The following is a 72,089-nucleotide window of genomic DNA, read 5'->3' as shown; positions in this document are numbered from 1 at the left end:
TCATTGTTTATGGTCTTACCTGCAAGTTGTATACACATGTCGCTGTCCGGAACCTATGGCCCCGAAGTGACAGAAATCGGGACAACCGGAGGGGATGGTAGTGATGTGAGGATCACATGTGTTCACGGAGTGTTAATGCTTTGCTCCGGTACTCTATTAAAAGGAGTACCTTAATATCCAGTAGATTCCCTTGAGGCCCGGCTGCCACCGGCTGGTAGGACAAAAGATGTTGTGCAAGTTTCTCATTGCGAGCACGTACGACTATAATTGGAACACATGCCTATTGATTGCTTTGTACTTGGACACCGTTTTATTATTATCTGCAAATGCCCTGCTATGATTGTTACATGAGTTTCTCTCATCCATGCAACGCCCGTTATCCGTCCCCGTGCCTACAGTATTTTAATCCTGCTGTTTACTATAATCACTACTGCTGTCTGTGTTACTCTACTGCTGTTATTTCACTACTGCTACTGCTATAAACTGTTACTACTGATAAACTCTTGCGAGCAAGTCTGTTTCCAGGTGCAGCTGAATTGACAACTCCGTTGTTAAGGCCTCCAAGTATTCTTTGTCTCCCCTTGTGTCGAATCAATAAATTGGGATTTACTTCCCGCGAACACTGCTGCGATCCCCTATACTTGTGGGTCATCAAGACTATTTTCTGGCGCCGTTGCCGGGGAGCATAGCTTTATTTGGAAGTTCACTTGGATTGATATTGTTCGCTGCAAATTCTCCATCATGGGTAAACCTCGCGATTCTAAAGTCGCCATATTACCATCCACTACAAGAAAAGGTACAACTCTGAGTACCTCTGCTACTCTTGATTCACCATCTGTGATAAGTCAACTTGTTTCACCGCCACAAGCTTCGCTTGGTGGTACTTCTGCTGAATCTGAAAACTCTCATAATATTGATAATGCTTCTGTTGTGCTTGATGATAGTGGTTCATTGGGATCCTTTCTAGATGCTACAATTGCTAGGTCTAGACAAATTGAAAATGCTGAAACTCCTGATGAAAATGCCACTACACCTGTTAGTTCACCTGAACTTGATTATTCTAGTGATGATCCTGATGAAGATTATGTGGAGCTTAATGATGATTTAATTAATAGATGCAATGCTACTGCTGATGTAAGAAACATTAAAAAGTTTCATACACAATATACTGTTAGACATAAGCTATCTCCTGATCCTGAATTTGCCACATCTCCTATATGCATTAAGGATAAAGATTATGATTTTTCTCTTGATCTATCTCATATAGCTATTGTAGAGAAAGCACCCTTTTGTGGTACTGAAAAAGAAAGTGTTGTAGAACATATGAATGAACTTTCTTCTATGAGTAGCTTGTTTTCTGATGATGACAAGATGCGTACTTACTTTGTCATTAAAAAATTTCCTTTCTCATTAAAGGATAATGCTAAAACTTGGTATAATAATTTGCCTCCTGGTTCTATTAAAAGTCCAGCTGATTTGCGTGATGTTTTCTTTCGAAAATATTTTCCTGCTAGTGCTCAACATATTGCTTTACAGAGAATTTATAGGTTTGACCAGGGAGATGAAGAGAAATTGCTTGCGGCATGGGCAAGATTTTGTTCTCTTATCAGAGCTCGACCTGGACATGATTTAGAAAAGAATGATCTACTTGATATATTTTATAGTGGACTAACCATTGAATCTAGGGCATATTTGGATAGTTGTGCTGGTTGTGTTTTCAGGAAAAGAACTCCAGATGAAGCTGAAGAATTATTGGCTAGAATAAGCCGGAATCATGATGATTGGAATACACCTGAACCAACTCCAACGCCAATATTGAAGAAGAGGGGTTTAATTGAATTGAATGATGAAGATATGAGGGAAGCCAAGAAGTCTCTCAAGGAGAAAGGTATTAAATCCGAAGATGTGAAGAATCTACCTCCCATAGAGGATATTTGTGAGATAATTCCCCCTTCATCCATGATTTAGGTAAACTCCCTTCAACGCTTTACTAGGGAAGATATTCCGTATTCAAAACCTCCTGCTCAATGCTTAGATGAGTTTGATAATTATATTGTTAAGCAAGAAAATTTTAATATGAGAGTAGAGAATCATCTAATGGAAAATTCTCAAGCTATTAGCAATTTGCATGATATTGTGGAGAGAACCTCCAATGATGTTAAGATGCTTATTAAACATTTTCAAATGATTCAAACTCAAATTGATCAACTCACTAAAGTGCAAAATGACTTGCTAAATAATAATTCTAAAGAGAAACATGCTTATGAAGTAACAACTAGAGGTGGTGTCTCTACCCAGGATCCTCTATATCCTGAAGGGCATCCCAAAAGAATTGAACAAGATTCTCAACGAATTGAACCTAGTGCTCCTTCTAAGAAGAAAAAGAAGAAGGAACATAAAAAAAGGAAAATCCCCAATGAGGAAATTTCCACTATGCTTGCTAATTACTCTTTCAATGGCAAAGTGCCAAAGAAGTTGGGCGACCCAGGTATACCTACTATTCCTTGTTCTATTAAGAATAATTATGTTAAAACTGCTCTATGTGACTTGGGAGCCGGTGTTAGTGTTATGCCTTTTTCTCTTTATAAGAGACTTTATTTAGATAAGTTGATACCTACTGATATATCTTTGCAAATGGCTGATAAATCTACTGTTATTCCTGTTGGTATATGTGAGGATGTTCCTGTTCAAGTTACTAATAACTGCTTGGTATTAACTGATTTTGTTGTGTTGGAAATGCCTGAAGATGATAATATGTCCATTATTCTTGGGAGACCTTTTCTTAACACCGCAGGGGCTGTTATTGATTGCAATAAAGGAAAGGTTACTTTCAATGTTGATGATAAGGAGCATACCGTTTATTTCCCCAAGAGGATTGATAAAGTATGTGGAGTCAATACTATTTCTAATGTGAGAACTATCAAAGTTGGAACTATCGATTGTCCTATATATGAGCCTAAAGAAGGTTATCAAAATCTTATGATTGGATCCATATCAATACAATTCAAGGTAACATGATTGATTTGAGGTTTATTTCTTCGTATGCTATGTAAAATTTATTTGGTGGCAAGACTTGATCAACCTTGTTAACAAATACCTTTTATATGCATAGAGGAGGTAAACAACATCTCTTTCTTCCTCCACTTGTTTGATTTGCTGTAGCACTTTTGATTTGCAAAGCTCCTTAGTTAATTAGAGATTTCAAAAAAATTCCTGGCCAGTAATAATAAACTTAATCCCCAGAAATGTGCATTTTTCAAAGTTTTCAAAAATTCACAAAAATTATACCGTTGGTCCTATTTTTCGAAAATGCACCTGGGAGCACCAGAGGATGACCTGTGGGGCACCCCAGGGTGGCACACCACAGGCCAGCGCGGCCTGGAAGGGGGGCGCGCCACCCTGTCGTGTGGGGCCCCCTTTACCCCACTACTCCATCTCTTTCTCCCAGACTCTTCTCTCTCCCGAAAAAATCAACACCAGCTTCCTCTCACTCGCATTTTTGCTCAAGAGCTCAGGATTTTTCGATCTCTTTGCTCAGCCCAGATTTCTGTCTGAAATTTGGCACATTTGCTCTCCGGTATGTGACTCCTCCGATTATCCAAGTAGAATTTTGTTTGGTTGAGTATATCTTGAATATTTTGCTGCTGTAGGTAACATGTTTAGTGAGCTTGCATGCTTGTTCTAAGTTGTATAAACTAGTTTTGATGCATGATTAGTACTCTAGCAAGTTCCTATAGTAGTTCCCCTCAATTATATGTCACCAAATCAAATTTTATAATGATTGTTGAAAAATTTCAGAAAATGGAGTGGAATAGATATCAACTAAACCAACAAGAATTGGAGGTGCAACAAGTCATGAGAGTGAACCGCGAAGAGGGAGTATACCCCTCTTACTACCTGTGCGCAGATTTCATGAGAAGCGCAGGAATATTGGAAGATGTTCAGAATCTAATTTCTCGTGCAGGGTTGAATGATTTTGTTGATGGAGAACCATGCCAATATGCAAAATTGACAATGTCTGTTGTGTAGGATTTTAATTTCAATTGGTCGCGATCTAACCCCATGGTTCAGTATAAGATTTATAATAAAACTATCAACTTGCCATTCAATGATTTTTGTACAGCAATTAGAGTACCGCAATGGAGATCGTGCGAGAAGATAAGGGGATCGCCGCGAGATCTCTTAAGCCTCTTCGAGATGATTTGTTATGGAAGGAGTTTCTCAGAGGATCACTACTAGGGAAAGGCTTACCACCGGCGTCCTGTAATGGCTTACCGCCGGCGCCTTCGCATTCGCCGGCGATCACCTCGCCGGTGGTAATGCCTCATCGCCGGCGCCTTCCAATTCGCCGGTGGTAAGTCGCCGTTACCGCCGGCGTTTTGCCCAATTCGCCGGGGGTAAGCGTTTCCGCCGGCGCCTTTCCATCTCGCCGGGGCTTGGATGTTACCGCCGGCGCTCCCCATTTCGCCAGCGATAATACTAACAGGAGCATCAGGTCCTTACCGCCGGCGCTTCCCATTTCGCCTGCGGTAATATTAATAGGACCATCAGGTCGTTACCGTCGGCGCCTTCCCATTTCGCCAGCAGTAATATGAACAGGAGCAAAAAATAAAACTCGAATTAGACAATATGTACACCAGAATTCATAGCATATACACAGAATATACAGGCAAGTACAAGAATGACAGCAAGATATACATCATTAGCAAGATACACATCATTGGCAATACACATCATTAGAAAGTCCCGAAATGTCGATAACATGCATGCATCAATAACACAAGTGTCGACCATATGGTTCAACCATCACGACTCGAAGTAGCACATGTTACAGAAATACATATAAGTCCAGTCGACGACCTAGCTAAACAACAATGACATAGTAAACTAGAGAGGCGGTAGCGGCAAGCATCATCACGATGAAAGGGGTCCTCCACATCTCCCTCCTCTGTCCCGCTCGAAAGTTGGCGTATCGAGTTTCCGCCTCCTCCAAAGTGGTGTACCCCTTGTAGCTGTTGCCGCTGAAACGGTGGACCTGCCTCCTACAGTCTTCCCAGTCCTCGTAGACTCCAGGAACCCTACCGCGGTAGACAACATAGTACGTCATCTATGCAAACACATAAAAAAGAAATGAAAGTTGTTAGTACATTAGTAGAGAGAGATATAACATAGAGTAGTGCAAAGAAAAAGCATGAAAATTACTTAAGTAATTTTATGACTAACATTTGCAAAGGACAAAAGTGTTTGAGTCAAGTCGGCTTCGGCGGGAAGGGACGGATGCCCTCAAGCGTGTTGAATGTTCTGTCGTCATATCCATCTTCTAATCGGCCTTCTATCTCGGCCTTAGAAAGTGCGGGACCATAGTGGAACATGCCACCATTACCGCAGATATCCCTCCAGAGTATTGTGCAAATGGTCCGCTGGATGGCACGGAACTCGGCTCTCACGTTTTCATCGGTGGTGTCCGCCATGTTCACGAACATCCGCTGAAGACTGGATGGCAACAAGAGATCGTTCTGAGACCTTACAATCGACCTCATCTGTAGGATGGCAAACCAGGCCTCCATCCCATTGTCATGCGCCGATTGCTTGAGGCAGGGGAACTTGGTTATGTGGTTGCACACATAGCAACCTTTCACTTTCTTCTCATGCCTGATTTTGTCGATGCCAACCTCGGCTATGAAGCCGCTAAGGGCTTTATCAAGTGTAGACTTAAGGTCGGTGAAGTCCTTGTCCGGATCAAGCCCGGAGTCGAGTTAACTGACATGTGAATGATACGGGTGAAAGAGGAGGAGGGTGCAGTACTTGAATCTGCGCAAAATGGAAATAAACCATCATACTCGATCGACTATGAAGGAAATTCATGAATGAATGTAATAGAGGGTACTCTAGTAACCAAATACTTACTCGCGGAAATATGGTATGGCAAAGCATTTCTTATCCTTGTTTAACACCAAGAAATCCTTGATGTACTTCGCCAGAAACGCTTGTTCGTTCTGGACGACAGTTGGAGTCATGTAGAAGGGGTCCATGATAGCGATGTCCGCTGTGTTCTCCATGGCGATATCGTGCGCCATGCTGAGCGATAGGAGGCGGACCAAGTTTCGGTCGAGCTGTTGCATGTTCAATAGCCTGAAGATGTCTTCATATCGAATGAACATCAAGTCCGCAGGGTATGTGGTGACAAAGCCAAAGCCACTGGGCACCTTGGCCGTCAAAACCGGGTACGAGGGATTTCTATCTCGAAGAAGTAGTTCCTCCTTCATTAGAACAGCATCATGCAAGCTCCTCATATCGGGCGTCACCTGCTGGACAATGTGTGCCGGCAGCATAGGCTGGCCTAGGTGATGCATCTTCCTCCACGGGGTCGGCAACTTGTCATTAACCACTTTCTTGCTTGCGGCAACATCTCCGGACTTCTTCCGCTTCCTGGCCTTCTTCTTACTGCAACTGGGAGTGGCGTTTTGTTTCATACCCTCCGTGGTCGCACCAAGGAGTGTCCTCGGGGTAAGCCCAACTCGGGGTGGAGCGGTGAAGGCGGTAGGGTCTTCCTGCTCGGGAGTTTCTTGTGAAAGGAACAACTTCTTCTTTAGCGTACGATCGGCGGGTGGCTTGTAAGGAGAAACCCCGTCGCCCTCCATCTCAGCGATGAACGTATCGATTGGAGCTTGATCTTTGTCCAACGCGTTGTCGTGCTGACTCTCGGGCTGACTGTCGGGCTGGCTATCGGGCCCAAAAGGACCACCAGCCGGTGGAGGACTCGGGGCAGCCGTCGCATCCTGAGGAGTGACCATGCCATAGCTTGCCTCCGAACCTGAGGCGGCGGTGTTCAGCCAAATTAGGGCTTTCGGCCATAGAAGGATGTGATTCTTGAGGTCCCCGAGAGTGAGCGGGGTTTCCGTTTCCGGGGGTTGATAAGGAGGATGGAGGTCTTGGCATCCCGGTAACGACCGGTTCACGCGAACCCGGCTCACGCTATCATCCATCCTGACGCAGTGGAAAATCCGCTGTGTTGGCAGGATGACACTGCCGCTCGCTACAGCCTTCAACTTGTTGTCCACATTCAGTAGCAAGGTGCAAGGAGTCGCGTTCTCCTGTGAAAACATGTGTAGGTCAGAGAGGGGCGACGACAAAGTAACTAATTTGTAGAGCTTGAGAGACTAAATTAATTACCGTGAGGGCGTCGAGCTCGGCTCGCGTTGAAGGACCGAGGCCAGGCATGCAGGTGACTGAGGGGCTAGTACTGTGGCCCCCCGCTGGTTGTCCGAGTTGCTGGCGCCTAGGCTGATAACCGGCATCGGTCCCTTTTGGCCGCCGGCGAAGTAATTCTTCATCGACAACACAAGATCAGGGATGATTTCATTGACCCTGGTGGCCACCGCGTCATCGACCTTGCTAGCAACCTCGGCACTGACGCGTTGCTGAACCTCGGCACTGACTCGTTGCTGAACCTCGGCACTGACGCGTTGCTCCATGGTTGTTTCCAAGTCGGCCACCTTTTTCAGCAGAGCCTCGTGCTCCCGGTCCTTCTGCGCCTGCCGCGACTCCTTAGTGCTTGCGGGCACGTCCAAGCCATAGTCGGCAAGCTTGCGACCTCCTCCGGCGCCGGGGACACGGTGGGGCTTGTCCAAAAGCGGCCGCGCCTTCACGGTGTTCAGACCCCTGATAAAAGGCGTGTCCCATGGGACTTTGCCCGTCGACGTCTGGGACGAGGAGCCAGCTGATTCGGCGGCTGCTTGTTCCGCCAACTGCCAGAAGTAACATGAACAATTTTAGAATGTAATGGACTTGGTGAGCAGTATCAAAATAATAAGCTGGTAAATTGCTTACCACTGCTTTCTCTAGTGCCATCACCTTCGCGTCGGCGACCAACTCAACTCCCACCACCACATCAGGTTTCGTGACACGTTTCCCAGCCAATTCTCGATGGTATCGGGACCTGAGATATGCCCTGAAGAGTGGGTCTTTGTACTTGGCAAAAGGGGGCTCGAGGCCAGCATTTATGTAGGCCTGGTCCTCCTTGTCCCATACCGGCTCTTGCCTTCGAAGCCACGGCAACCGAGATTGTGGTGACCGATGTTCTTATCTGCCAGCTCCTTCCCCCAGGTCGATTGTCTTTTGGTGTACTCGAGCTCCTCGTTTTCCAAGAATTTATTATACTGCTCCAGCGTCATCCGCGGGAAGTGGCGCTGGATCTCTTCCCAAGTCTCATTGTCACCAAGCATCCCCCTCAGCATGGTTTTATAACCGCTGAGGTTCTTGGAGAACTTAGAGAGGGCTCGTCTGTTCACGATGTTATCCTTGGTATCCTCGTTCCTGTATTCCACAGGGAACTCATACCGTGCGTGCAGCCGCGCAAGGAGTTGGGCCTGCAGATGCTGCTTCTTCTTGGTTCGGAGTTTCGTCTCGTTGACGTCGACGACGTCCCGAAGGATTGCTCCCAGTTGGAGGCCGTACCCCTTCGCCACGTGCTTGGGCTCAGTAGGAATCCCGGTCTTGGCGTCCACCGCGGTGATTATGTCACGAGTGGTGCCGACCCTGTTTGGGCGCCGCTGCTTCCGTTTCCTCTTGGCCTCGGTAGTAGTATCCGAGCTACCCCCGGCAACGCCACTGTCGGTGGTCTCATCGGCAGCCCCCCTCTCATCCTCACCATCGTTGTCCATCTCATCATCCCCCTCCTCTGAGGACTCGTCATCGCTGCCTGGAAGGTCCTCCAGCTGATCCGAGACCATGAGCCTGTAGTGCTCATCCAACTTCCGCTGAGAAGACCCGTCAACGTCTTCGTTGGGGTCTGCAGAAGACGACATCGCTAGCTAGAGAACAATAGCATCAAAAGTATAGTAAGTACTACTGTAAGTGTTTGAGCCAGAGTAAGTACTATTTGTTCATATGCAATGAAACTGAATGAACCATAATGAATGAGCTTATGCAAGTACCATCACAACATATGCAAACACACAACACACCAAAGAACCTAGCTATACTAAATTCATTAGTGCACTGCCAATCTAGAAGCAAGACAATGCCATGCGAAAATTCGGCATGACCTTTGCTAAAAATGGTCATGCCGGAGTGCCCGAAATTCGCCGGAACGGAAGTTAATCGACATTCCGGCGAAACATGGACACTCAATGTGTACCTGCAGAGAGATTTCACACAACTTTTCCAAACACATGCTCAGGTCTACCACCACCACATCAGGCTCAGGTCTACCACCATCAAAAGGAAATGACAGAGTAAACAAAATGGCCTCTGACAGTACTTAGTGATTTCAACAGTCAAAATTTCAAAATGTAAGGTAGTTCCAGGGAACAAAGGCACTTAACAGCAAATGAGATGATTAACAGTATATATAAATAGTATACACCAATAATATCCTTTCCAGATTATCTCTAATTATCTCTTACCTATGTGACCAGGGCTTCCAAAATAGGGGAGTAGCAATTTTTTTCTTTACAGAAAATGGAAACTTCCATTTATAGTTGTTCAAGACAATAAGAAATAACACTATTTGATTCTTCAACAAATCAGGGTGCATGCATCACACAGATTTTCCATACTAGCATCCGATAGCCACTCTCGCGGGGAGTAAAGACAAATGCAACAAGTATTGTTCAAGTGCTAATATTCCTGTTGCAAACAATAAACATATTGGCAGATTACATGCATGTGAATTCTACATTCTATGTTATATGCTGCTACACTAAAACTTCTGTCATATGCTATGGAGCCACAAACAGGGATGGAAATGGAAAACCTTGGACAACAGCAAGCATTCAGTTCCAAGAAGCGGAATGAGCGATGGCATGGTAAAGAATAATGTACAGAAAGCAGGAGAAATACATATCTATGCTTAGACTCACACTGGCAGAATTACCACACGCCAAATTTCAGTTTACTTGTTCCAATCATTGACCTATAAATTATTACTCCATACTAACTTAATATTCTTTTGAGGTGTAACTAATGTCTGATACTTCAGCTAATCTCTACCTACTTGAATGTGCACCTAAATTTCAATATTAACAACGAGCAATTATAATAAACATGTGCATGATTCTCTGCTAATCTTTGAACCTTGTTTGTTTCAGCACCTAACGGTCAAAGTGGTGGAACAAAATCACAGCTGCTCCTAATGCAAACATGAAATGAACAAAAATGTACTAACAAGAACCAGAAGGCATATAGGTGGCTTTACCATCTAGTCCCATGCAACAGATTGCCATATTTTAGCACAGAATTTCAACTTAACATCTCCAGGGAGAGGAATATATGCATCCCAGTATAGCTAGAACATTTTCAAGTCCACTGATCAAAGCTTACTCTTTTTTTGTGTGAAGTAAAGCTTACTCGGTTCTATATATTTATTAAGATCGAAACAGGGTCCAATGTGCAAACACTATGTAAATGCAGCAGCACCATTCACAGGCATCATCAAACTGTGGGAGAGGATTGCCCAAATTAAGCATGAACTCACGCGGAGGAAAGGGGGGAGGTGACTCACATGGGAGATTAGGAGCTTCTCGGCGGTCTTGCGGACCTTGGCCTGAGCGGCGTCGCGGTGGCGGCGGCGGGCCAAGGTGCTCAGGTGGACATGGTTCTCGTCGAGGTTGCGCAGGCCCGCGTCGACGTCGATCGCCACCACGGGGAAGTTGGGCCGCGCGAGGGGAGGGGCGGATCGACGACGGCAGCGATGGAGGCTCGACGACAGCAGGGGAGGGACGGCAGCAGCGTGGAGGACGACGGCAGGGGAGGGACGGCAGCAGGGAGGCCGACGACGGCGGATCGACGGTGCAGGGGAGGGACGACAGCAGGGAGGAGGCGGCGGTGGGGGGTTTGGGGGAGGCAGTCGCAGCCGCAGGGGAGGGAGGAGGAGGGGGCGGCTAGTGTTTGCACGGCGGCGCGACGGCACGGCAGCGGGGGAGGGAGGAGGAGGGCACGGGAGGGCTCCGTCGGCGGGGGAAGTGAGCGGGGAACGACGGCGATTTGGGATTTGGGATTTGGGATTTGGGGAAAATGGCTAAGTCATGAAGGAGTTATCCCCGGCGATTTTCGGGAAACGCCGGCGGTAAGTTTTCGGTCAATGACAGGTGGGACCCATGGGATTACCGCCGGCGGAAATGATGTATTCGCCGGGGGTAATGACATGTAGTATTTCTTTTCCAAACCCTGTCATTTAACAAACCTGACTACTTACCAGAGTGGTTTCGTTCCTTCCCCCCACCCAGCACATCTGCAGTTCGAATCCCCACAGGTGCGAATAAACCACCCTTTTTGAAATTAACGGCGGCAGGGGATTTGGAGGAGGCACCATTTTTTCTTTCTTTTCTTAAGACCTTTTTTTATTGTTTCTAGTTACTTAGATAAATTGTAAAGTCCTTTGGCAACATCCGATAAAATAAACCAATGAAGGATAAATTGCAAGACATAAATTTATGATTTTAATTCTTGAATGGCTTCAAAGTCCTTTCGGCGATATCCGATGAAAAACCAAGACATAAATTTAGGATACACTTGAGAAGGACAAATGGTTGTTCGAGAGATAATTATTATAAATACACAAATGACTTCAAAGTCCCTTCCGCTTGGTCCTTGTGACCCCATCGGTATCGTCGCGACTCCTTGTGTACGGAGGAACACTTGACCTAGGTAGCGTCGTCCTTCTTCTTCTTAGTGTGTAGGTTCTATCGTCTTCATCGGGTTCTTCCATCATTGGGTCTCCGACGAGGCCGTCGAAGTCTTGCTCGTCGGCAACTCCATCCATTCCGACGAGGGCCCTTTTTCCTCTCCTTACGACAACACGGCTGGGCCTTGACGGGTCAGTTATGAAGAAGCATTGCTCGACGTGCTTAGCCAATACCCAAGGCTCATTTTGCGCGGTGGGGTTCTTGGTCTTGGATTTGGGGGGCAGTCGCATGGTGGTGACATACGCATCTTCTTTTGTGATGTCCGTAGCCCATCTGACACGAAACATCGGTAGCTTCTCCCCGACGTAGTCGAGCTCCCAGATTTCCTCGATCCTTCCGTAGTACCTTTTCTTCTCTTCACCCGTGTACGATTCCATCGTCACGCCCGAGTTCTGATAGTCGCTTTTTTTGTCTCTCTCCTCTGTGGAGAATGTGTAACCGTTGATGTCATATTTCTGATAAGTAATGAGGTTGGGGGCGGGCCCATAAGACAAGGCCAATATCATTTTGTCTACGTCGCTTGCCATTGGTGGGGGATTGGCATCAATCTGGTCTTTGAACCAGCTCGCGAAAGAGGAGTTGTGCGCTCTAAATACCTCTTGTTCCGTCATCGGCTTGTCAGCCCTGCTCTTGATCATGTTTATGTGCTGATCCACCCAAGGCTCTACCTCGTTCATGTGCTGTAGTGCTACTAAGTGGGCCCTGTTAAAGTCTGTTCTCCTATCATCTTCATCGGCGTCGAGTTCCCTCCTGCGGCGTTGTGGCCTACTCCCTCGAATCTGCCGAGGTGCTTGTTGGCGGGCAATCCAACCGGACGTGGGTCGTCCTCGTTTAAATAATTCTTGCGTAAAGAGATGCACTCCTCGGTGAGAAAGCCCTGGACGATGCTTCCATCCGGATGTGCCCTGTTACGAACGTATCCTTTGATGAAGCCGTTCATTCTTTCTAACGCCATCATGTTGTGAAGGAACGCGGGCCCGAGATCCTCGATATCGTCCACTATATGCACCAGCAGATGGACCATGATGTCAAAGAATGCGGGCGGGAAGTACATCTCCATCTCGCATAGGATGGTGACGATCTCTTCCTGCAGCCTCCCGAGTTTCTTGACGGTTATCGACTTTCGAGTGATGACGTCGAAGACGTTACACAGGTCAGTCAGCGTCGCACGAACGTGCGGTTCCATTATCCCTCGGATAGCAACCGGAAGTATCTGCGTCATCATGACATGACAGTCATGAGACTTCATCCCGCTGAAGATTTTTTTCGTCGGGTCCAGCCATCTGCGTATCAGCCCCGCGTAGCCTAGGGGAAATTTGACTTCTAGTAGGCACTTGAAGAATTGTTCGAGCTCATCGGGATTTAGAGTGAAGCAGGAGGGGCGAGGAGTTTCGCGCTGCTTGGCCACCCTTTTGCGTTTGCGACCATCCGTCTCCTCCTCCTCGGTTTCCTGGTCAACCTGGGCGAAATGAAGCTCTTTTCTGATATCAAGGGCCATCAGGTCGTGTCTTGCTTTCGACCCGTCTTTGGTCCTCTCCGGCATGTTGAGCACAGTGCCAAGCAAGCTCTCGCACACGTTCTTCGTGATATGCATGACATCAAGGCTATGAGGCGTACCGAGGACCTTCCAGTACGGCAAGTCCCAAAACACGGACCTCCTTTTCCATACCCCCAAGAGCGGCCCGGGTTCCTTTTTCTTTCTCTTGTCTCCTTTCTTCCGCTTCTGGATCTTTATCTTACCCGCCGGAGGGCAGTCTTTCCAGTTTTTCAGCAGAGTATCTATCTCTTCGCCGCTTCTCCTAGGTGGAGGTCCCTCGACCTCATCCTTCCCATTGAACAGGTCTCCACGCTTCCTCCACGGGTCATTCTTGGGAAGCCACATTCGATGCCTCATGTACACGGTTTTTGAAGACCCGGGATCCTTACCCAGCTGTAAAAACGGCGTATTTTCCATGCACCTCACACATGCCTTGTGTCCGTGGCACACCTGGCACGTGATATATCCGTATCCAAGATAGTCCTGCACCGTCGTCAACAGTGCGGCTTTCATACGGAAAGTTTCTTGTCCGTAGGCGTCCCAAGTTTCTGTCCCTTCCTCCCACAGAGTGACTAGCTCCTCCTTCAATAGCTCCAGATACAGGTTGATATCGCTCCCTGGCTGCGTCGGCCCTTGGATTAGCATACTCATGTGTATGTACTTCTTCTTCAGGCATAGCCATGGAGGGAGGTTGTACATCCATACAAACACGGGCTAGGAGCTGTGCTTGCTGCTTTGGTTCCCAAACGGATTGAGTCCGTCGGTGCTCGCACCCAACCTGATGTTCCTTGGTTCTTTCCCGAATTCTTCGTAATACTCATCGTCTAATGTTTTCCACTGGCTTGCATCCGAAGGGTGTGTTAGCACTGGGTTTTCAACCCGTTCCACATCACGCATCACCGCCTCCTTTCTTTCCGCGTGCCAGCGCATGAGCTTTGCTTCCTTGGGGTCCACGAAGTACCGCTGCAGACGGGGCGTGAGCGGGAAGTACCACACAACTTTTCGAGGAGATTTTCTTGTCCCTCTCTTGTATCGAGATTCGCCACATCGTGGGCATGTATCGAGATTGGCATGCTCGTTCCGATATATTACGCGATCACCGATGCATGCGTGGTATTTCTGGTGCGGTAAATCGAGAGGGCACACGATTTTCTTGGCCTCCTGTAGGCTACCGGCACACGTGTTATCTTTAGGAAAGTGGATCTTCAAGTATCCGAAGAGTTCGTCCACGCTTGTGTCCGTCCATTTGTGCTTTGCCTTCATCTCCATAATATCGAGAGCGTATCTCAGACGGCTCTCCTCCGTCCCACGAGCTGCATCGTACAACGGAGTTCTCGAGTCTACCTCGAGTTGCTCCAGCTTAGCCTTCCGTCTACCAGCGATTTTGGGGTCGGTCGATGTGTTGCTGAGAAGAAGTTCTTGAACATGATGGTCCTGCACGGCCGCGGTTAGCGGGGTATTTCTACTCATGTCCTCGTCGGCCGCATGTTCTTCCCGGCCTTCTTGATCACCATCAACGTGTGCGCCATCCTCTTCAACCTCCTCTCCATTGTCGTGTGGGGCATCCTCTCCATCACCTTCGTTATCATCATCTCCACCATCATCACCTCCATCACCATCGATATCATCATCTCCATCATCACTCATCCACTGAGTATGCCCCTCCATGAAACTATACCTGAGCAGGTGTTGATTCACTATGCCTGAGAAGGGGTCAAACAACGATCCTAGCTTGCATCTTCGACAAGGACACATTATATCCTTTCGCTTTTTTCGATACATGTCGGCCGCCGCGCGTTCCACGTATCTATCCACGACGCTTTCCCTCATCGCAATGACCATCGCCGCCTACAAGACAAGATAATTGATTACACCGCCGTCTCGGTTTTCACGGAAAAAATTCGGCATGACCTTTGCTAAATATTGTCATGCTGGAGTTCCAAAATTCGCCGGAACGGAAGTTAATCAACATTCCGGCAAAACATTGGCAACTCAATGTTCCTGCACGCGTAAACAAATGCAAAACAATGCATTTACATATATGGAACCACGCCTTTTGCCACCACTAGTACTAGTGATATAACCGCGAATTTTCGCCAACACATGAACATTCCACTCATTTAGTTTATGTACCTACTAGTTGACGCGATGTCCAAAAGCACCCGAGAGACGCCACACGTCGACTTTAATGCTTGAGAGATCTAGAGATCTAAGAAATGGAGAGATCTAGCTAGATCTAGTGGAAAAGGTGGTGGGAGGAGATAGATCTAGATCTAGATTATGCAAATCATGCTAGAGGGGCTAGGTAGTGCATGATTTGCTCAAATACATCATATTTTATTGGTTGAAATAGCTAAAATGGGTGGGGGAATGAGCTAACAAGTGCTTGGGTTGATTTGCCATCACATATGAGTGTGTGAGGGTGGTGGTAGGTGGCTGGTCATCTTAAGGCATGGCCCAGGTTACCGCCGGCGCCTACGAACGAAGTTGCCAGCGGTAGGGAGCATTACCCCCGGCGATTTTGGGGCTAAACCGCCGGCGGTAAGGACAAGCTGGGTGGCCGCTGGGTGGCCCACCCTGCGACTCATTACCCCCGGCATCGTCTATTCGGGTTCGCCGGCGGTAGAGCCTTCTACCCCCGGCGCTTTGGGCCCAAACCGCCGGCGGTAAGTCCAGGCCCAACGGGGACCCCGCAGCCCATCATATCGCCGGCACCTTCGTGCCCTACTCGCCGGCGGTAACCCACGCACCCCCGGCGACCTCCATTCAGACTCGCCGGCGGTAGAGTTAGGCACCCCTGTAAGGCATTACCGCCGGCATCTTCTATCCATACTCGCCGGTGGTAAGGTGTGCTGCTATAAGGCTTTTCCTAGTAGTGGATGGTGGTAAAATCACTAGCATTCAACTCCCAGCTATCCGCTACTTTGCTTATTTCATTACTAAATGCGTTCTTGCTAGAAAGAGTGGTGGTAAACTATCTATCCAGGATTTAGCTTTTCTAGCTGCTGCACTGCAAGGTAGTAAGCCTTATAATTTGGGGGCATTGATAGCTTATAGACTTGCTACTAACCGTGAGAAAGGTGGAATTTGTGGAGGTCTCATCGCCTCTCGTTTACTAGCTTTGCATAATGTAGAACCTCATCATCTTGATATTCAACTTTCCATGGAAAAACTTGACATAGTCTCAATGATTAAACATGAATTTGTTTCTGATTCATCTAATTTGGGTAACCTGTTCTACAAGATGACATTTTATAAGAAAGTTTGGAGAATAACTGAGAAAACTGAAAAACTAGTAAGATTGCATGCGCCCGTTCTATTTAAACTTGATTCCAGGGAGGATTGGTCAGTCACAGAAGGTGCGCTGAATGCACACATAGAGGGAGGAGGCCATCATGCAAGAGACAACACGGAAGAGGCCGAGGAATACCTCGACTCATCATCCGATGCAGCAAGTTCCTCGCATCAACATGTTGGGCATGTGGAGCCTTCACGTTTTTCTTCTGCACAGGAACCTTACTATGATTACGCCATGCATTATCCACCAGCGAGGAACAGCGACCCTCGTTGGGGTTGAACTCCACTTAGGCCAAAAGCCTAAGCTTGGGGGGAGGTATACCGGCATCACTCATTCTTTGCATATTATGATTGCTGGATACTTGTATATACTTGTTTAGTTTGTTTGAGTGGTTTTCCAATGAGAGGGAGATGATATTTGGGGAAGTGCTGCCTGAAAACAGATTCTGGACTGTTACCGAAAAAATTCCCAAAAATAGCTAGAATAGTATTTTGCGAAGCCAATTTTTGTGCATGTTCCCCAGGTTGTTATCTAACTTTCATTAGTTGAACACTTTTCGATTTGAGCAGTGGAAGAATTTATTAAAAATCGGGTACTGTACTGCTGTCAAGTTTGACGAATTTCTGCTGCTTTGTGTTTATGTGAGTCTTCTAGTTTGCCAATTCTTGTTTTCGCTTTGTTTCTTTCCCAAAACACAAAAAGACCAAAAATATTTCTGTTGTTTCTCTTCATAATTTGTTTGCTTTGGTTTCTTGCATTTGTTTCGCTTTATTTGCTATTGCTAGTTTGCTATAAGAAAACCCAAAAAGATTTTGCTTGTTTCCTTTTGTCCTTGTTTCCATTTTGAAAACACCAAAAATATTTTCTGTTCTTCTTTGGTTTGTAAAGTTCATCATGAGTTCAATGGTCTTCGGTGGCTGGAGCGTGGTTTTCATTTCATATTATCCAAGCTACACAAGTAAAAGGCAATAATGACGATCTACGACAATTGGATTGTGGTGAGAGGCTGGTATGAACCCTATTTGTTTTCATTTTTGTACATATACTCATCCATGTGAGCATGCTTAGTTGGTTCATGTGAGGTATATGTCATTTGAGAAAGTCTAGTAGTTCATGATCTCTCATGTTTAGCTCCAATTTATTAATATGAGTAGCATGTCTTGGATGTTTGCTTGCATTGTTTTATTCATGAGTAGGTATGGTATTGTGGTATCCTCCTCTGAATAATTCATTTATATCGACTTGGCACATGCTCACGCATGCATATGACTGAACAAAAGTCAATTAAGCCTCGATGATTTATATTGCTTCAGAGTTCTTGTATCACTTTTATGCCTCCGTTAATTTATTTTGCCGCAAGCATGATTATGACAGTGACTGCTCTCTTGATTTGTCGCTCCCCAGTCTATTGCTAGCCTTCACTTGTACTGAGCGGGAACGCTGCTCGTGCTTCCAAACACCTGAAAACCAAGTTATTCCAAAGTGTCCACCATAAATACCTATGCATGGCATTTCAAACCATTCCAAGTAAATTCTCATGCGCTACCTTTAAAACCTTCAAAATGCTTCTCAATTTGTGTTAATGTTTCATAGCTCATGAGGAAGTATGTGGTGTTTAACTTTCAACCTTGTCATTTACTTTTGACGGACTTTCATTATGGACTAGTGGCACATCCGCTTATCCAATAATTTTGCAAAAAGAGCTGGCAATGGGATTCCCAGTCCCAAATTAATTAACTTAAATAGACACTCCTCCATGGTATGTGATTGTTGGACGGCACCCGAAGGATTCGGTTAGCCATGGCTTGTGTAAGCAAAGGTTGGGGGAGTGTCATCATAATAAAACTAAAATAAAAAGGCACTCCTTCATGGTATGAGATTGTTGGCAGGCACCCGAGGATTCGGTTAGCCATGGTTTGTGAAAGAAAGGTTGGAAGGAGTGCCGCATAAACATAAAAATAATTCATGGGAACCGCTCTTGGAAGTCCGGTTGGCGAGGTAGTTGGTGTACCCATTACCATTCGTTGACAACAACAAACACCTCTCAAAATAATTTTACTCCTGTTTTAGAAATGAAAAGCTCTAGCGCATGTTAATCCCTGCTTCCCTCTGTGAAGGGTCGATCTTTTACTTTTATGTTGTGTCTCCATTCTTTCTTTGAGCACTATTTTGAGAGCACAACTGTCATTCTTAGTATAATATGCTTGTCCCAAAATATGATTGATTGCGGTATAACTTTGATGCTTTTATCTTTGACAATCACTATTTCTAGTCTTTCTATGAACTTCAGAGGTGCCTGGGCATTTATGTTTTGCTGATCAAATACGGGCAAGCGAGATACCACTTTATCATACTCTCTTATGAACATTGCAATCCTGCTTATATACATGATTCATGATGCTTATTATTAATTGTTGGTACCTCTCCATGATTTACATAGCTGTTAGATGATCTTATTTGTATGCATCTCATTATGAACTGCTTAAGTATTAGCCATAGCATGAGAATATATACATCATATGAGCAAATGTGTTCGTGAAAGTTCTTTTATCGCTCAGTTGTTAACTGAATTGCTTGAGGACAAGCAATAAGCTAAGCTTGGGGGGAGTTGATACGTCCAAAACGTATCTACTTTCCTGAACACTTTTGCTATTGTTTTGCCTCTAATTTGTGTATTTTGGATGCAACTAACACGGACTAACGCTGTTTTCAGCAGAACTGTTTCCAGTGTCTCGTTTTTGTGCGTAAATCCAACTTTCAGGAAAATCCTCGGAATTTATGCGAAGGTCCTATTTTCCCAGAATATTGGCGGAGCCAGAAGGGCAAGCCAGGTGGAGGCCCGAGGGCCCCACACCATAGGCCGGCGCGGCCCAGGAGGGGCCCGCGCGGCCCTATGGTGCGGCCCCCTCGGCCGGCCTCCGACGCCCTCCTTCGGACTATATATTGCCTTCGACCTAAAAACGCACGGAGGGAACTCGAAGTCGCCAGAAAGCCTCCAGAACGCCGCCACATCGCGAAACTCCGTCTCGGGAGCCAGAAGTCTCCGTTCTGGCACTCCGCCGGGACGGGGAATTGGAGGAGATCATCGCCATCATCACCACCGACGCTTCTCCATCAACCAGCCATGCTTCCCCCATCCATGTGTGAGTAATTCCCCCGCTGTAGGCCGAAGGGGATGGTAGGGATTGGATGAGATTGGTCATGTAATAGCATAAGATTGTTAGGGCATAGTGCCTAGTGTCCGTAATTGGTACTTTGATGATATTGTTGCAACTTGTTATGCTTAATGCTTGTCACTAGGGCCCGAGTGCCATGATCTCAGATCTGAACATGTTATTGTTTCATCATGATATTCATTGTTTATGGTCTTACCTGCAAGTTGTATACACATGTCGCTGTCCGGAATCGATGGCCCCGAAGTGACAGAAATCGGGACAAACGGAGGGGATGGTAGTGATGTGAGGATCACATGTGTTCACGGAGTGTTAATGCTTTGCTCCGGTACTCTATTAAAAGGAGTACCTTAATATCCAGTAGATTCCCTTGAGGCCCGGCTGCCACCGGCTGGTAGGACAAAAGATGTTGTGCAAGTTTCTCATTGCGAGCACGTACGACTATAATTGGAACACATGCCTATTGATTGCTTTGTACTTGGACACCATTTTATTATTATCTGCAAATGCCCTGCTATGATTGTTACATGAGTTTATCTCATCCATGCAACGCCCGTTATCCGTCCCCGTGCCTACAGTATTTTAATCCTGCTGTTTACTATAATCACTACTGCTGTCTGTGTTACTCTACTGCTGTTATTTCACTACTGCTACTGCTATAAAACTGTTACTACTGATAAACTCTTGCGAGCAAGTCTGTTTCCAGGTGCAGCTGAATTGACAACTCCGCTGTTAAGGCCTCCAAGTATTCTTTGTCTCCCCTTGTGTCGAATCAATAAATTGGGATTTACTTCTCGCGAAGACTACTGCGATCCCCTATACTTGTGGGTCATCAGGGTGCTAGGATTATTGTCTTCTTCCTTGGAAGCTTCACTGTCCTCTGCCACTTCTTTATAGGATCCTACATTGGTGGTAGAATCCCCTTATTCAGGATTTTCTTCATCCTCGGATACAATTGGAAAATATTCGGCAGTTGAGGAATCTGCCAGAACAAACAAGGACTCGATAAGATAAAACAAAATATGTCGGATGCAAGTGTTAGCTTGAACAGGAAAAAGCTAAAAGGTTACCTTGGATGGTTGGTGAGCAATGTCATACGGCTCATGAAGGGCTAGTAGGGGAACTGAATCTTCTTGGCTAAAATGGGTCAAACGTCTGACCTCGTCCATCAGTTCCTTCTCTGACAGTTCTGCAACATTGATTCGAGTTTCGTCCTTGGGACCCGAGTACAGCCACATTTGATGAGCTCTAGACATAACCGGTTGGATGCGACGCTTCAATAATACAGCGGCAACCTCAGTACGGATCATCGTTTGACCATCGGATTCTTTATCTCCAATACTCTTTCAAATAGCTTGCTTGCTACTATTTCTTCTTCGATTGTCAGTATGTTCTTCCAAGACTTATTCGGCACAGCTTCAAGGACGTCAACAAACTTCGTCAGGTAAGTGTTGTGACCAGCTGTCGATGGGTCTCTAAGGTAGAACCACTTCAACCTCCATCCCTGGACTGATTCTCTCATTGGGAAGTTAAAGTAGTTCACTTCTTTTCGAACAACAAAACCAACCCCACTAGTGATGAAGGATCCATTGCTACTACTATAATGCTTAACAAAGAAAATCTTCTTCCATAAGCCCAAATAAGGATCGATGCCAAGGAAATCCTCACAAAAAGTGATAAAGATTGCAGGGTGAAGGATACAATTTGGAGTTAATTGCCAAAGCTGAATCCCATACGAAAGCAGAATACGCCGAAGAAACTCATGTGCTAGATAATACAAGGTACAAGAACGCCGCAAACATTATAGTAAAACTAGCAGGACGATTGGGGCGCGAATCTGAACCTAGTAGGATGATGTATCCTTCCTTGTCTGGGATCAGGCCGAGGCTGCGTGCCTTCTTATCGTCACGCTTCGACATTGTCGAAGCAGGCCAATCGTCGGGGGACTCCTTAGTAGTAGCGGCGGAAGCCTCTGGTGCAATCTTCCTCATTGCAGCCACAGTGATCTTGGGACTAGTGGTGCTCGTGGCGACGCTGTCTGCGGCGGCACCCTTCTTCTTCACCATCTTGAAATTTCTTCAGAGATAGCGATGGCTGAAGCACGACGGTGGTGGCGGCGTGGCGGTTACGAGTTGCAAGAGCAGAGGAAGAAGAAAGCAATAGGAGGGAGAAAAGGAGTAAAATCTACATTTCTCTTTATAAAGGGGAAAGTTACCAAGGATTTGGTCAGGTGGATCTGTGCCATAAATATTGGACGCGAATCTAGAACACCACGTGTCACCACGGTAATCACACCAAAGGACAACTACCTCCACTACGCGCGGAAATTGATGAGGCGCCTCGGATGAAGTGCAATGATCGGTCATTTCCCAAACAGACTGCTCAGAACAGGGTTGGGTCTGTCAGGTCATGTCCAGTCAAACCCGCAGCTGTAGTTATCACGTCACTCATGATGTCGTCAAAATTATCGTCTCCTCATTTGTAAAGCATCCAAAGGAATCTACAGCATTGGGTTGCTCGACTTGAGTCTACGCATGGTTGCAAGCATCCGTCCCTAGACTCGGGGGCTACTCCCATTGGGAGCGCTGGACGTGCACCCGATAAAAACTACTGAAGAAGAAGAAGAAAAATGAACCCGAAGGTTCCAGAAGATCCATGATCGAGCCCGAGGACTTGATCGTGAGTAGAGTAACGTTGTTTTGCCATCGGCAGTTAACTAGCATCGATTTATCGAGTAAGACTAGGCACGTTGCTTTTATCCCTTATGTACTATCATACTAAACGACTTGACTCGAAGTTTTTGAAGACCCGATATATAAAAAGATATCGGATGATGAAGGCAGTTCGGAAAGCATTGGCATCAGAATCTTCGAGTAGTACAACTTGAGTCTATGCACGGTTGCAAGCATCCGTCCCTAGACTAGGGGGCTACTCCCATCGGGAGCCGCTGGACGTGCACCCGATATCAAGAGAATTCGACTTCAAGATGACGAAGAAAGACCAAATCTTTTCAACAGTTATGGACATTCGGATGAAGACAATTATAATCCCTACCCAAAGCTTTACTTTGGCCAGTTACTCGGGGGTTACTGATGTGGGCATTACCCTTTGGGTACCCGACATTAGTCTATCTCCTCCGGCCCAACTAGGGGCCCAAGAAGATTGCCCAATAGCCAAGGTGGGCCTATGCGTCGGTTCCCGTGAAGGAGACCTACTTGAAGATGAATTCGTGACGAACAAGGCAAGAAGATGATGTACAAGGAAAGACTAGAATAAATCTTGTTGTAACCTAGTCGAGTTCGGACAGGACTCTCGGGACCTGGCCTGCTATATAAAGGCCAGGAGAGAGCCTGTCAAGACACAACTTCAATACGTAGAACCAACGCAAGTTAGAGCTAGAAACCTAGAACCCTTGCCTCTCAGTGAGAGAACCACCACAGCCTATCGGCTACCCCATTGTAACTGGTATATTCGATAATCAAGATCGGACAAGCACGAAGTAAGGGTTTTACCTCAACTAGGGCCCCGAACCTGGGTAAATCTCTATTCCCGTTTGTTTGGAATCCGATGTCTCGTGCTAGCCTGCAAGATTCCGTCATCCCTAATCCCCTCATGGTGGGTATTGCCGAGGAGCACCCTCATCGGGTGTGGTCGCCACAAAGGCCTCACCCTATTCTCCGGTGAGCAACGCCACAAAGGCCTAGCTCACTTGTCCACTAAGGGATTGTAATGTCCCAGGTTTAGAGACGATTGAGGAGTAGATTTTAGAAAGGGATGTGCACTGCATCATAAATTCTGGGGAAATTTCGCGCTTTTAAAAGAAAACTGCATCGAAGGGGGACAAGTTTCTCTCTCGACTCCTTACAGGGTTAGGGTTTCGAGAGTGTGATAAACTTGTATCTCACTTGGCTCAAATAGGGTTTTGAGAAGAGAGGAGAGTTAGTGCATCACAACTTTAAGTTGCATGATTGAATTCAAACAAACTTGTGTTTGAATTTCAAATTTAAACATCACATGATTATTTCATAATTCAAAATTAAGGTAATTCATTAAACAAATATAAATAATCAAGAATATAAATAGTACAACTATTATACAAAGCTCATTAAGGAAAATTGGAGCTTTATTGATAATCACACATGATACATTGTCATTTACAATATTCAGAATTGAATTATGAAATATTACAACACATTACAAGAATTGAATAATGGAAAAAGAAAAAGAAAGCAAATTACAAGTAAATGTTCTATCCTAATCTACATAAGATGATCATCATGGAAATCTTGCTCAAGAAGATCTTGATCATCACATTGTCCCTGCACGCACACAAAGACCAAGCAAATGGTTATGCCAAGTGGCAAAGCCACTTGGCAGGTTAGCAAGAAAAGTGAAAATGAGAGGATATGACCATGATCAACCGAGCTGATCCACAGCACACAAGTCCCAACCATGCACAGTGCAAGCAGCTCACAAGGTGAGGTGCATGCTCACCAACACATACACAGCCAGGGACTCACCAAAATGGTGCCAGACCTTGCTATCGACCAGAGAAGCAGAGGAGAGGCATACATAAGCTTTTCACAGCCAAACCCTAACCATTCCATCGACAAGGAGCATCTGGGTAAGAACAACAAGAACACACACAAGAACAGCAAGAACAGCCACTGTTGTTCAACCTAGTCCAGCAAACCACAGAAATTAATCAAGCAGCACCAGCTTGCAAGGAGGAGCAGGGCAAGCACAAGAACATCATAGAAGCAATCCTCTACACCAACAAATTAATCTAGGAGCTGGAGTGAGGTATACCAAAATCCATGAGCAAACATCTGTTTTGCTCATAAATAAGCATGTGCATCAAACACACACAAGCCATAGGGTTGAGTACCCTGTTTGTGTCATCATCTGGCTACCAAGTCAGTTGGTGCAAGCAAATAAGGGTGAAGCAAATAGGAAATCACCAAGGGAACACTGGTTAACCAAAACAGTGGCTTAACCAAGGAAATCCATCAAGGAAATGATCCTATCCAATCAACCAAAGTCACCTAGCACCTAAGGCTTAGCACACCATCAGACAGATAGACAACTTGTGTCTATTCTTGTTTGTCAACAGCAAAGATCACTGGAAATCCAACAAGGAATTACCCAGTGAGGTATTCACTAAGCCACAGCAAGCCAACAAGGGTGGGAGCTTCCTGAACAGCAAAGAGTTGTTGTTGAGGCCACCTCAACCACAAAACCAGTCAACAAAGCCACCCATCATCACCCAGAGGGTTCAGAGTGAGCTAGGGTCCCCAACAAATGGTTGGCATCCCTCAAGCTCAAGAAAAATTAAAGAAAAGAATCATCACTGCAAGCAGTTCATCTCATTTATCCAATAAACAAGGACAAGCTTTACAGATAAATGAAATACATAAGTCACCAGTAACTGGAACACTTGCACATGATCCAGAGGATCACTGCAAGCATCAACTGATGCTTGAGCAAGCACCACCACACACCAGCACAGGTCTGTGATACACACACATCACAGATTGAGTAGCAGTGAGGCACAGCAACAACATAGCAGCTTTCACAAGCAACTGATGATCATAAGATCATCAGAAGTTTGCTGGAGCATGCTACAGCATGCTAGAACCAACTCTAGCATCAATACAATGACTATATTAATTAAACAGTCACATTTCTTAATGAATTGCATCACAGATAAGCTAATGAGCTAATTACAATTGTATCCAGAAGCACTCCATCAAGGGATGGAGCTGTCAAGTCAACAGATAGGCTCAATTGAGCATGTCCATGAATATAAGCACAAGAGATAGCACACCAGGAGCACTGGCACTTGCAAAAATGCAAGGATCATGCATCATGATCAAGCCAGGGGCAAGGAATTGCACACACAGGAGAGGCAGGAGTCATATAGCAACAGCAGGAGCAAATGAAATATAGCATAGCATCACAGTATGCTCATGAGCAACTCATGAGTTGCAACAACAAGCTATAGAGAAGAACAGCACAGCACAGCAGCTAGGATCCATGGCAGCAACAGCATACGCATAGCAGTAGCACAGCACAGCGGCTAGGATTCATGGCAACAACACAGCACAGCAGCATACGCGCACCCAGATCAAGCACAACAGCAGTAGCGCAGCAGCATGCCTAGCCCTAGCACGGCACAGCAGCAGCATCACGGCATGGCCAGCATCTCCACGAGGGGAAGCAAGGCCAGTAGCTAGAGCTAGAGAAGGAGGAGGAGGAGAGAAGGAAGAAGAACAGGAGGCGAACGTACCTGGAGCAGAGCACCGCGGCGTGCCCATGGCGGCACGGCGGCACGGGCCGACCACGGCAGCGCCAGGCCGCAGCCAGGCCAGGCGTCGCCGAGCACAGCGCCCCATCATCACCACGGCGAGGCACATGGCCGCGCCACGGCACCAGGATCGTCGGCGGGCGACGAACCGCCGCGAATCACCACGGCCAGGCGAGCAGAGAAGTTGGGGGCGAAACGAGGAGGCGACGAAGAACAGATCGACGCGGTGGATCTGAAGCGCCGTCGAACGGCGGTTCAGATGCACCCCATCTCACCGCCGGCGATGGCCGGAGTTGGCCGGAGAAAATCGGTGAAGGCGGCGGCGACGCGGGAGTCGCCAGAGCTCAGAGGAGTTAGGTTTAGCGCGTGCGCGAGTGGAAGGGGACGGGTGCGTCCGACCGAACCAGACGAGCGGCTCGGGTTAGGGTTAACCACTGGGCTACTCTGACAGGTGGGCCCAGGGGCATTTTAGACTTTTCACAAATCCATTTAACCCTGAAACTTTGAAAATGCATAGAAAATGATAAATAGCTCTAAAAATAATTAAAAATATGAAAACTACTCAGGATAAAATTCTCTATCATAATAAAATATTAAAAGGAATTTTTGGAGACAAACAAGATTAAGTCCAAATTTGATGATTAAAATAATCATCTAAATCACACCTTATATTTTCAATAATGAAAATATGTCCATAAATGCTTTTGGACTTTAAAAACACCTTGACAACATTTCAAGGTAGTATTTTACCCTAAACAAAGTATCCCTAAATCATTCTTAGTATTCACCTCTCACATAAAATGATAAAAACACCGGAAGGGGGAAAACAACCCTAAAAGCTGAATCATGCATAATTGCTTCTTTAACCATTGCCCTTATCGGACAATGATGCTATTTTTCAGCAACAGAGGACAAGGGTCAGTCCACACCATCCAACTGCAACACTTTGCAGTGTTCAGGCAAGATCATCACTTGCTCATGTCATTCGAGTATTTTTACCAAACTACTTGCAAAGTACTATGGTTATCAATATTGCATAAAAAGCAAAACCACTAATTTCATAACTATGAATATGACTAAGTGGTGGGCAATGGAACCATGGATTGTGTTGATATGGTGGAGGTTCCATTGCAAGGGTTTATATCCATCTAGGATTAAACAACAAATGTCGTCCAGTGATTCTTGTACCGTAATACCCGTGTTAACCATAAGATCTGGAGTGGGACGGAATAGTCAGTCGTATTTCCACCTCTTGTACATCAATGGATGCGCTTACCGTAGCAGTTGTATCTTGCGAGAACAACCGGAGGGTGGGGATCCCATTCTAATTCCCCACGGTAATGCGGTCTATGATGGGTTGCAGCTACCGGCGAAGGAGTTTATGGTAGAGCCCAGAACTGTTGTCGCGGTCGGGGTCCATCCTTAATTGGTATAAGAGGACCGGCGAGGACCCAGGGTCGGGGTATGCAACAAAGGGTGGGTGTGCGAGGTAGCAGAGTAATATGATTGGCTATGACCTTATACCGGGCCTCACACCGAAGGAAGTGTGGACGGGAAAGCTGCCCGGTTGGCACCAAGGTTAAGATCTCTTATGGGTAAAGCAACACACCTCTGCAGAGTGTAATGAATCGTGACCTGTCACTCCCTGTTCCGGGATGTTGTGGAGCTAGTTTACTCCGGCTTGAGGTGTCCTTTTTTAGCCCTACACAATGAATGGTGTTTGTTATCCAACAAGAGGGTGTGAGAAAGTAGCACAAGTGAAGGGAAGTTATTTATTTATGTGATAATTGTTGAGAGTGTCCACTAGTGAAAGTATGATCCCTAGGCCTTGTTTCCAAATATCGAATCACCATTTATTTACTGTTCTACTGCATGTTTACTTGCTGCCATATTTATTTCAGATTGCAATTACTACTTACAATCATCCATATTACTTGTATTTCACTATCTCTTCGCCGAACTAGTGCACCTATACATCTGACAAGTGTATTAGGTGTGTTGGGAACACAAGAGACTTCTTGTATCTTAATTGCAGGGTTGCTTGAGAGGGATATCTTTGACCTCTACCTCCCTGAGTTCGATAAACCTTGGGTGATTCACTTAAGGGAAACTTGTTGCTGTTCTACAAACCTTTGCTCTTGGAGGCCCAACACTGTCTAAAGGAATAGAAGCGTGCGTAGACATCAACCCCCAACGAGGGACCGTCCAAGAAGCGAAGGGCGGCTAACATCGGCCACTTCCAGCCGGATGTTGCGTAAGGACCAGTTCCTGTACATCGTCTTCAAGCCTACCTTCGACCGGCTACGGATCCCTCGTGATTTCGTCAGGTGGTTCGGAGAAGTCCCTTCGAACATCGTCGTCACCACCAACACAGGCTGCTACTGGAGGATGACTATGGTGAGAGAAGGCGATGACGTGTACATCGACCAGGGGTGGGCGGCCTTCGCCGTCGCTCATCAGCTGCAGATAGGCCAGTTCCTCGTCTTCAAGAAGGTGTCCACCTTTCAGTTCAATGTGGTCATCTTCGAATACACCTGCACTGAGGTGATGACCATGTGCCGTTACCATGGAGACGCGACCAGGTGTTTCGTCTTCCAAAGCCATGTCTGAAGCTCCTGGTCTGTGTTGTTGTTCCACTCGTCTGTTCAACTATGTGTGTCCTGAACTATGTTCGTCTTTTTAACTGAACTATGATCCTCCTGTGTGCTGAACTATGAAGGTGTTTGAACTTTTATCACTGCTTTACTCTGTCTGAACTCTGAACTGTGTTCTTCCTTGCTCTATTGGACAAGGCGACGCCTAGGCACCGCTTAAGCACACTTAGGCACTAGGCGATGGACAAACGCCTCGCCTAGGGCATAAGTGGAAGTCTAGGCAGTGTAACCAAGAAATTATCTTCCACAATAAGAAATCATGTCATACTTCATGATCGAGCTAGATGGGCATTATTATGTGACGCCCCGGAACCGGTACCATGAGGATTCCAGCGATCCCGTCAAAATCCGCACGATATCGATTCAGAGACGCCCTCCAACACGACGTGCACGACATCACACACGTGATGCCAGAGTAATTACCACGAGTAGTAACATTACAACAGGTTTACAATAGAGCCCACAAGATACATATATTACAACAAAGACTCCAACGAGTCAAGATACAAATATACAATACAAAGATCCAAATCATACAGAAGATCGAATATGTCCGAGTACGGACAAGATACAAATTGGACTAAGAGTCCTGAAGATAAACGATGGCGTCCATAACCCTGCCCAGGCCAAGCCGGAAGGGTAACCTTGCTAACGTCGTCATCTTGTACCTGTCAAAGTCGGGCCATCGGTTGCCGACAAAAGGGAGGAAACAGAAGAGAAAAGGAAAAGGCGAGAGTAAGTACCAAGGAACGAACTCCGGCACGTACTTAGCGAAACTAGAAATGGCTATGCTCGCCGGGCGAATATATCGCCTGGGGCTATATGGTAGGTTTAGCGGCAGCAAAACTATAACCAATAGAGACACGCTACAACATCCGTCTAATCGGAGAAGATAAGAGAGCGCATAAGGTAACAGGTAAAATACTACACAAACATAACCCAGCCGATTACACATATCCCCTTCAACAAAGCAAAGAAGCAATGTAAAAGGCACTCCACGATTGACAATTTTATTATATGTTGGTTGTAGTAATGCTATATTACTACGCAAGTTATTATCAGATTATTAGCAACAAGATAACAGTGTAAGTTGTTCTATGATCAAGTTATACAATTCCAAGTCGTCCATAACCGCGGACATGGCTTATCGATAAGATGTACACCCTGTAGGGGTTGCCCAAATGTAACCATAAGCATGCTCGACCCACTTACGACAGGTGGATGTCTCACAACAAGACCGTTCCCAGTTCAACAAGAAAGTCTAGGGGGGACACCCGACTAAGCTACCCGTAACGAAGTCCGGCCGTACTCTGAAGCGAACTCAGGGTTTGCGACGGCGGCTAGGCGTGCGAACCACACGCTTTGCTAAACGTCCCGCGGGGTACAATACAGAATATAAACACCCGAAGGCAACAGGAAGTAAACACCCGAAGGAAATAGTAAGTAAAGCATGGCATACATGGCATAGGCAAATAAAACCAAGGTTGTGGCCCCATTTTCAACTGACTTGAGAAAAGGTAATGGGTGAGGGGGGTCCCGATAATCGTCACCATGTACGAGTAGAGCGCTCAATCTCGGAACAGATAACAAGAACTCGGGTCCTAGGGGACATTAGCGAGTCAAAGTTCCGATGCTTTCGCAAAGGGGCTCACAGATGCCTCTGCTTACAATTTTAGTTGTTAACAAATAAGTAAAGCATGTGTATCTCCAACAACTGATAGAGAATGTGATAACCTCCCAACAACCCAACATATCCCGATAACAGATCGAGATAAACAACAGAGCCTAAACAGGCCTATGACTCGCAAGGCTCAAACATCAAACAACGGCTATGGGTAAGGAATGATACATATAGGATTATCATGGTAAACAAGTGGAATAGGACAGGTGACTCGATAAAGAAGCGCAACCTATGTATAGCAGTGCGAGGGGGAGCAAAATGTAAAATAGGTGAAGAGAGAGGACTCGCTTGTGAAAAGCTGCAGAAGCACTTGTCGAAGAACTCGTCGTATCTCACATCACCACTTCGTGATCCTATCCGGGAAGAAGCAAATGTTGGAACACACACAACGTATGCAAGTCTTACTACTACGGATAAAGAACCGGCATGAGCAAGATGCAGGCATGCATGACATGGCAATGATGATGAGTGATACGTCTCCAACGTATCGATAATTACTTATGATCCATGCCACATTATTGATGTTATCTACATGTTTTATGCACACTTTATGTCATATTCGTGCATTTTCTGGAACTAACCTATTAACAAGATGCCGAAGTGCCGATTCTTTGTTCTGCTGTTTTGGTTTCGAAATCCTAGTAACGCAATATTCTCGGAATTGGACGATATCAACGCCCAGGGTCCTATTTGGCCACGAAGCTTCCAGAAGTCCGCAGACGCAACGAAGGGGGGCCCCGGGGTGCCCAAACCCTAGGGCGGCGCGGCCCCCCCCCCTTGGCCGCGCCGGCACGTGGTGTGGGGCCCTCGTGCCCCCTCCGACTCTGCCCTTCCGCCTACTTAAAGCCTCCGTGACGAAACCCCCGGTCTGAGAACCATGATACGGAAAACCTTCCGTAGACGCCGCCAACGCCGATCCCATCTCGGGGATCCAGGAGATCGCACTCGGGAGAGGGGAATCATCTCCCGGAGGACTCTACGCCGCCATGGTCGCCTCCGGTGTGATGTGTGAGTAGTCTACCCCTGGACTATGGGTCCATAGCAGTAGCTAGATGGTTGTCTTCTCCCCATTGTGCTATCATTGTCGGATCTTGTGAGCTGCCTAACATGATCAAGATCATCTATCTGTAATTCTATGTGTTGCGTTTGTTGGGATCCGATGAATAGAGAATACTTGTTATGTTGATTATCAAAGTTATATCTATGTGTTGTTTATGATCTTGCATGCTCTCCGTTACTAGTAGATGCTCTGGCCAAGTAGATGCTTGTAACTCCAAGAGGGAGTATTTATGCTCGATAGTGGGTTCATGCTGCATTGACACAGGACGGATGACGAGAAAGTTCTAAGGTTGTGTTGTCTTTGTTGCCACTAGGGATAAAACATTGATGCTATGTCTAAGGATGTAGTTGTTGATTACATTACGCACCATACTTAATGCAATTGTCATTGCTTTGCAACTTAATACCGGAGGGGTTCGGATGATAACTTTGAAGGTGGACTTTTTAGGCATAGATGCATGCTTTGGATAGCGGTCTATGTACTTTGTCGTAATGCCCAATTAAATCTCACTATACTCATCATGATATGTATGTGCATGGTCATGCCCTCTTTATTTGTCAATTGCCCAACTGTAATTTGTTCACCCAACATGTCGTTTATCTTATGGGAGAGACACCTCTAGTGAACCTGTGGACCCCGGTCCAATTCTCTATCTTGAAATACAATCTCTTGCAATACTTGTTCTCAAGTTTTCTGCAAACAATCATCTTCCACACAATACGGTTAATCCTTTGTTACAACAAGCCGGTGAGATTGACAACCTCACTGTTTCGTTGGGGCAAAGTACTTTGGTTGTGTTGTGCAGGTTCCACGTTGGCGCCGGAATCCCTGGTGTTGCGCCGCACTACATCCCGCCGCCATCAACCTTCAACGTGCTTCTTGGCTCCTCCTGGTTCGATAAACCTTGGTTTCTTTCTCGAGGGAAAACTTGCTGCCGTGCGCATCATACCTTCCTCTTGGGGTTCCCAACGAACGTGTGAGTTACACGCCATCAAGCTCTTTTTCTGGCGCCGTTGCCGGGGAGATCAAGACACGCTGCAAGGGGAGTCTCCACTTCTCATTCTCTTTACTTTGTTTTTGTCTTGCTTAGTTTTATTTACTACTTTGTTTGCTGCACTAAATCAAAATACAAAAAAATTAGTTGTTAGTTTTACTTTATTTGCTATCTTGTTTGCTATATCAAAAACACAAAAAAATTAGTTACTTGCATTTACTTTATCTAGTTTGCTTTATTTCTTGTTGCTAAAATGGCCAACCACTGAAAACACTAAGTTGTGTGACTTCACAACCACAAATAATAATGATTTCTTATGCACACCTATTGCTCCACCTGCTACTACAGCAGAATTCTTTGAAATTAAACACCTTTCTTGAATCTTGTTATGCGAGAGCAATTTTGCAGTGTTAGTTCGATGATGTCGCCCATCTTAATAATTTTGTTGAATTATGTGAAATGCAAAAGTATAAAGATGTAGATGGTGATATTATTAAACTAAAATTGTTCCCTTTCTCATTAAGAGGAAGAGCTAAAGATTGGTTGCTATCTCTGCCTAAGAATAGTATTGATTCATGGACTAAATGCAAGGATGCTTTTATTGGTAGATATTATCCCCCTGCTAAAATTATATCTTTGAGGAGTAGCATAATGAATTTTAAACAATTAGATACTGAACATGTTGCTCAAGCTTGGGAAAGAATGAAATCTTTGGTTAAAAATTGCCCAACCCATGGATGACTACTTGGATGATCATCCAAACCTTCTATGCGAGGACTAAATTTTTCTTCACGGAATTTATTGGATTCAGCTCTTTGGAGGTACCTTTATGTCCATCACTCTTGGTGAAGCAACAAAGCTTCTTGATAATATGATGATCAACTACTCACGAAGGGCACACGGAAAGAGCTCCACAAGGTAAGAAGGTAAATTTTGAAGAAACCTCTTCCTTGAGTGATAAGATTGATGCTATTATGTCTATGCTTGTGAATGATAGGACTAATATTGATCCTAATAATGTTCCATTAGCTTCATTGGTTGCACAAGAAGAACATGTTGATGTAAACTTCATTAAAAATAGTAATTTCAACAACAATGCTTACCGGAACAATTCTAGTAACAACTATAGGCCATATCCTTATAATAATGGCAACGGCTATGCTAATTCTTATGGGAATTCTTACAACAATAATAGGAGTTCACCCCCTGGACTTGAAGCCATGCTTAAAGAATTTATTAGTACACAAACTGCTTTTAACAAATCTGTTGAAGAAAAGCTTGGGAAAATTGATATACTTGCTTCTAAAGTCGATAGTCTTGCTGCTGATGTTGATCTTTTGAAATCGAAAGTTATGCCTAATGAGAATCATCATAATAAAATTGTTACTACAGCAAATGCCATTCAAGTTAGAATTAATGCGAATATAAGATTAATGGCTGAACTGCGTGCTAGGCGGGATAGAGAAGAAAATGAAAAACTAGCTAAAGAGAAGAATGTAGCTAAAGTTTGGACTATTACCACCACTTGTAATGCTAATGCTACACATGTTGCTGCACCTCCTACTAATAATAATAAAAGAATTGGTGTTAGCAATGTTTCCACTTCTAATGCAAAGCGCGAGAAAGCTCGCTAAATCGCTAAATCATTAAAAGCTTCGTGATAAAGTCTTTGAAATTTTTTCCAACATTGGGGATGATGATCCCATTGCTTTAGATTATAATGGTTTGAATTTTGATGATTGCCACATCTCTGAAGTTATAAAGTTCTTGCAAAAATTTGCTAAAAGTCCTAATGCTAGTGCTATAAAGTTGGCTTTCACGCATCATATTACAAATGCTCTCATAAAAGCTAGAGAAGAGAAACTAGAGCGCGAAGCCTCTATTCCTAAAAAGCTAGAGGATGGTTGGGAGCCCATCATTAAGATGAAGGTTAAAGATTTTGATTGTAATGCTTTATGTGATCTTGGTACAAGTATTTTACGTTATGCCTAAGAAAATTTATGATATGCTTGACTTGCCATTTGAAAAATTGTTATTTGGATGTTAATCTTGCTGATCATTCTACAAAGAAACCTTTGGGGAAAGTTGATAATGTTCGCATTACCGTTAACAATAACCTTGTCCCCGTTGATTTTGTTGTCTTGGATATTGAATGCAATGCATCTTGTCCCATTATATTGGGAAGACCTTTTCTTCGAACTGTTGGTGCTATCATTGATATGAAGGAAGGTAATATTAAATATCAATTTCCTCTCAAGAAAGGTATGGAACACTTCCCTAGAAAGAGAATGAAGTTACCTTTTGATTCCATTATGAGAACAAATTATGATGTTGACACTTCGTCTCTTGACAATACTTGATACACACTTTCTGCGCCTAGCTGAAAGGCGTTAAAGAAAAGCGCTTATGGGAGACAACCCATGTTTTTACCTACAGTACTTTGTTTTTATTTTGTGTCTTGGAAGTTGTTTACTACTGTAGCAACCTCTCCTTATCTTAGTTTTGTGTTTTGTTGTGCCAAGTAAAGCCATTGATAGAAAAGTTCATACTAGATTTGGATTACTGCGCAGAAACAGATTTCTTTGCTGTCACAAATCTGGGCTGTTTTCCCCTGTAGGTAACTCAGAAAATTATGCCAATTTACGTGAGTGATCCTCAGATATGTACGCAACTTTCATTCAATTTGAGCATTTTCATTTGAGCAAGTCTGGTGCCATTTTAAAATTCGTCAATACGAACTGTTCTGTTTTGACAGATTCTGCCTTTTATTTCGCATTGCCTCTTTTGCTATGTTGGATGAATTTCTTTGATCCATTAATGTCCAGTAGCTTTATGCAATGTCCAGAAGTGTTAAGAATGATTGTGTCACCTCTGAATATGTTAATTTTTATTGTGCACTAACCCTCTAATGAGTTGTTCTAAGTTTGGTGTGGAGGAAGTTTTCAAGGATCAAGAGAGGGGTATGATGCAACATGATCAAGGAGAGTGAAAGCTCTAAGCTTGGGGATGCCCCGGTGGTTCACCCCTGCATATATCAAGAAGACTCAAGCGTCTAAGCTTGGGGATACCCAAGGCATCCCCTTCTTCATCGACAACATTATCAGGTTCCTCCCCTGAAACTATATTTTTATTCCATCACATCTTATGTGCTTTTCTTGGAGCGTCGGTTTGTTTTTGTTTTTTGGTTTTGTTTGAATAAAATGGATCCTAGCATTCACTTTATGGGAGAGAGACACGCTCCGCTGTAGCATATGGACAAGTATGTCCTTGGTTTCTACTCATAGTATTCATGGCGAAGTTTCTCCTTCGTTAAATTGTTATATGGTTGGAATTGGAAAATGATACATGTAGTAATTGCTACTAATGTCTTGGGTAATGTGATACTTGGCAATTGTTGTGCTCATGATTAAGCTCTTGCATCATATGCTTTGCACCCATTAATGAAGAAATACATAGAGCATGCTTAAATTTGGTTTGCATATTTGGTTTCTCTAAGGTCTAGATAATTTCTAGTATTGAGTTTGAACAACAAGGAAGACGGTGTAGAGTCTTATAATGTTTTCAATATGTATTTTATGTGAGTTTTGCTGCACCGGTTCATCCTTGTGTTTGTTTCAAATAAGCCTTGCTAGCCTAAACCTTGTATCGAGAGGGAACACTTCTCATGCATCCAAAATACTTGAGCCAACCGCTATGCCATTTGTGTCCACCATACCTACCTACTACATGGTATTTTCCGCCATTCCAAAGTAAATTGCTTGAGTGCTACCTTTAAAATTCCATCATTCGCCCTACAATATATAGCTCATGGGAAAAATAGCTTAAAAACTATTGTGGTATTGAATATGTAATTATGCACTTTATCTCTTATTAAGTTGCTTGTTGTGCGATAACCATGTTTACTGGGGACGCCATCAACTATTCATTGTTGAATTTCATGTGAGTTGCTATGCATGTTCGTCTTGTCTGAAGTAAGAGCGATCTACCATCCTATGGTTAAGCATGCATATTGTTAGAGAAGAACATTGGGCCGCTAACTAAAGCCATGATCCATGGTGGAAGTTTCAGTTTTGGACATATATCCTCAATCTCAAATGAGAAAATTATTAATTGTTGTTACATGCTTATGCATAAAAGAGGAGTCCATTATCTGTTGTCTATGTTGTCCCGGTATGGATGTCTAAGTTGAAGAATAATCAATAGCGAGAAATCCAATGCGAGCTTTCTCCTTAGACCTTTGTACAGGCGGCATAGAGGTACCCCTTTGTGACACTTGGTTAAAACATGTGCATTGTGATGATCAGGTAGTCCAAGCTAATTAGGACAAGGTGCGGGCACTATTAGTATACTATGCATGAGGCTTGCAACTTATAAGATATAACTTACATGATACATATGCTTTATTACTACCGTTGACAAAATTGTTTCATGTTTTCAAAATCAAAGCTCTAGCACAAATATAGCAATCGATGCTTTTCCTCTATGGAGGACAATTCTTTTACTTTCATTGTTGAGTCAGTTCACCTATTTCTCTCCACCTCAAGAAGCAAACACTTGTGTGAACTGTGCATTGATTCCTACATACTTGCTTATTGCACTTATTATATTACTCTATGTTGACAATATCAATGAGATATACATGTTACAAGTTGAAAGCAACCGCTGAAACTTAATCTTCTTTTGTGTTGCTTCAATGCCTTTACTATGAATTATTGCTTTATGAGTTAACTCTTATGCAAGACTTATTGATGCTTGTCTTGAAGTGCTATTCATGAAAAGTCTTTGCTATATGATTCACTTGTTTACTCATGTCATATACATTGTGTTGATCGCTGCATTCACTACATATGCTTTACAAATAGTATGATCAAGGTTATGATGGCATGTCACTCCAGAAATTATCTGTGTTATCGTTTTACCTGCTCGGGACGAAGCGAACTAAGCTTGGGGATGCGATACGTCTCCAACGTATCGATAATTTCTTATGATCCATGCCACATTATTGATGTTATCTACATGTTTTATGCACACTTTATGTCATATTCGTGCATTTTCTCGGAACTAACCTATTAACAAGATGCCGAAGTGCCGATTCTTTGTTTTCTGCTTTTGGTTTCGTAAATCCTAGTAACGAAATATTCTCGGAATTGGACGAAATCAACGCCCGGGGTCCTATTTTGCCACGAAGCTTCCGGAAGTCCGAAGACGAAGCGAAGTGGGGCCACGGGGTGCCCAAACCCTAGGGCGGCGCGGCCCACCCCTTGGCCGCGCCACATGGTGTGGGGCCCTCGTGCCCCCTCTGACTTGCCCTTCCGCCTACTTAAAGCCTCGTGTGACGAAACCCCGATCACGAGAACCACCATACGGAAAACCTTCCGGACGCCGCCAACGCCGATCCCATCTCGGGGGATCCGGAGATCGCCTCCGCACCTGCCGGAGAGGGGAATCATCTCCGGAGGACTCTACGCCGCCATGGTCGCCTCCGGTGTGATGTGTGAGTAGTCTACCCCTGGACTATGGGTCCATAGCAGTAGCTAGATGGTTGTCTTCTCCCCATTGTGCTATCATTGTCGGATCTTGTGAGTCGCCTAACATGATCAAGATCATCTATCTGTAATTCTATGTGTTGCGTTTGTTGGGATCCGATGAATAGAGAATACTTGTTATGTTGATTATCAAAGTTATATCTATGTATTGTTTATGATCTTGCATGCTCTCCGTTACTAGTAGATGCTCTGGCCAAGTAGATGCTTGTAACTCCAAGAGGGAGTATTTATGCTCGATAGTGGGTTCATGCTGCATTGACACACAGGACAGTGTGAGAAAGTTCTAAGGTTGTGTTGTCTTGTTGCCACTAGGGATAAAACATTGATGCTATGTCTAAGGATGTAGTAGTTGATTACATTACGCACCATACTTAATGCAATTGTCTCTGCTTTGCAACTTAATACGGAGGGGTTCGGATGATAACTTTGAAGGTGGACTTTTTAGGCATAGATGCATCTTTGGATAGCGGTCTATGTACTTTGTCGTAATGCCCAATTAAATCTCACTATACTCATCATGATATGTATGTGCATGGTCATGCCCTCTTTATTTGTCAATTGCCCAAGCTGTAATTTGTTCACCCAACATCTTTGTTTATCTTATGGGAGAGACACCTCTAGTGAACTGTGGACCCCGGTCCAATTCTCTATCTTTGAAATACAATCTACTTTGCAATACTTGTTCTCTTGTTTTACGCAAACAATCATCTTCCACACAATACGGTTAATCCTTTGTTACGACAAGCGGTGAGATTGACAACCTCACTGTTTCGTTGGGGCAAAGTACTTTGGTTGTGTTGTGCAGGTTCCACGTTGGGGCCGGAATCCCTGGTGTTGCGCCGCACTACATCCCGCCGCCATCAACCTTCAACGTGCTTCTTGGCTCCTCCTGGTTCGATAAACCTTGGTTTCTTTCTGAGAGAAAACTTGCTGCTGTGCGCATCATACCTTCCTCTTGGGGTTCCCAACGAACGTGTGAGTTACACGCCATCAATGAGATGCAACTTATCCATATTAATCGGAGTCGGAACCCCGAACACACAAATTAGGTTGCAGTTGCATTTTATACCGTCAAATTTAAGGGTGGAATAGCATAGAAAATATGGCAGGGGTGAGCTATATCAAAGTTAAATGGAACCGAGACAATTTAAATAATATCCCACATATTCCATATGTTACATATTAGGTGGTAATGCAAACTAGCACGAAATTATGTGATGCGAGATGCAAACAGATATATGAATTGCATATTCATGTTCCTTATATTTTTCTGATCAAAAAGCATATAAAATACATTTTGATCCGAGTTGCAGTTTGCAAGATATGAATTTTACAATATTTGAACAAAAACAAAAGAAGGGACGAGACGGGCCGGACCTGCACTGTCCAGGACCCGATCTGGACTGCTGGTGGCGACGAACAAGAGCTGGGCGCACGGAGAAACGGGCTACGCCGGAGGATCTGGGTCAAGGCCCATCAGCGCCGGATCTGATGCAAAAAGGAACAGAAAAGGCAGGGTCAAATTCGCAGCCACGGTAACTTGAATTTGGGTTTCACGTGATCAGGACCAAGAGACAAACCACTGGGTTGGTAGTGCGTTTGTGAACGAAATGTGGTGCGTGGCGTTTTGAACCAATTCATGAAGCGGACGCACATGAACAACTGCAGCCATGGTGGAAGATCAAGTCGCGAACTGATCCGCCGATTCAAGGCGAACCAGGACCGAGAAGATGGTGTCGGAGATGCGCCTGAACATGGCGAAGCAGATGGTGGCGGTGATGGGTCCAGGGGGTCACCGGAGCATCGCCGGCGGTGAGCTCCTACGGCGGAGAAAAAGTGTCAACATGGGCAGAGCGATTTAGAGGGGGAAGAAGACGGGCAAGCGGTCAAGGAGATGCGCACGCTAACCAGGAACGTGCAGGAGTGCTCCGCGCGGCCGGAGGAGGCGTATGGCGGCCGGCATCGAAGCTTTTACCGCCGGGCTCGGAGAAGGTATCGGCGAAACTGCCGTCGATTGGAAGAGCCGCGGCTCGATTCCTTGCAGGGGGAAGACGAGGACGACGAGGCGGTTCTTCTGGTGGCTTCGGTTCGTCGAGGGGCGGCCGGTAGCGGCGGCGCCATGGCGAGGTGGAGGCGGTGGTGTGGGTTTTCTTCCTCGTTTTGTTCACAGAAAAAAATAAAGGGGAGAGGGTTGGCGGCGCGAGGATGGGGGAGGAAGAGGAGAGCTCTAGGGTTCGAGGGGATGGAGTGGTTGTGGCGCTCCCGGGGTAAAGTAGAGAGGGCGCGAGGAGGACCACGGTACCACGCCCTTTGCGTGACTGTGCAGGGAAGACGACAGGAACATCGTGAGGAGGAGCATCTCCTCTAGCGAACAGGTACGACCAGAAGGTGGACTTGGGCTAGGTGGGCTGCGGGGGATAGAGGAAAAACGGAGAGAGGCCTGGGGAAGGGAGAGCTGGGCCACCCTGATGGCCTCGACGGGTAGAAAGTGCAGGCCGGGCCAGAGAGGAAAGAGGGCCAGAGGGGAAAGGCCAGGGTTAGAGGGTTAGGGTTTTTCTCCTTCTCTTTTTATTTTAAAATTGTTTGGAAAACTATTGCAAAATCAAAATAGAACAAAGCCAGTTTTATATTCAAATATGAAGATATCTGAAATTATTTTATTTTGTTTTGGAAGTTTTGTGTTAAGGTATTGTTAAGTCAAGAGGACAAGGGGAGGTTTTATATAGAAACCATATGAGAGAGAGAGAGAACAATATAATTAAGATGTATAAAATAATTTTTATTTGTTAAAAAGATGGATGATATGATGCATGATAACAAGATGATGCACAAAAGAAAAGAACAAGCAAATCTAACAGGGGTACTATACGGGGCCGTTACATATTATAAAGGTAGTTATTACAAATTTACTCATTTACATGCTATAAAATAATGTTTATTCACATATAGTAACAAATATACACACTTGATGGTATAAACTATGCCCACCTAGGTTGCCTAGGCCACTTAAGCATCGCCTAGGCACTAGGCGAATGCCAACCGCCTCACTTACGCCTAGCGCTTTTTCCAACCTTGCTTCCTTGTGTTTTCATCGGTGGTAACCTCACCACCGAAGGTAAGAGGTAAGCAGAACCAGTTTCTAAGTTGCAACCAAACAACAGCGGCGCCGTTCTGGGCTGCTACGAGGCCTGAAACCCGACCTACCAAACGGCCAGAGCCCAAATCTCCACGGGGCCGAAAATACTCTATGCAGGCCACCAAACAACGGGGCTTTTATGGCCCATGGCCCGTCTGCGACGCGCAAGGGACTCTTTCCCGCTGCGCCAGTGGTGCAGCAAACTGATGCAGGCTACCAAACGCGCCCTTGGGGTCAGTCCTTCCAACGTGACGACCAACTTTTGTGCAAAATCAGCACCTCCAAGCCGGCCTGCTCCTTGATTAGCTGCAGCGAACTGAGCAGAAAAAATAAGGAGCTGGGACAGGCCCTTTCTTCGTGTGCATGCTCCCCATCTCCAACAACATGATCATCACCTTGGGCGCGTTTGGTAGGCTGCATGCCCCTTGGCTCGCATCGGGCCAGCAATTTTCGGCCCGATTGGCTGCCTGGCCCAAGCCGCATTCTTGCATGAACCGATTCTCAAAGCAGCGTCGTGCCAGGCCCTGGAAGAACGCCCAGTTCGGCAGTTCTTCAGGGACAGGCCCGTTCTCGCGCCACATTGACTCCAGCGATGCAACGGCTGCACGAGTTGCTGCTTACGCTCACTCTCCCTTACACTAGTCCACACACCCTCTCTCAAATCAACACAAATATAGTCTGAATCGAAAAAAGATGTACACGAAAAAGATGTGTGTCGTTGATACGAACCAATTCCCACAATCGGTTTCAAGTTTCGCCGGCCGTAAATCGTCAATTTCGTGTATGATGTTTTAAGAGAATTTTGTCAAATTCGTCGCACACGCTCAACCGTTTGAGATTTCCTTTCAGGAGTAGGTTCATCTCACCATTCCGCATGACTTTCATGTTGACAGGTTTTTGTTTCGGTGTACATACACTAATATATAATTGACTCACAAGTATATTGCAATCTATATGTATGTGTGACTAAGTTTTGGAGTACTTTTGCTCAACTTCTCGCTCTCCATTTTCATGAACGGCGACATGGTGATTATAGGTGAGAAGTGAGAGGTGATAATCCATGGTGGTGGAGTCATGGTGGTGTTCGTCTTCATGGTCGGCGACGTGTTGTGACCGACGTGAACGACGATGTCATGGTGATGTTTGTTTTCATGGTCGGCGATGTGCACATGCTTGTGATCGGCGTGTCCTGGTGGTGTTCGTCTTCGTGGTCGGCGACATGGTGATGCTTGTGACCGGCGTCACCGACAGTGTCATGGTGGTGTTCGTCTTCTTGGTCGGCGACGTTGAAAGTGCATGGAGCCCCCATGTGTGGTTTTGGTAATTAATGACAATCCCTATGGACTAATGTTTGCATTGAGTTATATTTGTAGGAGTTGTCCATAGGCAATTCTTGAACCATATGTTGGCTTCAAGGTTGCAATAAGAAGAAATTGATGAAGGATATCAAGTGTCAAGTATGTCTTGAAGATGAAGATGAAGTGAGCCCTCAAGTTACTTCAAGACATCAACATGATGAAGAATGAAGAAATGAAGTGCAAGTTCAAGATGAGCCAACTCGAAGAGATCTTATGCTTGACTCTTGCCATCCATATGGTGATCATGGATATGTGAATTTGCGCCGAAGAAGAAGCTCTCCCATGGTGGTTTATGGGGGAGCAATCTACAAGACTTCGTCAAGCAAGCACAAGCAAGAAAGGCGTTCCATCTTGTTGCGGTCAAGACCGTCATCATCAAGCTCAAGTGGAATGGGCAAGGTTAAGGTTTGCTCTTGATAGGGTTTCTTTCTCACCGGTCTCATGGTGTAGTTGGAGACCGGTTTATAGTTTAGTTGCCATACTATCAAGAGGGCTCTCTAGTGAGTAACTCGATCGTATCCTTCGGAGAGCTCAAACCTTTGCATCCTTGCATAATCTTTCTTGGTTGTTATTTGGATCTTATCCATGTGATGTTTTAGTGCTTGTGCTTATTCTCTTGACAAGCTCTAGTTCATCGAAAATGGATTTCGGGCTTATCACTTGTTGCGTTTTCGATATCGGTGATTTTCCCGGTTTCTCGTATTTTGAGGTTTCACTCTAAAATTTATAGAAAATCATCCCTGGATAGTTTCCATATTTTCACTTTTTGAAGGGATAGCTCTTGTCGACCTCTTTCCAACAAAATTGGTTTCATCCCGTTTGGATTCTCCAATCTCAAGATATTTGGATTTCATATTTGGGTTTAAAAGTAAAAGGAAGGAAAAGGAGAAGAGGGGCAACCGCCGGAGGCACGGGCGGTACCACCGGCCTCACCATGGCCGGAGCCTCCGGGCTCGGTACCGCCCGCGGTACCGCTAATGCGCCATGTCTCGCAGTAAGTTTCCAGGGGGTTGGGGCGTCCCGGCGGTACCCAGGCCGGTACCACGGCCGGAGCCTCCGGCCTCAACCTGCGCTGGCCAGCTTCTCCTGGTCGCACAGCTCAGCCCACCCAGACTGGGCCCCGCCCACATGGGCAGCCCAGCCACCCGGCTGCCTCCATGCACGCCCCGCTCGCCTGGCCCACCCCGCTCGCCTCCACGCCGCACGACGCCCGCTCTCGCTCTGCACGCCACGCTGGCCCGCTCTGCCGCGTGCGCCTCGCCCACCTGCGCTACTGGCCTCCACTTGCCGCACGCCTCGCTACTGGCCTCCACTCGCCCCGCTGCGCTGGCCCCCGCGCTGTTCCCGCGCACGTGCTCCCGCCCGCGTGTGGAGCGGAGCCTCCACCGATCCCTTGCTCGATTCCCTTGCCACTGCAGGTTTGGTGGGCTGGGCGGTAGTACCGCAGCCCACTGGGCGGTACTACCGGGCCGAGCTTGTTTTTGGCTAGTTTTAGTCTCCAACGGGCAGAAAAATAGAGCCTGCTATTTAAGCCCCCTTTCTCTCTCACCTTTTGGCTGCTTCTTCCTCCTCTCTCTCAAGCCTCTCTCCTCCATGGTTTTTGACATTTTTGAAGCTTGAGATCTTTCTCCCCTTCCCATGATTCTTGCATCTATTTGAGAGAAAGATTGAGGGGATCCAGATCCACACTTTGACCAAACCAAATCATCTCTTTGTGAGTGAATCTTTGGGATCTAGATCTTGAAGAATTTTGTGTTCTCCTCTTTGTTCTTCCTCTCTTATTCCCCCAATAGCTGTTGTAGCTTTGTTGGAATTTGAGAGAGAAGGACTTGAGCATCTTTGTGGTGTTCTTGCCATTGCATTTGGTGCATCGGTTTGAGTTCTCCACGGTGATTCATGGTGGTGAAAACAAGAAGGTTGTTACTCTTGTGTTCTTGGAACCCTAGACGGATTCTAGGCCTTTGTGGCGGTTTGTTGGGAGCCTCCAATTAAGTTGTGGATGTGTGCCCCAATCTTTGTGTAAGGCCCGGTTTCCGCCTCGAAGGAAATCCCTTAGTGGAACCATGACATAGGCCTTTGTGGCGAGGGTCGCCGGAGATTTAGGTGAGGCGCCTTCGTGGCGTTCGGTGTGTGGTGTGAGTACCACATCTTGGGGTGAGGCCTTTGTGGCGTTGGTGTGCATCGAGCAACCACACCTCAAGGTGAGCCTCTTGTGACGTTCGGGAGCACTAAGCAACCGCACCTCTCCACCAGAGATTAGCACTCGCAAGAGTGTGAACTCCGGGATAAATCATCGTCTCCCGCATGCCTCGGTTATCTCTATACCCGAGCTCTTTACTTATGCACTTTACCTTGTGATAGCCATCGTGCTTGAAGTTATATATATCTTGCTATCACATACTTGCTTGTATTGCTTAGCATAAGTTGTTGGTGCACATAGGTGAACCATAGTATATAGGCTTTGGGCTTGACAAAGTAAACGCTAGTTTTATTCCGCATTTGTTAAGCCCATCTCGTAAAAGTTTTAAACCGCCTATTCACCCCCTGATGCGGCCTAAGGCCACGTGGGTTGCCCGATCTCACGAATTGATCGAGGGAAAGGCGGGGGAGAGGAAGAACACGAAGAACACGGCGAAGAACACGATGAACACACGCGAACGCACGCAACACAACCCGATACAATTCCGGTTTACTCCCGATAGCCCGAACCACTATCCCGATAGAATCTCTCAAGGGAGAGACACGCGGTAGAATCCCCGAGAGGAAGATCGGTATACGATCGGTGGAATCACACGAGTGAAAGACCGTGGTAGAATCACAAGTGTGAGAGACTAATCATATAAGGAGTGCCTTGATACAATAGATTTGATAATCTAAGGAGGGGGTTTCCCTAATCCCAAAGGGATGGTGGAGGCATAAGCCTAGGTTCTCTCAAGTTCAACTCTAACCTAATGAAGGGGGAGGTGGGAGCCTATGTATAGGGAGCCACTAAGGAGGGGTAGTTTAGGGAAACAAAGGGGTACATGGGCCTTAGCCCGAATTGACTTGTGGCAGTCGTCTTATCTCCTAGGCGACTTCGGACGCTCTTCTTCCTTCTTCTCTTCCATGCCTCCGTGACCTCGGCCTTGAGTATGGTTCTTGTCGTTGATGTACATGATGCGGTGGAGACCGAAGGTCGGGCTGCATCATCTCCCCCCACTTGAAAAAGAGTCGTCCTCGACGATGAGTCTTCATGAATGTGTAGAGGAGGTAGATGACACCAACGCTTGAATGTCCCTTCACTTGTCAAGAGCCCTATCAATAGCACAAGAAAAGAAAAGGAGCATTCAAAGCGTAGCCAAAGTTCAATGTATTTAGGAAGAGGGCGCAAGTAGAAAGAGGTCACCTTATCAAAGTGTCGGTGTGCTCTCATTGAGAGATCTTGTGTAGTGGAAGTGTGCGGGCAAAACCACTCATTGGAGCTCACCTGTATCATGCTCTCAAGAGCTCTTTTTGTCAACTCGTGCTCAATCGAGGTTGCCATTGGAGTTTGGGTACCTACACACATGTTAGACAATAAGAACAACGTGTGTGCATGGTATATGAACACATCATCCATCATGATGCGTCATTTCTTTTGCACATCACCATTAGCGGTAAGCAAGAAATTCGAGTGCACATGGTATGCGGGGAAAACTTAGGAACATGCTCAACATGGATATATGCAAAGTCTCCAACATTTGAGAGAGCTATGGGGGCAATCTCATTTACAAGCATATTAACACTATTGCAAGCCAAGCATTGGAAAGAGAAATTGTTCATCATTTTGGTTGCATTAATGGGAGAATATTGCAAGCATGTAGCACAAAACATGTTCAACATTTTATCACTGTTGTTGACCAACCTAGGGAAAGAGCAATTGTTCATCAAGGTTGTCACAACACAAGCATTATCATTTTCATTGCAAGCAATACATGGGAAAGAGCAATTGTTCGACACATTGCAAGCAAAAGGACAGAAAGTGAAACTCTCATAGCATGGCATGGTCATATGGTCACAAGCAAGTAATTCCACATGGTCAACATTGTTATCAAGCAAAGCATCACATGGGAATAAGAACGGAGCATGTGACATAGCAATTGTATCATCATCATCATGCATGCACTCACAATTCATCATGTCCACTAGTGGGATCATGGCATCATCAACACCCATATACGTACCTTTGTAGTCCCGCTCATATGAGGTAGGTGTTGTGGAAGTGGTAGGCTCGATGTGGCCTCCATGTTCATCTTCAATCAAGCATGGTGTGATATCATCATCTTCATGCACCATGTACATCTTCTCCATGATCGGCGTCTCGTCATCCATGGGTCCTAATAAGACACAAGGAAACACACTAGAGGTAGAGGGTAAGTTGTTAGAATTCGAAATGGCCTCACATGACCTATCAACTACCACTCTCATCTCACTCGGTGTATCACTCATGCTCTCGAAGTGGAGGCACTCAGCAAGCTCACATATAGTGGAGTCACTCATCTCACATATAGTGGAGTCGCTCATCTCACATATACTGGAGTCCCTCATCTCCATGGCAATGGCGTCGTCGATGTCCGAGAAACCTAGCAAAGAGGAAGACAACACAAGAGGAGTAGAGGTTAAGTTGTTAGAAATCGAAACATCCTCACTCGACTCATGGTGTGTATCACTCTTGCTCTCAAGGTGTTTGAAGTAGGATTTGCACTCGGCTTTGTCTTGGAGGGTCATTTTGGCCTCTCGAGCATCTAGCTCGGCGAAGTATGCTCTCATCTCGGCTTGCTCTTGTGGGGTCATCATGTCTATATCTCACTAGGAAGGTGTATATGTATGTGGTGGAAGCAAAGCTACACAAGTATCTCACCTATCAAGAAAGTATCGGAAAATGGTTCAAGTCAAGAGCAAAGTCGAAATGTATCGGGTTACTCACACACACACTCAAAGCACACGCAAAAGGCTAAGAACTCTATATGTGGTGGGTAAGGGGTGGATAGCAAACGAAAAAGATCAACGGAAAAGTCTATTGTCAAATGTGGGTAAGATCCAAAGTCAAATGTCAAAAGTGGTGATCTATGTCAAGGAAACACGGAAACACACACAAGAAGAACAATGGGGTTAGCGCGACCAAGGAAGTGAGCAGGTGACAAAAATGGTCCTAACGAAGACTATATGCTCGTTGTCACGCCAACACAAGAGAGACCGTAGCTTGGTTGCACAAGAAAGAAGCAACAGGGGCTACAAGGGGTAGGGGAGGCAAGTTATACCTATTGACGTTAGGCGGTGTCAAGCACACGAACTTGCGATGATGGTGATGACGATGGTGTCGAAGATGCGCCGGAATCCGGGGTGCCGAAAGTGTCGCCGCGGTGTTGATGTAGACGCGGAAGCTTGGTAGACAATCCTTGCACTCCAAAACAGAAATCGGGCAAATTAAGTCAATGCCCGAAAAGTTGGGTCAAAACGAGCGGCCAAAAGTTGGGCTCCAAAAATCATCGAAAATTAGGGTGGATTATGTGGAGTATTTGGAGGATGTTGTCAACATTTTGGAGTTAAACGGGCTCCGGAAAGTTGTCAAAATTTTGGGCAAAAGTGGAGTCAAAATTGGCCGAAACTTGGGTCAAAATTGCGAAATCCGGTAGGGGGCCGGTTTGACCGGATCCTGGGCCGGACCATCCGGCGTGCCGCCCGGTTTGACTCCGGTTGGGTGTGCTACTGCGTGCGCGGATGGAGCTGCGGCTCGTGGATGCGTAGGCGTGCCGCGCGGGATGGAATCACGGGGAGCAGGAGCTAGCCCGTGTGGAGCTTCTTGGCTTGGTTGTCGTGCGCGTGGCGGCCGGGGCAAGGGGAGATAGCGCGCGCACGGCGTGGTTGATTGGCATGGGCTTGGGTCGCGCGCACGGTTTGGATGAGCGGGGCCGGCAAGGTGGAGCGCTGGCGGCGAGGATGTAGGCGAGCAGCTGCGGCCGAGCCGGGGTGGAGTGCGGCTTGTGCAGGCGTGCGCGTGCAGCGCGGGATGGGCCAGGGAGCGGCAAGGCGCAAGCGGCGGCGTGGGATTGGGCCCTGGCGACGGTGTGCTGCGCTGCTGTGCGTGCAGGGGAAGTGGGGCCGAGCGGAGGCGTCTTGGGCGAGGGCGGCGCCGTGCTGCGGCGGAGCAGAGGCCTGGTCGAGGCTGCTCGAGCGGGGCCCAGCGAGGTGGTCGGCCGGACATCAACCCACATGGATGAACAGCCACAAAGAACAGCTCGTGTTCTTGACGAAAACTGGACAGAAAATGCTTAGATCTGCTCCAAATCGAAGGAAATTGATGGGGAAAAGATGGGGAAGTAGTGGATCAGCACCAACAACATCAAATCAATGGATCAAAACCAAAAAAAAAAAACTCAACAAATCCGAAGATTAAATTTCGAGCTATTTTTTGGGGCAATTTTTTGGGAAAATTTTGTGGGCGAAATTGGAGAGATTCGAGGGTCAAATTCGTCGCAACCTTTGCTCTGATACCATATGATGCGGCCAAAGGCCACGTGGGTTGCCCGATTGTGACGCCCCAAAACCGGTACCATGAGGATCCCAGCGAATCCGCCGAAATCCGCACGATATCGATTTTAGGAGACGCACCACCAAGCGCCTCGTACACGCCGAAGCATGCACGCGATGCGGGTGGAATCAATCACGAGCGGTAACATTACAACAGGATTACAATAGAGCCCACAAGAAACATATATATTACAACAACGACTCCAACGAGTCAAGATACAAATAGGTACATACAAAGATCCAAATCATACAGAAGGTCAAATACATCCGAGTACGGACAAGATACAAATTGGACTAAGAGTCCTGAAGATAACCAGTGGCGTCCATAACCCTGCCCAGGCCAAGCCGGAAGGGTACCCTCGCTAACATCGTCTTCATCGAACATATCTTCATACCTGCCCGGTTATATCCCGTAGAAGCAGCAATAAGTACGGGTTCGTACTTAACAAGACTTCAAGACGTATAAGCATTCGTCAACCAATCGTCCTTTGTACTTGAGGCACGCAGGGGACTTAGATGACGCAAGAGGAACGTCATAGGAAATATGGTGGGGTTAAGCGGCAGCGCGCAAGCACTAAAAACCTATAGAGACACTCTACAACATTCGTCTAAACAGGGAAGGTGAGAGAGCGCATAAACTAACAGTTCTATACTCTGCAAACATAACACAGCCGATGTGTTCCCCCTTCGCCAAGAAGTACTTATAAAGGCACTCACACGATTGTCAAGTTTTAACCATTTATTATTGAAGTTGTACTAACTTACTACGCAAGTTATTATTAATAAACAACATGTGTAAGTTGTCTATGATCGAGTCATACAGCTCCAAGTCGTCCATAACCGCGGACACGGCTTATCGATAAGATGTAACCCTGCAGGGGTGCCCAAATGTGCCCACACGCACGATCAACTCCAAAGGCAATGGCAAAAAGGTGGAGTGTCACGACTCGCACTCTTCTTCACGACAACAATGTCCAGGAAGCCACCTAATTAAGTTGAACCCGAATCGAAGTCCTGCCGAATCTCCGAGACGGACCTAGCTGTTTGCGAGAACGGCTTCCGAGGGTCAGAACACACACTGGGGCGAATGACCCGCTTCAGCATACGATAAACGCGCAGGCCGCGAACCTATACGTGCATACCAGAAACAAGGGATACAAGGCATCTAGGGGCTTCCCAAAGTAAATAAGTAACAAGCTGGCATGCACGCAATAACCAAATGAAAACATATAAACTAGTTGTGGCCACTGGACAAAGCTGTAGATTCGGGCAGTGGTCGAGGGGAGACCCAGAAACATACCCACGTGTGGTTAGAGCGCTCAGTCTCGGAACAGATAACAAGAACTCGGGGTCCTAATTTATCAAGAAACACGAGTGAGCCGTCACAAAACGATCAGCTGACCCACCGATGCCTCCGCTAACAACTATTAACAAGTAACCATGATTCCCTCAACAGATATAACCATGTAGCATGTGTCATGATTCCCAACAGATAACCGATAAGATAGCGGTAACGGTAACGAGATATAACAGCACTAGCATGCACTACGACTCGCAAGGCAGACCCGATAACCAAACAATAGCTGTAGGTGGTTGGTGGAGGCAATATAGGCTGCTTGGGGTAACAAGTGGAAGGGACACGTGACAAGAACGCAACTCAAGGATAGCATAAGGGAGAAAGCAAAATAAAATAGGTGTGCGACTTCTGCAGGGGCAGGAGTATAGGGGAAATGCTTTCCTGTTAAAGCTTGCCGAGGAACATCCGAAGAACTTGGCGTATCTCACCGCACCACTTCGTGATCCTATCCGGGAAGAAGCAAATGCTGGAACACACACAACGTATGCAAGTCTTACTACTACGAAGAAGAATCAGCATGAGCAAAATGATATGCATGACATGGCAAAGATGATGCGATGCAACTTATCCATATTAAGCGGGATCGGAAACCCGGACAAACAATTATTAGGTTCGAGTTATTTTTCTACCCCGCATATTAAACGTTATTAGCATGGCAAGACATGGCATGGGTGAGCTACTCAAATTAAACGGGGCGAGAAACCGTATCCGGTAATTCCCAATTACTCCGCATTTAATTATTAGGTTCGACGCAAACTAGAACGACATGACATGATGTTAGATGAAAACATGCATATGGATGGCATATTTAGATTGTACACATTTTTCTGATAAAATTTCATATACAACACTTTTTATTTGTAGTTATAGTTTGAAAGATATAAAATAGACAGATTTACAATAAGGAAAGAATGAACAGAGAGAGGGAACGTGCTGGACCTGAGCATTGCCCAGATTGGCAAAAAGGAAACGGATTAACTTGTGCACGAGAGGATTAGAAACAAGGGCTCCTGGACTGAACAACTACAGGATCACAGACATGTAAAACGACGTGAGTTGTAACTGGAACCAAAACGGAGAGCAGAAGCTCGACTGATGCCTTGTTTGCTAGTTTTCTGGAACTGAAACAAAAGACAGGTCTGAAGCTAAAAACAGAGACAGAGAATATGCCTTTTGCCTTCCCTGGATTTGATCGATGGATTAGTTGAATGGCAACACAGGAAGGAACCACTTCGGCCAAGGTTCCAACTTGGATAACTCAAATTTTCAAAGGGTTTTGAATAACCAGAACAAAACCGAAAATTAAAAGGAAGGGTGTGGCTTTTATATCTTCGACAAGAGGCAACTAGGGAATTGAGGCTTGGCCTCATGGATGGTAGCGCAAGGCTCCAGCCAGAGGAGCTTCTGTCTAAAGATTGGAAAGAACGCGCTGAAATCTAAACAGCAGAAAACGTAGGTCATATTTACTGCAACTGAGCAGGAAATAAACGCTGTCCTGATACTGAAAAACAGCAGACTTTAGAAAAGCTGGAGCGTTCAAGTCATGTGGAATCGATCCTGGGATTCATGGCAAAGTAACAAGTGAGCAACCATCTGGGTTAGCATCGATTGGTGGTGAGATACATACGTGAGTCACGTAAACTGTCCAGGTGCCGGGATGGGAAAACAAAATTGGGGAACTGACGAAAACGCAATGACCACGATCTGAATTCAGAAGACGCTGGTGCAAGTGTGGTGCGTGGTCTTATGCTCAATCGAAGTACAGCAACAGAGGATAGAGGAGAGCGATTGGGACGAAACTGTGCTCACCCAGCTGGGACTGCGATGGCGGAGTAAAAAAAAATCGAGGAAGCAGATGACGGTCAGACGGACGATGAACTCGACAGCGCCCGCGACGACGGCGACGGCGGCGGCGTTGTTGTGGAAGACGTCCCGGAGCTGCTCCTGCTTCGAGGACTCAGCGAGGAGGAAGAGGGCACCACGGCGGCTCCATCCCCATGCTCGGCGCAGCGAACAGCGGCGAACAACAACGGCAAGGACGGCAATCTCCGGCAGTTTTCTTTGATGCTACGGATGAAAACTGAAATCTTCACTGGGATAGTTTTGTGTGATGATGCGACAGAGGTGGAAGAGAGAAACGGCGGCGGCTAGAGGAAGGAGGAAAGCTAGGGCTGGTTGGGGCTCGATTGAGGAGAGGGGAAAAGTACAGGGAGCAGGTGGAGATGCTCCGGCTGTGAGGCAACAGAATCACGGGACGACCATGACCAAAGACAGGAAAAAGAAGAAGGCCGGGTGCTCCTGGGCCTGGTTGCTATTTTGATTTTTCTTTCTTTTCCAATTTATTTCATTTTCTTTTCTGGTTTTTATTCAAACCAAAACCAAAACCAATTTGAATCGGAATGGGAAGAGGAAGGTTTGTAAATAATTTTGATTTCACTATTGGTTTGGATTAACCCAAACAAAGTATTTTAGTAAACCAAAAGTTAATTGTTATGTTGAATAATTACAAGATAAGAGATTAAGGAGAGGGTATAATATTAACCCATATTTACTAGAAAGATTTGGCATGACCATTTGGAGAGTGGTCAAGTGTAGGAATAGAATGACTAGGTTTTAGATTGGAACATCTCAAGTGAGATAGAGGTAGAACAAGAGAGAAGAGAGAGAGAGAAAAACCAATCATATAAAATAAAGAGGGCAAATAAAATCCAAGGAAATTTTTGATAAGAACCAAAGTGACATGGTATGATATGCATGATGCAATGATGATGCACAAAACAAAAAGACAACAGGCAAAATCTAATAGGGGTATTTTTCCTGGGCCGCTACACCGATCTTACGAATTGACCGAGGGAAAGGCGGGGGAGAGGAAGAACACGAAGAACACGGCGAAGAACACGATGAACACACGCGAACGCATGATACGTCTCCGACGTATCGATAATTTCTTATGTTCCATGCCACATTATTGATGATATCTACATGTTTTATGCACACTTTATGTCATATTCGTGCATTTTCTGGAACTAACCTATTAACAAGATGCCGAAGTGCCAGTTACTGTTTTCTGCAAACAATCATCATCCACACTATACATCTAATCCTTTGTTACAGCAAGCCGGTGAGATTGACAACCTCGTTGTTTCGTTGGGGCAAAGTACTTGGTTTGTGTTGTGCAGGTTCCACGTTGGCGCCGGAATCCCTGGTGTTGCGCCGCACTACATCTCGTCGCCATCAACCTTCAACGTGCTTCTTGGCTCCTACTGGTTCGATTAAACCTTGGTTTCATACTGAGGGAAAACTTGCCGCTGTACGCATCACACCTTCCTCTTGGGGTTCCCAACGGTCGCGTGCTGTACGCGTATCTGTTGCTGTCAAAACCCACCGGCGGGCAGCGACGGGCAACACCGTAGAGCCGGGAACAACCTAGGGCTGCGGCTGGCCGAGGTCCCTCCGAGCGACGGCCCGCAAAGCCTCTGGTACACACGTCCGATGCTGATGCAAGGGCGTGCCACCTGACCTATACCTGGTCAGGAAGGTGATGGAGATGCCTCGCTTAGTTTCCTGCATGGCATACACGTAAACATTAAATACGAGCCTCGATCGGCTCTCAGGTTATCCTGTGAATCGGCTCAAAGAGCCGATCCACCCATGATTCGTACGGGGTGCACGAATATATGGTGGTCCTGCTTGATCAAGATAAAGCTAATTCAATCTACGACGATTTAGGGTTTTCACCGCATAATCGGATCATCCTACTCACGATTGGGCCTCGCGGCCACGCACGGTGATCGTAAGCCGATCCTAGGTAGGGCCTAAAAACCAACACGAGGTTGATCCCCGGAACATCCTGCCTAGGACTAGCAAACGACACCCTACGTGCCGCTGGATCCTCCAACCCTTTGTAAGGCCTAACTATTGCAGATATTAAACTAATCCTTGATGAACAAGGAGCAACCGTAACGGATCGGATCTACTAAATAATGATCAAGCGGGGTGCCGCCCCTACACCTAAGATAGGTGTAAGGGCGGCTAGATATGCAAGGGTTGCACTACGATAGCATGTTATACGAAGAACTATGCTAACCCTAACACATCTATGATAACTACGTTGCTCACCATCAAAAAGGCTTCAGTACGAGCAACGCATGAACAACATGAAGCTTGTGCTGCCTAGATCGCAAGATGCGATCTAGGCAGCATGTTGCTTACCGGTAGAAACCCTCGAGACGAAGGAGTTGGCGATGCGCCGAGATTGATTGGTTGGTTGAACGTTGGTTGTTGTTTATTCCATAAACCCTAGATACATATTTATAGTCCAGGGGACTTTCTAACGTGGGAATAATCCCACCCGTGCACGAGACAAACTCTAACTTTTAATCTAAGATGCGATCTACTATAATACAGATACACGGGCAACCCAGCCCAAACTCTTCGTGCAAGGCCGCTTCAAAGATCTTCCACGCGTAATCTTCCAAGCCCATCTCCTTTACGGCCCACCTCCTGATTTGGTCAGAATCTGGTGATAACACATGCCCCCCTGGTTTTGGCAATGATAATTTCAAAACCACTCTGTTTTTTCTTTGAAGGGTCATGTCGTAGCAGAGCAGACCGTCGCAGTATTCTTCATCATGATAACTTGCCTTCTCATCTTCTCTGTATGATTTGACAATTCTAGCCTCACCCCTTCGGAAACTGCAACGGCATTGAATCTCTACTAGGCTCCTCTTTATTTAACCGTGCCGATTGATTAGCCCTCATCATCCCCTTCCTCTGTTCCAGCCATCGGCACCAAAAAACCCTCTTCCCCTGTAGCGATGTCTTCCTCTTCCTCTGTCTCCTCCGGCCTCTCCCTCCAATCCTTCTCTTCGAGCGAGCCGGAGTGGAACTCCGATCACGCGCCAGAGGACGACCTGCCTCTGACCGATGGGGAAGAGGACCTCAAGTTCCTCATCGATGGGGAGCTGATAAGCGAAAGTGAAGACGACCTCCATCCTTGGGCGAAACCCACCTCCCCCGACGGGAAGGGGGAAGAAATGGAGGAAGAGGAAGAAAAAGAGGAGGGCGGCCCCCCTTCCCCCGCTAAGCTTCTGCCGGCCAAGCGATTCCGCACTTGGGCGGACAGCGAGGACGATGATGATGACGAGGAGGAAGAGGAGGAGGATGAATCCTCCTCCTCCATCGGGTATCCGCCGTCCAAGCGCTTCCGCTCCTGGGCGGACAGCGAGGATGATGATGATGACGAGGAAGACGAAGCTCCGGCCAAGGGCTGGGGTAGCAGCGACGAGGAGCTTCCTGGGAGCAGCGCCGACGACATCGACGACGGCGACGATGAGGACAGCGATGACTAGTAGAGTAGGACTAGTAGTAGCAGTGCACTAGGCACCAGATCCCTCTTTTGAAAGCCATCGGCTCTTTCTTGTAAAGCCGCTCCTTTGAATTAATGAAAATTGTTCTTTCAGTTCATCTTTCAATTAATCCAATTTCACTCCTTCCGCTTGTCGTACCAAGACCGATAGCAACGTATCGGATTCCTTCTCCTTTGGACGCCCGTGAAGCCGGACTCAAATGTCGATTAGACCGTCAGTCAAGCACTTCTTAAATTTAGACTGCGATTTGATATCTGACCATAATTTTTTTCGCAATCCCTTAGCCGATGACTACTCATCGGCTATTTTGAGAATACAGACCCTTTCCTTTCCTTGCAGCAACAGGACGGTCCAAAACCTGTAAAGCCGACGGCCTCTTTTTCCGGCTCCTCTCCGTGGCTTTAGCAGTTTTCTTTTGCAACACCTGAACTGCTTTCAGAGAAGATCACGATGCAGGGTCAGTCGATGCGACTCCAATCGGCTCCCAAAACAGAGCATCTGTCAAGTTAGCTGCCCCCCGAGCCTTAATCAAGGCGAGAATACCGGCGAGGATGCACAGGTCATTGATCAACTTTGTTCCACTGAACGCCGATGTCGTAAATGAAACACCAAAACTGAAAACCATCTTTGGCGAAAGTGTGAACCTTGAGCACATAGCCAGTAGGTATTGGTCTTGTGTAACTGTACTAGAGTCGATGGCTGCGCATCGGCTGCTTCTCAATTCTAAAGTCGATGCCCTTGCATCGGCTGTCTGTTATGAAAAAAAAAATTTTACTGGCCGATTTTTCCTAATTGGCCCCTAATGTTTCATTGTACACATGTTTACTGCACATGTTCATCTGACTATATGCCCCCCGAGCCGAATCTGCCAGGTGACTGCAGATATCGGCTTTGTGGTTAGCCAAGGCACTGTACTTGTACGTCGGCTCTGCGAGGATTCGTGTTGACTTTCATCCGCCGACGTGACCGCTGCCCATTAGATCGATGTCGAACACAAGCAGAACATGTGGTGAAGATAATTTTGGCCGATTGCTGGAATCGGCCTCCATATCAATTGAAGCGCTGACTGAAGGTTCTGTAATGCTCCTTCATAATTTTTGGGGCCGATCACAAGGATCAGCCTCGCCACGTTTGCTCATCACTTTGCTTCAGCTACATGGCCAGGCCAGTGGATAAAACTAGCCCAACCTCTGATTTTATCCTGTTGATGCGCTTACTGTCGTCCACCTTGAGTGCATCTTGTAATCGTGGAGCACTAAACTCCGTCGGAAGGACGAGCACCATGTTTGTGCCAGCCGATGTTTCATCATCGGCTTTCCTTTGCTTGGGGCGCCACTCCATTTTCCGTGGACGACCCTCTTTGTCCAGGGTTCGCTGAACTTTCGCAGCCAGATCAGGTCGTGCCTTCCTTAACGTATGCAAGTATAACCTTTCGGCTTCCTCCAGGCCGCGCAATCGCTGAACCCTGCGCTTTTGTGAACGGCTTAGTCCATCAGGGCACCACCTTGGCCGGTGGTACCTGTCTTCTTCTTGTCCCTCGTCTTCTGAATCCTCGAGAACTGCCCACCGAGGGGACTCAGCGCGTTTGCTTTGTGGCGGGAGAGGCCCTAAGCGCCTGAACACAGACACGTTGGCTGCCTCCTTCTTCTTCTGGTTGCATTCTGGGCAATTGCCGATTGTGGGCAATCGGCTCATTCCTGAATCCCAGCAGTGTCTGAAGAAGGGGCAGTCCCAGTGCCTACCGTTGTCGTCTTGCTCCCTTGATTCTCCTTTGGCACGGCGCTCGTGCTCCTCCTCATCGCGATCATGCCGCCGATATCTTCTGGCTTCTCTAGCCAGACGATCTCTTTCATCATCATCGCTGGATCGTCGGCGTTGGTCATACTGACTTACATACTTGTTGAGGAGGTGATCAGAGAGGGGTCGCTGATATCTTATGTTCTTCACTTCTCCCTCTATGACGTAGCGCTTGCCATCATGATGGAGCCGATCGCGTGGAGCGGCCTCCTCTGTGTCCTTGCTACGAGAGCAGCTGCCCTCGTCTCCATCTTTGCCAGAGTGGTGCCCAGGTCCTACCATGTTGATCTTTGAGAACGAGGATCCTGGCTGGCAACCTTCGGGGTAAGTGCATTCAACCATGTTAACGGCGGGGAAGGGCTGGGTGTCTCCCTTCATGGCGTACTGGTTGAAAATCAGACGCCCTTTTTCTATCGCCGCTTGGATGTGCTGACGCCACACCCTGCAGTCGTTGGTGGCATGGGAGAGCGAGTTATGCCATTTGCAGTATGGCTTTCCGTTCAGCTCTTGCACCGTGGGGAATTTGAGACCTTCGGGAATCGTCAACTGCTTCTCCTTGAGCAGGAGGTCGAAGATTTGCTCAGTTTTGGTCATGTCAAAATCAAATCCCCTGGGCGGGCCTGGTGGCTTTACCCATTTGCAGGACACGGGGGTTCCCCCCCGAGTCCATTCAGCCACTGCTACCTCTTGATCTCCCGCAGAAACTTCGTCTTCCTCTGCATCGACCAGGACTACTGCACGCTTGAATTTGTCCTGGTACAGGTCCGGGTGGCGCTGTTCATATGCCGACAGTTTACGAACCATGTGCGCCGGTGAGGGGTAGTCTCGCAGGAGGCCATGTCCTTGAGCGGTGTTGCGAGGCCCGCTACTGCCAACTCGACTGCTTCCTTTTCAGTTATACGAACCGAATAACATCGGTTCCTAAGATTCCTGAAGCGCTGGATGTATTCTGTCACAGTTTCTCCACGCTTCTGACGTAATTGTGCTAGATCGGCAATGCCGGACTCGGAAGCCTCTGAATGGTACTGCATATGGAACTGCTCTTCCAACTGCTTCCAAGTCCGGATGGAGTCTGGTGGCAACGAGGTGTACCACCCGAAAGCCGATCCCGTGAGGGACTGTGAGAAGAGCCTCACGCGTAGTTGATCCGACACTGAGGCCGGTCCTAGTTGTGCCAAATATCGGCCTACGTGCTCGATGGAGCTGGAACCATCTGATCCACTGAATTTGGAGAAATCAGGGAGCCGATATTTAGGTGGTAGCGGGATCATCTCGTAGTCGTCGGGGTACGGCTTGGAATAGCCGATTGCCCTCCTTTTCGGCACCATGCCGAACTGGTCTCTCAGTATGGTGCGATCTGATCATTGTCTTGGCTGCGGGAGTTGAACTACGAAGATTCGCCGGGGTGGCGTACTTAGCCAGCCATGTTTGCTTTTCCAGCTCTGAGCCAACTGCAGGAGCTGAGCTCTGGAGGTTCGTCGGGGTGGCGTACTTAGTTAGCCACGTCTGCTTCTCAAGATCTGTCGCTGACGTCCCTCCTGTTTTCCCAGAAGTCCCTGATGTTGTGGCCTGATTTGTGAGCGCCCAGTTACCGTAATCTGGCACATACGTGCACGTGTACCCGTGAGGGATCTCCTTAGGCGCCTCAAGCAAGAACTGGTAGTCACTAGGGTCACCACCGATCTTGTAGACGACGAATGCCGGTGAAGTCGGCACTTCTGGTGCTGCCAACACAAATGGCAGCGGTGGACGGGACTGGAGTGGCAACTCTCCTTGATGCGTCCCGAGAGCTGGTCCTGACGGCGAGTACTGGTGCCTCATGATCTCCTGGATCACGCGAAGAGCGACACGCTCCAACGTGTTGACCAGGTTCTCAGAGTGGCGGTGTAGCGAGTGAGCCACCAAGTAGTTGATCTCCTGCCGCAGGGACCTGGTGCGTTCTTCCGACGGGGCAGAGAGGTCTATCCCATCGAGTGCACCATTAGGCGAGAACCCCTTCCACCTGATGCCATGTGAATGGGTTCTGTGGAAAGAGCCGATGAGGTCGGCTTCGAGGATGACTTTGATCTCGTCATACTTCTTCTTGAGCTCGTCAGTCAGATCCTCGTACGTGACTGGCGTGCCGTCCGCCATCTCAGATGTAGATGGCAATGTGGTTGATGTAGAAGCTTGTCCCACCGGGCGTGCCAGAATGTGTTGCTGTCAAAACCCACCGGCGGGCAGCGACGGGCAACACCGTAGAGCCGGGAACAACCTAGGGCTGCGGCTGGCCGAGGTCCCTCCGAGCGACGGCCCGCAAAGCCTCTGGTACACACGTCTGATGCTGATGCAAGGGCGTGCCACCTGACCTATACCTGGTCAGGAAGGTGATGGAGATGCCTCGCTTAGTTTCCTGCATGGCATACACGTAAACATTAAATACGAGCCTCGATCGGCTCTCAGGTTATCCTGTGAATCGGCTCAAAGAGCCGATCCACCCATGATTCATACGGGGTGCACAAATATATGGTGGTCCTGCTTGATCAAGATAAAGCTAATTCAATCTACGACGATTTAGGCTTTTCACCGCATAATCGGATCATCCTACTCACGATTGGGCCTCGCGGCCACGCACGGTGATCGTAAGCCGATCCTAGGTAGGGCCTAAAAACCAACACGAGGTTGATCCCCGGAACATCCTGCCTAGGACTAGCAAACGACACCCTACGTGCCGCTGGATCCTCCAACCCTTTGTAAGGCCTAACTATTGCAGATATTAAACTAATCCTTGATGAACAAGGAGCAACCGTAACGGATCGGATCTACTAAATAATGATCAAGCGGGGTGCCGCCCCTACACCTAAGATAGGTGTAAGGGCGGCTAGATATGCAAGGGTTGCACTACGATAGCATGTTATACGAAGAACTATGCTAACCCTAACACATCTATGATAACTACGTTGCTCGCCATCAAAAAGGCTTCAGTACGAGCAACGCATGAACAACATGAAGCTTGTGCTGCCTAGATCGCAAGATGCGATCTAGGCAGCATGTTGCTTACCGGTAGAAACCCTCGAGACGAAGGAGTTGGCGATGCGCCAAGATTGATTGGTTGGTTGAACGTTGGTTGTTGTTTATTCCATAAACCCTAGATACATATTTATAGTCCAGGGGACTTTCTAACGTGGGAATAATCCCACCCGTGCATGAGACAAACTCTAACTTTTAATCTAAGATGCGATCTACTATAATACAGATACACGGGCAACCCAGCCCAAACTCTTCGTGCAAGGCCGCTTCAAAGATCTTCCACGCGTAATCTTCCAAGCCCATCTCCTTTACGGCCCACCTCCTGATTTGGTCAGAATCTGGTGATAACAGTATCAAGACTGTTTTCTGGCGCCGTTGCCGGGGAGATCAAGACACGCTGCAAGGGGAGTCTCCACATCCCAATCTCTTTACTTTGTTTTTGTCTTGCTTAGTTTTATTTACTACTTTGTTTGCTGCACTAAATCAAAACACACAAAAAATTAGTTGCTAGTTTTACTTTATTTGCTATCTTGTTTGCTATATCAAAAACACAAAAAAATTAGTTACTTGCATTTACTTTACTTATTTCATTATGTTTCCTTTTAATTTTACCGTAAAAAACATGCCGGTAGGGCGCGGGTCTATAATTGGGAGAAATAATATAGAAGAATTTTTCAACCATGTTAGTACCATTGATGATTTTGAAGATAGACACTTGGTAGACCTTGCTCCTACTTATGAAATTGCCGCTACTGCTTTAGTTCGTATGATGGAAACTAAATTTGTTAATCTCAATCCTATAATCCAACACATGTTTCTTACACTCGGTGATAGAAGGGGAAAAGAAAGATTTTGTTTTAGAAACCCTTCTTAGAGAATTTGGTGGTATAGCAAGAGAGGCTAGAAAGGTCTTTGCTAAATATAATATGCTTGGTTCTTATACCAATTTTGTTAGTCTCCTTGAAAAAATGGACATGGAGAGAATAAGGTACACTAATAATATTAATGATGGTGGGGAGATCAAAGCACCAATACCATGCAAGCTCCTAGCGATGAATGATGCACTAGAAAATAACTATGCTTGGCTTGTTCCTGAAAATTTTGATGAGAGTAGCAAGCCCAAGACTAATGAAAAGGGAGACGCTAAAACTTATGTATCCAACATACTATGCATGGTTGAGAAAACTCCACACCCCGCTGTAGATGCACCATCTCTTGATAACACTTGATACACACTTTCTGCGCCTAGCTGAAAGGCGTTAAAGAAAAGCGCTTATGGGAGACAACCCATGTTTTTACTACAGTACTTTGTTTTATATTTTGTGTCTTGGAAGTTGTTTACTACTGTAGCAACCTCTCCTTATCTTAGTTTAATGTTTTGTTGTGCCAAGTAAAGTCGTTGATAGTAAGGTTCATACTAGATTTGGATTACTGCGCAGAAACAGATTTCTTTGCTGTCACGAATCTGGGCAAAATTCTCTGTAGGTAACTCAGAAAATTATACCAATTTACGTGAGTGATCCTCAGATATGTACGCAACTTTCATTCAATTTGAGCATTTTCATTTGAGCAAGTCTGGTGCCTCAATAAAATTCGTCATTACAAACTGTTCTGTTTTGACAGATTCTGCCTTTTATTTCGCATTGCCTGTTTTGTTATGTTCGATGGATATTTCGATTCCATTGACTTTCAGTAGCTTTGTGCAATGTCCAGAAGTGTTAAGAATGATTATGTCACCTCTGAACATGTATATTTTGATTGTGCACTAACTCTCTAATGAGTTGTTTTGAGTTTGGTGTGGAGGAAGTTTTCAAGGATCAAGAGAGGGAGATGATACACCATGATCAACGAGAGTGAAAGCTCTAAGCTTGGGGATGCCCCGGTGGTTCACCCCTGCATATATCAAGAAGACTCAAGCGTCTAAGCTTGGGGATGCCCAAGGCATCCCCTTCTTCATCGACAACATTATCAGGTTCCTCCCCTGAAACTATATTTTTATTCCGTCACATCTTATGTGCTTTGCTTGGAGCGTCGGTTTGTTTTTGTTTTTGTTTTGTTTGAATAAAATGGATCCTAGCATTCTTTGTGTGGGAGAGAGACACGCTCCTCTGTTGCATATGGACAAGTATGTCCTTAGGCTTTACTCATAATATTCATGGCGAAGTTTCTTCTTCGTTAAATTGTTGTATGGTTGGAAACGGGAAATGTTGCATGTGGTAGTGTATAATAAAATACTTGTAGAACATTGAGCTTTGATAACTTGATTCTTTGCAAATGTTTTGAGGTATTTAGATGGTAAGGCTTGCTGGATAAATAAGTTAAAATTAGTAGTGGATTATTGTCTTTAAGCTTGTGCCGTACTACAAACTCTATTTAAATAGTTGAAGGCGTAGTTGGACTTGATAGCTTTCCATGTCTGAGAGTTCATCATAATAACTAAGTTGTGCTAAAGGTCGAGGGAGCTAGCGGTGTACTTGTGCCACCGTGAATGGCCCTCCTTGGAGTGAATTTTAATCATGCTCTTAATGATGAACCTGCTAGTTGTTTGCAATAAGCTTGTGAGTTCTTTTTTACTAATGTTAAGCTACGGTTTTTGGCACTTCCACCATCCAAATTTGCTAGCCTCTTCGGTACTGTGCATTGCCTTTTGCTCACATTGAGAATTGTACATACTTCGCCGGTACATCCAAACCCGTGGGAGAACTTTCTCTTGTTCTCCTACACATAAGCCCATACATCTCCTCAAAACAGCCACCATACCTACCTACCACAGCATTTCCATAGCTGTTCCGAGATATATTGCCATGCAACATCCATTTTACATTACATGTCATGTTGTCATTTATTATTTATATATTGCTTTGCATGATCATATACAGCTGATGTGTGGTTTACCCATGTTACGCTAGATCATTGCACATCCTGCTACCTTTGCGAGGCATACAGTTTCATACATCATGTTTCATTCATTATGAGTTATTTGTACCAAAAAGTGTGTTGTCATATTAGGATGTTTCCCCTAAAAATGAAAAGAGCCGTGGAGGCCATCAAAAAGAAAAAAAAAAGAGAAAGAAAAAAATGAAAAGAAAGAAAAAAAAAGAAAAAAAGAAAAAAAAGAAAAAAGGAAAAAAGAGAATAAAGAAAAAGGGGGCAGCATTACTATCTTTTATCCACACTTGTGCTCATGTTTTAGCACCCGCATTATTCATAGTCATCATTTGTGCTCATGTTTAGCACCTACATTCATATGAGAGAGTTTTCATGTTTTACTAGTATAACTATGTGGGGAATTTACACTATAGAACTTGGGTTGTATATTCCAATGATGAGCCTCCTCAAAAGTGCTCTAGGTCTTCGTGAGCAACCAAGTTGGATGCACCCCCACTAGTTCCATTGGAGAGCTTTCATACACATATAGCTCTATGTGCATCCGTTGCATGGCAATCACTACTCCTTGCATAGCTTCGATCATAAGGCTTCTTCTTGTCTAATGGTCATTTACAGCTTTGCAAGCCTTTCTTCCATTTGGCCTTCCAAACCCCCATTAACGTTCTTTATGCCATAACATCCTGGTGCTAATACCAAATGCTTGCGCTCACCGGTTGAGTAGACTTCGAAACAGTTGATTCATGACGTTCATGTTTATGTTTACTTGACTGAATCCTTCTTATGTTGTGAAAATTTACTTGATGCTTGGAATGAAGGATAGAACTTCTATGCTGAATACTTAATACATCTTTAATGAACTTTGTACGGTTGCATTTCTTTAAAGCAATAGTTCATGAAAACTTCTAGCTTGTCTAACTCTTGCATTATCATCTCTTATATCAATATAGACACTTGCTTTGAATGATTTGATCTCAGCTCATATGCTTTACAATAGTATGATCAAGGTTATGATGGCATGTCACTCCAGAAATTATCTTTTTTATCGTTTACCTGCTGGAACGACGAAAACTAAGCTTGGGGATGCTGATACGTCTCCGACGTATCGATAATTTCTTATGTTCCATGCCACATTATTGATGATATCTACATGTTTTATGCACACTTTATGTCATATTCGTGCATTTTCTGGAACTAACCTATTAACAAGATGCCGAAGTGCCAGTTACTGTTTTCTGCAAACAATCATCTTCCACACTATACATCTAATCCTTTGTTACAGCAAGCCGGTGAGATTGACAACCTCGCTGTTTCGTTGGGGCAAAGTACTTGGTTTGTGTTGTGCAGGTTCCATGTTGGCGCCGGAATCCCTGGTGTTGCGCCGCACTACATCTCGTCGCCATCAACCTTCAACGTGCTTCTTGACTCCTACTGGTTCGATTAAACCTTGGTTTCATACTGAGGGAAAACTTGCCGCTGTACGCATCACACCTTCCTCTTGGGGTTCCCAACGGTCGCGTGCTGTACGCGTATCAACGCACGCAACACAACCCGATACAATTCCGGTTTACTCCCGATAGCCCGAACCACTATCCCGATAGAATCTCTCAAGGGAGAGACACGCGGTAGAATCCCCGAGAGGAAGATCGGTATACGATCGGTGGAATCACACGAGTGTGAGACCGTGGTAGAATCACAAGTGTGAGAGACTAATCATATAAGGAGTGCCTTGATACAATAGATTTGATAATCTAAGGAGGGGGTTTCCCTAATCCCAAAGGGATGGTGGAGGCATAAGCCTAGGTTCTCTCAAGTTCAACTCTAACCTAATGAAGGGGGAGGTGGGAGCCTATATATAGGGAGCCACTAAGGAGGGGTAGTTTAGGGAAACAAAGGGGTACATGGGCCTTGGCCCGAATTGACTTGTGGCAGTCGTCTTCTCTCCTAGGCGACCTCGGACGCTCTTCTTCCTTCTTCTCTTCCATGCCTCCGTGACCTCGGCCTTGAGTGTGGTTCTTGTCGTTGATGTACATGATGCGGTGGAGACCGAAGGTCGGGCTGCATCACCCCCCCCCCTCTAGGCAACATCTGTGTCCTTTCAGACGTGCCCATGCTTGTGACCGGCGTGACCAGCGGTGTCATGGTGGTGTTCGTCTTCTTGGTCGGCAACATGGTGATGCTTGTGACCTGCGTCACTGACGGTGTCTTCGTGGTGTTCGCCTTCGTGGTCACTGACAGTGACAAGGTTGATGGCGGCGAGATGTAGTGCGGCGCAACACCAGGGATTTCGGTGCCAACGTGGAACCTGCACAACACAAACCAAGTACTTTGCCCCAACGAAACAGCGAGGTTGTCAATCTCACCGGCTTGCTGTAACAAAGGATTAGATGTATAGTGTGGAAGATGATTGTTTGCAGAAAACAGTAGAACAAGTATAGCAGTAGATTGTATTTCAGTATAGAGAATTGGACCGGGGTCCACAGTTCACTAGAGGTGTCTCTCCCATAAGATAAACAGCATGTTGGGTGAACAAATTACAGTTGGGCAATTGACAAATAGAGAGGGCATGACCATGCACATACATATTATGATGAGTATAGTGAGATTTAATTGGGCATTACGACAAAGTACATAGACCGCTATCCAGCATGCATCTATGCCTAAAAAGTCCACCTTCAGGTTATCATCCGAACCCCTTCCAGTATTAAGTTGCTAACAACAGACAATTGCATTAAGTATTGCGCGTAATGTAATCAATAACTACATCCTCGGACAAAGCATCAATGTTTTATCCCTAGTGGCAACAGCACATCCATAACCTTAGAGGTTTCTGTCACTCCCCCAGATTCACGGAGACATGAACCCACTATCGAGCATAAATACTCCCTCTTGGAGTTACTAGCAAAAACTTGGCCAGAGCCTCTACTAATAACGGAGAGCATGCAAGATCATAAACAACACATAGACATAAATTGATAATCAACATAACATAGTATTCTCTATTCATCAGATCCCAACAAACACAACATATAGAATTACAGATAGATGATCTTGATCATGTTCGGTAGCTCACAAGACCCGACAATTAAACACAATGAGGAGAAGACAACCATCTAGCTACTGCTATGGACCCATAGTCCAGGGGTAGACTACTCACACATCACTCCGGAGGTGACCATGGCGGCGTAGAGTCCTCCGGGAGATGATTCCCCTCTCCGGCAGGGTGCCGGAGGCGATCTCCTGAATCCCCAGAGATGGGATTGGCGGCGGCGGCGTCTCTGGAAGGTTTTCCGTATCGTGGCTCTCGGTACTGGGGGTTTCGCGACGAAGGCTATTTGTAGGCGGAAGGGTAGGTCAGGGGGCGTCGCGAGGGGCCCAGGAGACAGGTCGGCGCGGCCAAGGGTGGGGCCGCGCCGCCCTACCCCCTGGCCACCTCGTGGCCCCACTTCATTGACTCTCCGGTCTTCTGGAAGCTTCGTGGCAAAATAGGCCCCTGGGCGTTGATTTCGTCCAATTCCGAGAATATTTCCTTACTAGGATTTCTGAAACCAAAAACAGCAGAAAACAGCAACTGGCTCTTCGGCATCTTGTTAATAGGTTAGCTCCAGAAAATGCATAAATTTGACATAAAGTATGCATAAAACATGTAGATATCATCAATAATGTGGCATGGAACATAAGAAATTATCGATACGTCGGAGACGTATCAGCATCCCCAAGCTTAGTTTCTGCTCGTCCCGAGCAGGTAAACGATAAACAAAGATAATTTCTGGAGTGACATGCCATCATAACCTTGATCATACTATTGTAAGCATATGTAATGAATGCAGTGATCAAAACAATGTATATGACATGAGTAAACAAATGAATCATAAAGCAAAGACTTTTCATGAATAGTACTTCAAGACAAGCATCAATAAGTCTTGCATAAGAGTTAACTCATAAAGCAATAATTCATAGTAGAGGTATTGAAGCAACACAAAGGAAGATTAAGTTTCAGCGGTTGCTTTCAACTTGTAACATGTATATCTCATGGATAGTTGTCAATGCAAAGTAATATAACAAGTGCAATATGCAAGTATGTAGGAATCAATGCACAGTTCACACAAGTGTTTGCTTCTTGAGGTGGAGAGAGATAGGTGAACTGACTCAACAATAAAAGTAAAAGAATGGTCCTTCAAAGAGGAAAGCATCGATTGCTATATTTGTGCTAGAGCTTTGATTTTGAAAACATATAGAGATCATAAAAGTAAAGTTTTGAGAGGTGTTTGTTGTTGTCAACGAATGGTAGTGGGCACTCTAACCCTCTTGCCAGACAAACCTTCAAAGAGCGGCTCCCATTTTATTTTATTTTTGTGTGGCACTCCTTCCAACCTTTCTTTCACAAACCATGGCTAACCGAATCCTCGGGTGCCTGCCAACAATCTCATACCATGAAGGAGTGCCTTTTTATTTTAGTTTTATTTAGATGACACTCCTCCCCACCTTTGCTTTCTCAAGCCATGGCTAACCGAATCCTTCGGGTGCCGTCCAACAATCACATACCATGGAGGAGTGTCTATTTTTTTTGTTAATTAATTTGGGACTGGGAATCCCATTGCCAGCTCTTTTTGCAAAATTATTGGATAAGCGGATGAAGCCACTAGTCCATTGGTGAAAGTTGCCCAACAAGATTGAAAGATAAACACCACATACTTCCTCATGAGCTATAAAACATTGACACAAATCAGAGGTGATAAATTTTGAATTGTTTAAAGGTAGCACTCAAGCAATTTACTTTGGAATGGCGGAGAAATACCATGTAGTAGGTAGGTATGGTGGACAAAAAATGGCATAGTGGTTGGCTCAAGTATTTTGGATGCATGAGAAGTATTCCCTCTCGATACAAAGTTTAGGCTAGCAAGGTTATTTGAAACAAACACAAGGATGAAGCGGTGCAGCAAAACTCACATAAAAGACATTATAAGACTCTACACCGTTTTCCTTGTTGTTCAAACTCAATACTAGAAATTATCTAGACTTTAGAGAGACCAAATATGCAAACCAAATTTTAGCATGCTCTATGTATTTCTTCATTAATGGGTGCAAAGCATATGATGCAAGAGCTTAAACATGAGCACAACAATTGCCAAGTATCACATTATCCAAGACATTTTAGCAAATTACTACATGTAGCATTTTCCAATTCAACCATATAACAATTTAACGAAGAAGAAACTTCGCCATGAATATTATGAGTAAAGCCTAAGGACATACTTGTCCATATGCTACAGCGGAGCGTGTCTCTCTCCCACACAATGAATGCTAGGATCCATTTTATTCAAACAAAACAAAAACAAAAACAAACCGACGCTCCAAGCAAAGCACATAAGATGTGATGGAATAAAAATATAGTTTCAGGGGAGGAACCTGATAATGTTGTCGATGAAGAAGGGGATGCCTTTGGGCATCCCCAAGCTTAGACGCTTGAGTCTTCTTGATATATGCAGGGGTGAACCACCGGGGCATCCCCAAGCTTAGAGCTTTCACTCTCCTTGATCATGTTGTATCATCTCCCTCTCTTGATCCTTGAAAACTTCCTCCACACCAAACTCAAAACAACTCATTAGAGGGTTAGTGCACAATCAAAATATACATGTTCAGAGGTGACATAATCATTCTAAACACTTCTGGACATTGCACAAAGCTACTGAAAGTCAATGGAATCGAAATATCCATCGAACATATCAAAACAGGCAATGCGAAATAAAAGGCAGAATCTGTCAAAAACAGAACAGTTCGTAATGACGAATTTTATTGAGGCACCAGACTTGCTCAAATGAAAATGCTCAAATTGAATGAAAGTTGCGTACATATCTGAGGATCACTCACGTAAATTGGCATAATTTTCTGAGTTACCTACAGAGAATTTTGCCCAGATTCGTGACAGCAAAGAAATCTGATTCTGCGCAGTAATCCAAATCTAGTATGAACCTTACTATCAACGACTTTACTTGGCATAACAAAACACTAAACTAAGATAAGGAGAGGTTGCTACAGTAGTAAACAACTTCCAAGACACAAATATAAAATAAAGTACTGTAGTAAAAACATGGGTTGTCTCCCATAAGCGCTTTTCTTTAACGCCTTTCAGCTAGGCGCAGAAAGTGTGTATCAAGTATTATCAAGAGATGGTGCATCAACATTACCTTGGGCTTTACCCTTACCTTTCTTGTTCTTTTTCTTTCTCTTTGATTTAGGGAATATATGTCTTCCCCCCATTGTAGAGGTGAATTTCAGGGTGCCTTCTCCCATATCTATGACTGCTCCCAATAGTTTCAGCAGGGATCTTCCGAGTGTGATTTGTCCTGTTCCTACACATTCAATAACAAGATAATCAATGGATATTGTTCTTCCAAGAATGGTTGTATGCACACCTGCGGCTATTCCCTTAGGAATTATAACAGAGTTATCAATAAGAGTTATTTCTTCTCCTCCTTCATCTACTCCCCAAAGTTTCAAGGATTCATAAATACTCCTAGGTATAAGGCAAAATTTAGACATAATATCACAATTGGCATGAAGAGTTTGATCACCGATAACAATTTTAACAGTAGGATCCCATAATGAAGGTTCAGAGTTTACTAAAACTTGTTCAAGACGGTTACGAACATAGCGATAGTTGTCATCCAAGCGAGATGTACTTATCTCGAGATTGTTTAATCTATTATAAATGCTAGTGAGGGCTGAATCAAAGTTATTAGCTGAATCATGTGATGCAACCAACTTCTTTATGGCATTAAAAGCTTGATCCCCATTGCAATGAAGGAAATCTCCTCCCACTAAAGCATCCAAGGCATATCTATAGCGAATCATAAGACCAAAATAAAAATTACTAAGGAGCAAACTTAGAGTCATTTGAGGTTCAGTTTTATGATAAGAAGTAAAAATTCTAGACCAAACATCTTTAAAACTCTCCTCATCCCCTTGTTTAAAAGTGAATACTAATTCTTCAGGCGAAGAAGTAACAGGTGCAGAGCTAGACATGGTAACAAAAGTAACTAATTTTTTTGTATTTTTGATATAGCAAACAAGATAGCAAATAAAGTAAAACTATCAACTAGTTTTTTTGTATTTTGATTTAGTGCAGCAAACAAAGTAGTAAATAAAATAAAGCAAGACAAAAACAAAGTAAAGAGATTGGGATGTGGAGACTCCCCTTGCAGCGTGTCTTGATCTCCCCGGCAACGGCGCCAGAAATTTTGCTGCTGGCGTGTAGTTGACGTGGGAGTTAGAAGTCTTCTTTTCTTTAGTTCCCCGGCAACGGCGCCAGAAATTTGCTTGATGCGCGTGGTTGACGTATTGTCTTTTCGTTCGACATGCGTCCGTTGGGAACCTGATGTCTACTTCCCCCTCCTTTTCCTGTAGACAGTGTTGGGCCTCCAAGAGCAGAGGTTTGTAGAACAGCAGCAAGTTTTCCCTTAAGTGGATCACCCAAGGTTTATCGAACTCAGGGAGGAAGAGGTCAAATATATCCCTCTCATGCAACCCTGCAACCACAAAGCAAGAAGTCTCTTGTGTCCCCAACACACCTAATAGGTGCACTAGTTCGGCGAAGAGATAGTGAAATACAGGTGGTATAAATAAGCAGTAGCAACGGTGCCAGAAAATAGCTTGCTGGCGTGTAGTTGATGGTGGTAGTATTGCAGCAGTAGTAACGCAGTAAAACAGTAAACAAGCAGTGATAGCAGTATTTAGGGACAAGGCCTAGGGATTAGACTTTCACTAGTGGACACTCTCAACATTGATCACATAACAGAATAGATAAATGCATACTCTACACTCTTGTTGGATGATGAACACATTGCGTAGGATTACACGAACCCTCAATGCCGGAGTTAACAAGCTCCACAATTCAATGTTCATATTTAAATAACCTTAGAGTGCATGAAAGATCAATTCGACTAAACCAAGTACTAACGTAGCATGCACACTGTCACCTTCATGCTAAGTAGGAGGAATAGATCACATCAATACTATCATAGCAATAGTTAACTTCATATTCTACAAGAGATCATGATCATAGCATAAACCAAGTACTAACACGGATGCACACACTGTCACCATTACACCGTGCAGGAGGAATAAAACTACTTTAATAACATTGCTAGAGTAGCACATAGATAAATTGTGATACAAAACACATTGCAATCATAAAGAGATATAAATAAGCACCTCACTATGCTATTCATAACAGTGAATAAGTATTCTGTGAAATATAGCCTAAGAGACCCACACGGTGCACACACTGTCACCTTTACACACGTGGGACAAGGAGTCTCCGGAGATCACATAAGTAAAATTCACTTGACTAGCATAATGACATCTAGATTACAAGCATCATCATATGAATCTCAATCATGTAAGGCAGCTCATGAGATTATTGTATTGAAGTACATAGGAGAGAGATGAACCACATAGCTACCGGTACAGCCCCGAGCCTCGATGGAGAACTACTCCCTCCTCATGGGAGCAGCAGCGGTGATGAAGATGGCGGTGAAGATGGCAGCGGTGTCGATGGAGGAGCCTTCCGGGGGCACTTCCCCGTTCCAGCGGCGTGCCGGAACAGAAACTCCTGTCCCCCAGATCTTGGCTTCGCGATGGCGGCGGCTCTGGAAGGTTTCTGTGGGTTTCGTCGAACGTATCAGGGTT

General features: G+C 45.7%; 1 long non-coding RNA gene across 2 annotated transcripts; it reads right to left on the bottom strand.

Moving 5' to 3' along the window:
* Positions 1–29,043: 29,043 nt before the first annotated feature.
* On the bottom strand, positions 29,044–40,236 carry LOC127304916 (uncharacterized). Of its 2 annotated transcripts, none has more exons than XR_007853594.2 (4): positions 39,846–40,236; positions 39,518–39,757; positions 39,315–39,425; positions 29,044–29,324 (listed from the first exon to the last, which is right to left on the bottom strand). It is a non-coding gene; the product is annotated as an uncharacterized lncRNA (long non-coding RNA). The 2 variants fall into 2 exon arrangements; XR_007853593.2 differs by having other exon boundaries at positions 29,044–30,690; positions 39,846–40,235.
* Positions 40,237–72,089: the final 31,853 nt, after the last annotated feature.

Source organism: Lolium perenne, chromosome 1, assembly GCF_019359855.2.
Source record: "Lolium perenne isolate Kyuss_39 chromosome 1, Kyuss_2.0, whole genome shotgun sequence".
NCBI classification, from domain to species: domain Eukaryota; kingdom Viridiplantae; phylum Streptophyta; class Magnoliopsida; order Poales; family Poaceae; genus Lolium; species Lolium perenne.
This window is presented reverse-complemented; position numbering and strand designations above follow the sequence as displayed.